At 43.1% G+C, this 72089-nt stretch overlaps 1 protein-coding gene and 1 long non-coding RNA gene across 2 annotated transcripts; both read right to left on the bottom strand.

Annotated features, from left to right (window-relative positions):
• Positions 1-34641: 34641 nt before the first annotated feature.
• LOC125311742 (otoraplin-like) lies at positions 34642-51195 on the bottom strand. Its single transcript, XM_048270051.1, has 5 exons — positions 51120-51195; positions 40348-40584; positions 40055-40194; positions 35002-35112; positions 34642-34878 (listed from the first exon to the last, which is right to left on the bottom strand). The coding sequence occupies exons 2-5, from the start codon at positions 40541-40543 to the stop codon at positions 34855-34857; spliced, it is 471 nt and encodes a 156-aa protein (XP_048126008.1). The 5' UTR covers positions 40544-40584; positions 51120-51195; the 3' UTR covers positions 34642-34854.
• Positions 51196-62685: 11490 nt separating this feature from the next.
• Positions 62686-63827, bottom strand: LOC125311138. Its single transcript, XR_007196450.1, has 3 exons — positions 63732-63827; positions 63463-63510; positions 62686-62743 (listed from the first exon to the last, which is right to left on the bottom strand). It is a non-coding gene; the product is annotated as an uncharacterized LOC125311138 (long non-coding RNA).
• Positions 63828-72089: the final 8262 nt, after the last annotated feature.

Genomic DNA, 72089 nt, shown 5'->3' with positions numbered 1-72089 from the left:
TGAGAACAAACGCCCTTCCTTTTTCAGCCCATGTCCTAACAGACTTCATGTCAAAGAGATGTATGGGTCCACGTCTGAGCACAGACTTTTCCCTGTCCCTGAAATGCTCACCCCGTATGAATGCACACTGGGAAGAACAATCTTTGACACAGCCAAAGATGACAACAAAATCGGGCTCTCTATTAAAGACAGACTTTTCCTAGAGGTCATGAATAGAGAGATGTACATGAATGATGACAACAACTGGGTAGCGCCACTTCCATTTAGAATGCCACAGCAACACCTACCTCACAATCGGGACCAGGCCCTAACACGGCTGGCTTCACTTCAACGCACTCTGGAGAAAAGGCCTGAAACGAAGAATCACTTTTTCACCATGTAAAACATCTTTGATCGTGACCATGCGGAGCTGGCTCCACCACTCCAACAGGGAAAAGAGTGCTGGTATTTACCGATCTTTGGAGTTTACCATCCGCAGAAGCCAGGCCAGATCAGAGTGGTTTTTGACTCAAGCGCAAAGTGCCACGGCGTTTCCCTCAACGACGTCCTCTTGTCTAGGCCTAATCTAAATAACAACTTGGTAGGAGTTTTGCTGTGGTTCAGGCGTGAGGCCATAGCAGTAACTGTGGAAATACAGTAGAGCAGATGTTTCACAGCTTCGTTGTAAGAGAGGACCATCGAGATTTTCTCCACTTCCTCTGGCACAAACATAATGAGCCGAAGACATCTGTGAGTATCGCATGAAGGTTCATGTGTTTGGCAACAGCCCATCCCCTTCAGTTGCCATATATGGTCTTAGGCGTGCTGCAGCTCATGGTGAAGAGGAATTCAGAGCAGATGCAAGACTTAGAGCAGATACAAGGCTTCATTGAGAGAGAGTTCTATGTGGATGATGGGCTTCTGTCAAGACCCACGGCTACAGAAGCCATTGATCTACTGAAGTGAACGCAGAGAATGCTCGCCACATCCAGCATCCGTCTCCGCAAAGTTGCATCCAACAGCAGAGAGGTTATGGAAGCATTTCCTGTCGACGACCGCGCCAAGGCTAAAGGAGCTAAACTTAGATGCTGATGAAACACCTATTCAGCGAAGCCTTGGCTTAAGGTGGGACCTAATGAAAGGCACTTTCACCTTTCAAGTGGCTGACACAGTAAAACCCTACACCTGAAGAGGTGTCCTGGCCACCATCACTGGACTTCTTGATCCATTAGGACTCGCAGCGCCAGTCCTAATTCAGGGGAAGATGATGCTGAGAGAGCTCTCAAGCGAGGCCTTAGATTGGGACGCTCCTTTACCTGCAGACAGAGAAGCTGAATGGAACGCATGGAGGAACTCTCACAGTGACCTCTCAGTGACCTGCAGACAGAGAAGCTGAATGGAACGCATGCAGATTCTGAGACCCTATGCTGCTGCTGCAATTTCAACGGCCATCAGAAAAGAGCTGCATGTTTTCTCAGATGCCTCAGTTAAAGCTATTGCAGCGGTCGCCTATCTCAAAATCATTGATGCAGAGGAGAAGCCTCATGTAGGATTTGATCTAGGGAAAGCCAAATTATCTCCACAGTCTGCTCACACAATCCCAAGGTTAGAACTGGGGGCTGCTGTTTTAGCTGTAGAAATAGCAGAAGTCATCATCAGTGAACTGGACATTGTTCTTGATGCTGTTGAATTCTACACAGATAGCCGTGTAGTCTTAGGATACATAACTAATCAGATAAGGAGGTTCTATGTATACGTAGGCAACCGGGTGCAGCGCATTAGAAGAGCATCAGAACCAATGCAGTGGCATTATGTCTCCACAAGCTGTAACCCAGCCGACATAGGCACACGCTCTGTGCCTGCAGCCATGTTGGGCAATAGCGCCTGGCTCAAGGGGCCTGCCTTCTTGTCACAAGCCAATAGAAAACCAGATTCGGAAACCTATGAACTCGTCGACCCTAACTCAGACACTGAAGTACGAGCATTCGTTACTCACCTGTGCATTGATGGACTTCAGCTTGGATCTCAGCGGTTCGAGCGTTTTTCCTCAGAAAGCTGATTAGGGCCACAAGCTTGCTAATTCACATCGTCCAGTCCTTCAGAAGTAAAGTGGATGATCAGACTTGTCATTCATGGCATTACTGTAAGCAGCCACGCACCGTGGAGGAAATGACAAAAGCTGAAACAGTCATCATTAAATGTGTGCAGAGAGAGACATTCAAAGAGGAACTTACCTGTATCGCCAGCGGAAAGGACATCTCTGCACACAGTCCTCTACACAAACTCAGTCCCTATTGTGATGAAGAGGGAATGCTGAGGATAAGAGGAAGACTCAGGCATGCAAACCTTAACTATAAAGAGAAACATCCTCTCATTGTTCCAGGTGGTCACGTCGCAAAGCTGCTCATAGAAGCTCAACACTAGCGAGTGATGCATCAAGGTAGAGTCTTCACAGAGGGAGCGGTCCGTACTGCAGGGTACTGGATCATTGGAGCCAGAAGAACATCAAGCATGTTTTCCATAACTGCGTCATCTGCAACAAACTCAGAGGTAAAGCAAACACACAGAGAATGGCAGACCTGCCATTTGATCGCCTGAGTATGGAGCCCCCCTTTACACACTTAACACAGCTAAGAGGATCATTGGAGCACCACTCCCCTCCTTGCAGGACATTTACACCACCTGCCTCACCCGCAAAGCACTAAAGATTGTCAAGGATACAACCCACCCTGCACACAAACTGTTCAGCCTCCTGCCCTCTGGAAAGCGGTACAGGAGCCTCCGCTCCCGCACCACCAGACTGGCAAGTAGCTTCATCCACCAAGCAATCAGGATGCTGAACACTCTACCCACTCTCCCATCACTGACATCCCCCCCCCACCCACCAGCCAGCCAGGAACCTAGGAAACTAGGATCCTGTCTACCCTACCCCCAACACCGCCCTGTGGAACTGCACTGTGACTGCACAGCCTAACGTGTTGCTGCTTCACATCAAGCCTGATATACTTGAAATTACTGCATACTGTCAATCAAAACTATCAATGTAAATATACAGGTCACACAAGCACAAGTTTAAACTTCATGTAACTGTTAAGACTATATAAATATCCAACACAACTACCTCTTTTTTTATTTTTTATATATATGTCCTATATTTCTATTTTGATACATACATGTTCTATATTTCAGTCTTGCACTTTAATGTAATTTTTATTGTCTATGGCTATGTCTATAGTATGTCTATGTCTGTATTTAAAGTATGTCTATGTCTGCATGGGAAAGTAAGAAACGAAATTTAAATTCTTTGTATGACCAGTGCATGTAAAGAAATTGACAATAAAATCCGACTTGACTTGATTTGTGGGCTTAGATGTATTTGGCCCTTGGCCTGTATAGCAAACGATGTGCCGTCCTTTTCACGTGCCTCAGCACACGAGCCATCCACATTGAACTGATTGAGTCTATGGACACCTCCAGTTTCATCAATGCCCTCCGGCGGTTCTTCAGTCTGCGATGACCTGCCAAACAGATTCGTTCAGACTGCGGGACCAACTTTGTCGGCGCTTGCCGAGAGCTGGGATTTCTGCTGTCCGAACCCAACATGTCACACATCAGAAGGTATGTAGGAGAAGGTGGCTGCACCTGGATCTTTAACCCGCCTCACTCTTCCCACATGGGAGGCAGTTGGGAGCGGATGATTGGGATCTCCAGACGCATCCTCGATGCAATGTTTCTTAAGTCCAGCCACACACCCTTGACACATGAGGTACTCTCCACTCTCATGTCCGAGATAACAGCCATTATAAATGCCAGACCCCTGTCCCCCATCACATCAGATCCAGACTCACCTTTCCTCCTGACGCCAGCAATGCTCCTTACTCAGAAGGTCTGCACTCCTCTTCCTCCCCTTGGAGGTTTTGATGGAAAAGATCTCCATAAACAGCAGTGGAGGCAAGTACAGCGCCTTGCGGACATGTTTTGGAGCAGATGGAGACGGGAGTACCTCGGAACACTTCAGAGTCGGAGCAAGTGGCAGACTGAGCGCCCAAACCTCAATGTACAGTAGGCGATCTGGTGCTACTCAAAGATGGGCAAGTGAGTCGCAATGAATGGCCTATGGGACTCATCAACAAAACATATCCTGATAAAGATGCAAAGGTCAGATAGGTCGAAGTCAGAATCTTAGCTGCTAAGACCTACCAGAGGCCTGTATCCGAAACAGTGCTCCTCATTAGAGTGCGGATCGGGCCGCAAATTTCTGTCCGAACCCGGCCCGCGTCCGACAGAGTTGCGTCCGAACCCGACAGGCATTTTCATTTTTATGTCCGAACCCGACCCGAGCCCGACGCAGATGATGCCTCAGTTATTCCCATGCTAGTGATTAAACGTTCACCTTTGTGGATAGCCTGTCTTTTTAGCCCATTAAACGGAACACACAACAAATTGTCTACAGAATCAGATGAGCGTGCACGCACGCAAGTCACACACAGTGCACATTAACACAAGAGGCCCAAGCAAGCATAGCCTATTGAAATAGAAGTCTTGTCTTATCATGGCTAAACTGTGCTCACCAAACGTGGAATACCTGACCATCAAGTGCAGACCCTTCTACATACCAAGGGAGCTGCAATGCATCATACTGACTGTTGTTTACATCCCCCCTTCTGCCAATGGGGTAGACGCACTGTCGGAACATTACAGCATGATCAGTAAATATGAGAACACATACCCTGATGCTGCATTTGTGGTGTTAAGTGATTTCAATCATTGTAATTTAACGTCAGTCTTCCCGAAATTTGAACAGTACATTACCTTCCCTACCAGAGGGAATAATATATTGGACAAATAGTAATCTAACAAAAGCATATACTGCAGTGCCTGAGCCAAATTTGAGCAAATCTGATCATATTTCCATTTTACTGCAACCAACATATAGAAAAAAGCTGAAAGCAGAGCCAGTCTCAGTCGTGACAGTACAGAAGTGGTCAGAAAATGCACTATCTGAACTGAGAGACTGCCTACAAACTATCAACATGGATGTGTTCCGGATAGCCTCAGATAACATTCATGAGTATACAGAGACTGTGAGCTGTTACATTAGCTGGTGTACATCTATTTGTGTGCCCTCCAGGAGGTATCAAGTATATCCAAATCAGAAGCCATGGTTTAACCAAAACATTTGAGTCAAGATCAAGGAACGGAACGTGGCTTTCCTGTCTGGAAATGAACATCAGTACAGGATGGCTCGATACTCCCTGCTCAAATCAATCAGAGCGGCTAAGAAACTGGAGAACTGTTACACAGGTAATAACTCCCGCAGGATGTGGCAGGGCATGTAGTCCCACACACTACAAGGGGAACAAACACACAGCCAGCACTTCAGATACCACCCTACCAGATAAGCTAAATGCCTTTTATGCCCGGTTTGACACCCACCAGCAGAACATCATACCAGCATTACCTCCAGTAGGCCTGGGGGAGAGTAGCCTCCAGGTAACACGGGCAGAAGTTCTAAGATGTCTTCAGCAGGTCCACCCCCGCAAGGCAGCAGGGCCGGATAGAGTTTCAGCAAGAGTGCTGAAGGCCTGTGCAGCAGAGCTGGCTGATGTGTACACTGATATCTTTAACACCTCGCTGGCTCAGGCTGTTGTCCCGCTGCTCTTCAAAAGATCCACAATCATACCGGTTTCGAAGAAGTCACACACAACCTGTATGAATGATTTTCGTCCAGTAGCACTCACTTCAGTTGCCATGAAGTGTCTGGAGAAACTGGTGCTGAAGGCCATGGACACTATCATTCCCGTAACCACTGACCCCCTCCAATTCGCTTACAGGAAAAACAGATCAGTGGACGATACAGTGGCCCTAGCCCTGCACTCAGCCCTGGAGCACCTTGACAACCCCAACACATATGTCCGTATGTTGTTCCTGGACTACAGCTCAGCTTTCAATACTGTTCAGTCCAGGGGCGCCTGCAGGAATTAATGCTATGGTACGCACACCCATCATCCCCCGCGCGCCAAAAAAAAAAAAAAAAAAAATAATAATCACGCGTGGATAATATTTGCCCCGTGCATCCACATGCAATAATACAACAACAACGTCTACAATGACCTATTCATTTGGACAACTTGATACAGCCCTATACAGGCTAAAGTTACCTTGTTTTGTTCTAGCGTACCGTGATGTCTGGCTTTAAACAGCTGTAATGCAGTCTAACGTTCTGACAAGCACACCAATTGCCTACCTTGTTCTTGCCCATCTGGAATAACTCCTTTAGCTTTGCTGACTCCATACTTTCTGTTTTCGTTGTTTAAACTTGTGATATGCATGATGAGTATTGAGTGAATTAGCTCAACATTGTGTGCTGGTAACCATATATAGATAGCCGAGTAAAAGAAAATAACTAGTAGCTAGTTGCATGCCTGAGTGCGTATTCTGTCTCTTGCTCAAACAAAATGTGCGCGCGTTAATTTTGATAACGTGTTCACTAAGTTATGTAATAGAAAATTGTAAATAGCCTGATGATGGCATGCAGCTAATGGGATCCTGTGCATAGTTGGGAAGGTATGGTGGGCCAATTTGGTGTGAATACACATTACACACACACACACAATTTTCTCTCGTTTCTCTCGTTTTTGAGTAGCCTGATGGTACGCACAGTGCGTACGGACGTACACCTGCAGGCGCGCCTGGTTCAGCCCACCAAGCTAGTGGCTAAACTGGTAGATCTTGGATTGCCCTCTCCCACCTGCAATTGGATACTTGACTTCCTAACAGAAAGATCACAGGTGGTTCGAGTGGGGAACAGGGTCTCAACAGAACTAACCATCAGCACTGGGACCCCTCAGTGCAGCACTGCCTCATCCCAAGACTGTTTACACTATACACCCATGACTGTCTATCTTCACATTAACCCTGCCGGGGTTCACCCTTTATTACGACATCCCGTTATTATGACAACCCTCTTTTACGACATACCGTTATTACGACATGCCTCTATTTAGACATGCCCCTACTCGTTATGCCCCTATGCAGTTCCTGTATCCTATCAAATTCCAACATCCTAGATGCATGGATGAGATGTAGTCATGTCATCTGCACCTGCAGCTACATCAACAATCCACCCGCCATCCACTCCAAACAATGTTTTTCCCAATAATTGATATCGGCAGACATTTCAGTCAAAACCTTAGGTGATTTTGAACTGGCCATGTGAATAAATGTTACACATTATGTAAAACACACACACACTCAAACAAACTCTGTGCGTGCAGGCCACCAAATGAATTAATTAATGGCCGTCAATCAATGGCCAATTGCGCAAAGACGGGCGGAATTCTTATAACCTGACTCTCCCAGATGAATTTTGTTTCGCCTAGCGAGAGTCAGGTTAGAATTCTTAAACCACTTCAGTGAACGTTCAAATAACCCCCAGAGTTCAGTGTCCATCAGGGTGTTCAAACTGGATGCGCGATATATTCAAGTTGCTTATATTGCATTTTAGATGATAAAGCCATGTGCAACGCATTTTGGCTTCCCAGCAGGTTGGATAAACTCAATTTACACAATAATGTAGGCTAGGAATATATATTTTATATGTCATGCGTGCAGTTGTTGAATTGCACATAACATGTCTGCATATTTATTATGACCGCCGCGCAGCGAAAACCGTGGGGTTTAGGAGGACCATTTTTTTCTGTATGTTTGCCTCCAGGGGTCATGTTAACCCATTTCATGTGCACACATGTGCACAAACAGATACACACACACACAGACATACATTCACAGTAATCATACGTATGACACATACTCACACAGTAGACATATGTACGCTTGCATGCACAGGCACATACGCAGGCACACACACAAGCACACATACACACACACACTCACACTCACACACACACACACATATAACATAAACATAACACAAACAATCAAGAATTTCTCAGAATTATGAACAGGCAAGATGGAGGTGGGGTTGTAGAAAATGAATTTTACATGTGAAATCTATGAACTAATCATGTTTTGGTACTTGTTGTCTAGCAGATACCAGTGAGAATTGAGTGTGGAAAATGCAATTTAGTGAGACAGTTAGAATCATATAGGCCTTTCAGCGTGATTTCTTTTTGTGGAAAAAATGTGCTGGACTGGGCGGCGGTCATATTTTGTACCGCTCTGCGGTACATCTAGTTTAGTCTTCTTTCTCTCGACTCTAGGCTATGTATGTATTATCATGGCCCTATCACTGGCGCCTTAATGCAGGGGCTTACCTGGGCTTCAGCCCAGGGGCCTCGACCAATGAGGGGCCTCCTAATAATAATAATGATAATCAATAATAATAAACGGCGTGTCCGTATTCGCGGCGTCATTAGCCTACTCTGGAGCTAGCCTAAATAATTGAGCACATCTTACTGCTCTACAGTTACATCCATGCAGAGGCCCCCTTTGTCTTCTCCAATTCTAAAGTGTAACAAAATGTAACAAAACGTAATAAATCCTAACGGGTGTAGAGGAGCTAGAGGAGAGGCTGAAACTGACTGACAAACTTATCATACAAACTCTGGAGATAACGTGGGTAGGATTGAAGCAACGATAAACGAATGACGTGGATTCCTGTAACTGTCCATGAAAACAGAAGGCATAGCAGGTAAATATCATAGAAAATAGCCTGGAAACGGCTTTAAAAACATGTATTTCACTTGTCTCATTGGAGTGAACGCAGAACATGGGCTGTGGCGCAAATGAATGAATTAGTGATCTGCATCTCCGTTTACAGCTAAGTTTGTGCTAACCCATTCGCACATATAATAGTCTATGTTATGTTTCCTCCATTGTTAACGTGAGATATGTCTCCATGTAGTGTAGTGATAATGCATAAGGTAGCCATGTTCACGTCACATGAGCCAGCTTGTTCTGTAGGCTAAAAGTATTTCTGTCCCTCCCAAACTGCGTTAAACTGGTGTGTTAAGTAGACAGAATTTCAAAAAAACTCCTGGGGAACCCCCCGACAAACACATGCACTTTTGAAAAGCTTTTAAACGTCCATATGACTGTGTACCCATCTTTTAACTTAGCCTACAGCCAGTGTAAAAGTTCAACGCTTGTTTTCGTGCAGTAGGCTAGCCTTTTTGATAAGCGAGGTCATGGGTAGGCGGACGTGATTCGAGGGCTTTCTGTTCCTGTTTATGTAAAGGTTTTACATAGGCTGAATAATGATAGGCTACACTGCATGTTATTAACCAAAGCACACGCTATGTGTCGGGTCAGATCGCGGCCCGGGTATCATTTAATCATAATTAATATTTGCTGTGGGGGGGCCTTAAAAAACATATAGCCCAGGGGCCTCGGGTGGTATTAAGGCCCTTGGCCCTATAATTGCGTAAAGACAGGCGGGATATCCGGCTCCTTTACAGTAAACCACTTCAGTGAACGTTCAAATAACCCCCAGAGTTCACTGTCCATCAGGTTTGGCTCCAGGGTCATGTTAACTCCATTTCATGTGCACACATGTGCACAAACAGATACACACACACACAGACATACATTCACAGTAATCATAATGTGAGACACATACTCACACAGTAGACATATGTACGCTTGCATGCACAGGCACATACATGAGCAGGCACACACAAACACACATACACACACACACTCACACTCACACACACACACACATAAACATAAACATAACACAAACAATCAAGAATTTCTCAGAATTATGAACAGGCAAGATGGAGGTGGGGTTGTAGAAAATGAATTTTACATGTGAAATCTATGAACTAATCATGTTTTGGTACTTGTTGTCTAGCAGATACCAGTGAGAATTGAGTGTGGAAAATGCAATTTAGTGAGACAGTTAGAATCATATAGGCCTTTCAGCGTGATTTCTTTTGTGGAAAAATGTGCTGGACTGGGCGGCGGTCATATTTTGTACCGCTTCTGCGCATCTAGTTTAGTCTTCTTTCTCTCGACTCTAGGCTATGTATGTATTATCATGGCCCTATCACTGGCGCTTTAATGGGGGGCTACCTGGCTTCAGCCCAGGGCCTCACCAATGAGGGGCCTCCTAATAATAATAATGATAATCAATAATAATAAACGGGCGCGGTCCAGATTCAAGGCCATTAGCCTACTCTGAGCTAGCCTAAATAATTGAGCACATCTACTGCTCTACAGTTACATCCATGCAGAGGCCCCCTTTGTCTTCCACTTCTAAAGTGTAACAAAATGTAACAAAAATGTAATAAATCCTAACGGGTGTAGAGGAGCTAGAGGAGAGGCTGAAACTGACTGACAAACTTATCATACAAACTCTGGAGATAACGCGGGTAGGATTGAAGCAACGATAAACGAATGACGGGATTCCTGTAACTGTCCATGAAAACAGAAGGCATAGCAGGTAAATATCATAGAAAAATAGCCTGGAAACGGCTTTTAAAACATGTATTTCACTTGTCTCATTGGGTGAACGAGAACATGGGCTGTGGCGCCAAATGAATGAATTAGTGATCTGCATCTCCGTTTACAGCTAAGTTTGTGCTAACCCATTCGCATTATATAATAGTCTATGTTATGTTTCCTCCATTGTTAACGGAGATATGTCTCCATGTAGTGTAGTGATAATGCATAAGGTAGCCATGTTCACGCCACATGAGCCAGCTTGTTCTGTAGGCTAAAAGTATTTCTGTCCCTCCCAAACTGGGTTAAACTGGTGTGTTAAGTGACAGAATTTCAAAAAACTCCTGGGGAACCCCGACAAACACATGCACTTTGAAAAGCTTTTTAAACGTCCATATGACTGTGTACCCATCTTTTAACTTAGCCTACAGCCAGTGTAAAAGTTCAACGCTTGTTTTCGTGCAGTAGGCTAGCCTTTTTGATAAGCGAGGTCATGGGTAGGCGGACGTGATTCGAGGGCTTTCTGTTCCTGTTTATGTAAAGGTTTTACATAGGCTGAATAATGATAGGCTACACTGCATGTTATTAACCAAAGCACACGCTATGTGTCGGGTCAGATCGCGGCCCGGGTATCATTTAATCATAATTAATATTTGCTGTGGGGGGGCCTTAAAAAACATATAGCCCAGGGGCCTCGGGTGGTATTAAGGCGCCCGTGGGCCCTATAATTGTGCAAAGACAGGCGGGATATCCGACGCTCCTTTTACAGTAAACCACTTCACAACGAACGTTCAAATAACCCCCAGAGTTCACTGTCCATCAGTCCCAACATAATCGAAAAGTCCAAGCGTGAATTAGGTGTGTTTTGATTTTGAGAGAGACTGGAGAAGGGCCGTATGTCTCACAGCAACTGCGATAACCTTGTTTCTTGAAGGCTATCCTTACCTCCAGATATCCACATCTAATGAGGGTCGGCGACTATCCAATACCCAATACTATTTCTAATACCCTCGATATACATATTGTTGGAAAGCTTAGTTATGGCCGTTCGTGTGAGTAGCCTACAATAACTTAATTTTGTAAATTTTACCAAAACGACTGGTTTCGCCTTGCAGGGTCACATTTCATTTGTTGTCTTATCTTTTTTTATTCAAAACAATTTGTAGGTATCCATACTCAAATGTGTGAAAAGTCCACTCCGTTGAAAAATCCTGGCTGCCACTGTTAATGACGTCGTGTCGGAAAGGTCAAGTGTCGCTACTCCGACAATGGAAAAAAAATTATCGCAGTAGTGGGACGCTTGAAAATGAATGTTAATGCCGCCACTTCGACAATTAGACGCCAATGTCTAAGTAGCGGCATATCGGAATAGCTGCATGTAACCAACTCTGCCAAGTTTACAAATTTGCAGACGACACATCCATTCTAGGGCTTATTAGGGGAGGTGATGAAACGCAGTACAGACAGAAGGTGGATAAAATACTGGCCTATGGGGAGGAAAACTGCCTTGTCCTAAACACAGATAAGACTAAGGAACTAGTTGTTGATTTCCGGAAGAAGGCTACCCCCCCCCCCCCACAGCCCCTGGTAATAGACCTCTCCAGAATAAATTCCACCTCCTAACTTCCGGATCCATCCAACCTTCGGTCGTCAAATGTCTATGGGAAATAACATGGCGTTTTGAAAGATCGTACCTGTCAAACTATGTAGGTGACAAAGTAGAAAAAGCTGCTGGGCAGATTGGCCTACACACTTCTGCCATCTAGTTTCCACTGGATTTTTTGATTTTCGGTGCCGTTTAAGTAGCATAGTCTATAGTATACTACTTAAACGGCACCGACAATCAAAAAATCCAGTGGAAACTAGATGACAGAAGTGTGTAGGCCAATCTGCCCATTTCCCATAGACAATTGACGCCCGGAAGTTGGATGGATACGGAAGTTACGGAGGCAGGACTTATTCTGGAGAGGTCTATTATAGGGTGACGTGTTGCCTAAACACCATCCATATGGACCACAGAGCGGTAGCACCAAACCAATACGTCTTACAAGGCGAAAAGGCAGAAAGGCTAGATTCAGCGTTAGCTATCAAGGTAATCTGTCTGACCTAGAAAATATGATTAGGCAAATTAGGAAAGAAACTGACCAGGAATTGAATCGTAATGTTAAACCAATGACCTTGCAACCTACTCTTGAATTAAGTTTACCTGAAAGTGTGGAAGTGGATGAATGTGTTGTAACAGATGATGAACAATGTGCTGGATTACTAAACCAGATTGCCCTGACCTCAGAAATACTTGATGAGTATTGAATGTGAATTAAAGAATGGAAAATGAACCATAACTGCAAACAATGACCTCATAATAAATAATAAAGTGCGATGAATGAAATGTATCATTACAAGTATTTTAGTAGCCTGACATTGTAAAGTCTAGGGAATTATGCATGTAAAGAATTGTATGTCTCAAAACTGTGAAATGGGTAAAGTGCCTTTAACTTGGATGCGATCCAAGATGGCGGCGCTGCATACACCGCATAGCGACCCCTCTCTCTGTCCCAACCGTGCGGTGTTTTGTTCGCTTAAAAAAGTGTTTGTCCGAAAGTTTTACGTGTTAAATTAGATCTTACCACGTCGTACTACAAGTACAGCAGGCAGTTTTAATTGACATCTGCAAAAGCAAGTTTTGCAGCGTTTTTGACTTTGCAACAGAGACGCTAAAGGAACTCGGACTACTCCGCCTGCAACAACACCGGACTTCGCCTGCTACTCCTCCCGAAAGCGTCGGAAGCGGTGTCGCGAGGAAGCAGAAGAGGGCAAGCGCTGGGCGTCCGGGCCAGGCTAGCGGCCAGCCCAACTCGCCAGCCATACCATCCATTCTCCTGGCAAATGTACGATCACTGGACAACAAAATGGATCACATCACGACTGCTGAGATCAACGAACCGGACAGTAAGTAACTGCTGTGTGCTTTCGTCCTCACTGAGACTTGGTTAAATGACAACATTCCGGACTCTGCTGTACAACTGGAGCAGCTAGCATGCTATCGAGCAGACAGGACCATTGTAAAGGGAGGTAAATCATGAGGAGGAGGAATCTGTGTTTACATCCGTGACGAATGGTGCCGGACACTGTAGTAGTATGCAAACACTGCTCACCACTGGCAGAGTTTATGATCATAAAGTGCCGTCCTTTTACCTGCCAAGGGAAATTACTGCGATTCTGCTAGTCGCGGTATACATCCCGCCTACCAACAACAACAGCGATAAGAACGCTGGCTCTTAGTGAACTGTACCAGGCTGTCAGTGAACAACAGGCGGCACACCCAGACGGTTTCACCATCTTCACTGGAGATTTTAACCATGCTGATCTTAAAACTGTACTTCCAAAGCTACACCAGCATGTTGATTTTCCAACAAGAGGAGATAACATCCTGGACCTGGTCTACACTACACACAAAGGAGCATACAAAGCCACCCCCTCCCCACATTGGACTTTCAGACCATATCACTGTTATGCTAATGCCCGCATATAGACGAAGGGTAAAAGCGAACAAACCGGTTCGTAAGCAGGTAAAAGTGTGGCCTGAGGGAGCCTCGATGCTCTCAAGACTGCTTTGACACAACAGACTGGGAAATGTTTAAGCAGGCAGCCACTTACAACAACCGGACAGACATAGAGGATATACAGACACAGTAACCTCTTAACACCAAGTGCATAATGATGTGAACACAAAAGACATCATCACTCTGGCTAACTGGAAGCCATGGCTGACAGGGGATGTCCCCTCAGGCTGCTGAGGGCCAGAGACAAAGCCTACAGAGCTGGGGATGAAGCTGGCATGAGAACAGCGAGAGCCAACCTGTCCCGTGGCATCAAGGAAGCAAAAAAGGAATACACTCACAAGATAACCACCCACTTCAAAGACAGCAGGAACGCGACAAAGCCTATGCCAGGGCATTCAGGCCCTCACGGACTACAAGCCCGCGCCACAGAGCTGTGAGAGCAACATCCCTCTGCTCAACAACCTGAACCGCTTCTTTGCTCGCTTTGAAGCACAAAACAGCACCTGCCCACAGAAGACCCATCCCCCTCTACATGAGCAGCCCCTGTGCCTCTCTGCCGACAGCGAAGAAGGACACTTGCTGCTATCAACACCCAGTGAAGGCAACAGGTCCAGACAACATCCCAGGTCGCGGCGCTGAAGGACTGCGCCCAGGGAGCTTAAGGATGTCTTCACAGACATCTTTAACACTTCCCTGAAGCAAACCATCGTCCCATCATGTTTCAAAGCTGCCACCATCATACCTGTGCCGAAGAAAACTGCTCCATCCTGCTTCAATGACTACCATCCTGTGGCACTGACACCCATCACCATGAAGTGCTTTGAGCGGCTTGTCATGTCACATATCAAATCCATTCTCCCCCCCATCCTGGACCCCTTCCAGTTTGCATACCGAGCCAAGCGGTCTACAGAGGATACAATCTGCTCTTGCCCTCCACCCAGCCCTCACCCACCTGGAAAAAGAGACTCATATGTGAGATTGCTGTTTATAGACTTCAGTTCTGCATTCAACACCATAATACCACAACAACTCCTCTGCAAACTTGACAAACTGGGACTCAGTACCTACCTCTGCAACTGGCTACTGGACTTCCTCTGTCAGAGGCCCCAAGTAGTACGTGTTGGCAACAATACCTCAAGCAGCATCACACTGAGCACAGGGGCCCCCAAGCTGCGTGCTCAGTCCGCTGCTTCTTCACCCTGCTGACGATGACTGCACTGCAACCTACAGCAACAATCACATAGTGAAATTTGCTGACGACACAACTCTGGTGGGTCTCATCACCAAGGGCTTACGAGACTCAATACAGGTTGGAGGTCGACCATCTGACCACGTGGTGCAGGGACAACAACCTCCTGCTGAACGCCAGCAAGACCAAAGAGATTGTTGTTGACTTCCGGAGAGGTCACACCCAACACCTGCCACTGACCATCGACGGTGCTGTGGTGGAGAGAGCGAGCAGCACCAAATTCCTGGGGTGCACATCAGTGAAGACCTCTCCTGGACCACCAACACTGCATCACTGGCGAAGAGAGCTCAGCGCCGCCTGTACTTCCTCCGGAAACTCAGGCGAGCAAGTGCTCCACCAGCCATCATGACCACATTCTACCGAGGCACCATTGAGAGCATCCTCTCCAGCTGTATCGCTGTGTGGGGCGGAAGCTGCACTGAATACAACAGGAAAGCCCTGCAGCGCATAATGAACACAGCTGGAAGGATCATTGGTGCTTCACTCCCCTCCCTGAAGGACATTTACACCACCCACCTCACCCGCAAGGCTTACCAAAATTGTGAGTGATGCAAGTCACCCCTCCACAATCTGTTTGATCTACTGCCCTCTGGGAAGAGGTACAGAAGCCTGCGCTCCCGCACTACCAGACTCACCAACAGCTTCATACACCAAGCTGTAAGGATGCTGAACTCTCTCCCTCCTCTCCCCCCTCCACCCTCAGCTACATAACATCCTGGACATTGGACCCACAATGGCCGCCTGCACTACTCCACTTGCACACTTGCACACTTGTACACTTTACAACTTGGTGTTGTTGTCCTGAAAACACAACACTTCTGCTGCTCTTACATAACTTGCACCACTATGCCACTTTCTTTCTTACTTAGGTCAAACAGAACTACCCAGGCCTTTTGGCCTGACTTTGCACTAGTATTTTATTGACTGTCTATGCACAATTTCAACCAAATTTTGCTGCTCTTATTTTTTTCATTATTATAAGTGCCCTCTTATTTACTTATTTACTTACTTTTTTGTTTACTTGAATGTTATGTTTGTCTGTGGACTTAAATTGGTAAAATATGTCCTGTCTTCACCGTGGGATAGTGAGAAACGTAATTTCGATCTCTTTGTATGTCTGGAACATGTGAAGAAATTGACAATAAAGCTGACTTTGACTTTGACTTTGACTTAAATGAATGTATTCAGATTGCATTGTGTGAAGAGTTAATGCCATAAGTGTTTGTAACCTGTAAGAATGTAACCGATCTCTCTTGATGACTGTAAAAGTGTATGTAGTTAAATGTAATGTGTCACATTGTTATAATTGTCATTGAATGTAAACTGTTTATGTAACCTCTGGAAACTATCTGTAAACATGAATGTAATGTAGCATCTCCGAAATGTAACCCGGAGAAGTAATGTGTGTCATTTTAAATTGTTGGTTAAGATCAGTGACTTCTAGAATGTATTAGCTATCGTGAGGATATTTCCAGCTATATTCCCAGCTACCGTGAGAATATTCCCAGCTATCGTGGGAACTTCTAGAAGCTTCTAAACTGTCGTGGGAAAGTATGATTGATTTGCCTTAGGAATGTGTGGGGGAGGTCAAGTCTACCTAGTATAAATAGGGGTCGAACCAAATGATCGGGGCTGCTTCTTTTTTTCCTTCCTTCAACTCGTTGGGTTTTTGCTTTATGATGTCGTGCGGTTGTTAAAATTTGTCCTCCGAAATTCGTTGAGAAGCAAAGTGTTGGACGTCGTGCCAGGCTGAGTCGCGGACCGAAACTCCGTGGAACCTGTTGCAGACCTGCTACTCTGACAGAGAGTGACTGCAGAAGACAATCAGTTGACTTTTTCCCCTTTTTGAGGACTTACTTTTTTCCTTATATTCTCTTTTTCTCCATTTGTGGATTTACCATTTTTATTGTAATCTCTTCTCCATTTGTGGATTTACTATTTTCCTATTTTGTGGATTTACTCTTTTTCCATTTTCTACAACATTGTAACCTGCAAGTGGATATTACGCCGCATTTTGTAACATCACCAAAGTGCTGAAAAGTAAAGAACTCATTTAACCTTAGAATCCAATTCTTCAAGCAGTATTTGTGTCTTTTCTTGGTTTTTCTACGAATTCCAGCAGGAGGGTAAGATAACTTGACTCTTCTGTGGTTATTCATCTGCTCTGTCTAAGACTTGGGTTAGTTAGACTTTAGTACTGCAGGACGGTAATAAAATCTCCATCCTTATAAAACCTGAGCAAGAAGTAGCCTATAACCTGTGTCTCTAGATAAACTCTTGGGTCAAACATCTTTGCATGTTAGCCAACTGTCCGAGACCTAGGCGCAGCTGCTCCTTATTTTATAGCATCCCAATAAATCCTCTACGGATCAACTTCCAAGGGGGATATTTATATAAAATAGGAGTAATAGGTTATCTCTGCGCCCTTGAGGAAGACGCGGCAACTTAAACTCGACAGTAGGTCCCTGCTACCTGCAATAACCTCTTGGGGGTATCGTGGGTCCTAACTGCCTAGGCCTAGGGTTACGTCTGACGTTGACTAGGTTCTGGGGGTTACCTGCAGGGGGCAACACAAGGGGCTGTGGTGGAGCATGTTCACAACAAGTTCCTGGGCCTGCATATCACCAACACTCTCAACTGGTCAGAGAACACCATGGCCACTGTGAAAAAGGCTCAGCAGAGGATGTATTTGATCAGGTCCCTGAAAAAGGCTGGCCTGAGCTGGCAGCCGCTCACCCAGGCCTACAGGGGGTTGGTAGAAAGTGTCCTCACAAGGGGCATTACTGTGTGGTATGGCAACACAAGGAAAAGAAGGCCCTCCAGAGGATTGTTAAAACAGCAACGAGGATCACAGGGACAGAGCTCCCCTCCATAGACTCCCTGTACACAGACCGCTGCAGGAACAAAATTAAATCAATTCTCCAGGACCAACATCACCCCAGTCACTCCCTGTTTAGGTGGAGAAACTCGGATCGTGTGCTGAGACATCACAGACCAGAGAGCATAAGGGCAAATACAACACGTTTTCACAATAGCTTCTACCCAGCAGCCACCAGACTGCTGGCTAAGGACATTGTATCTGGTTTAGAATACCCTGTCCCACCTCAGACACGGACTTGACACATGCGGTTACGCACACACGCACTCACACACCTACCTCATCTTGCTGTGTAATCCCTAGGGGGACAAGCTGGCACTAGTGCACTATGTATTTATTAATTTTATTAATTGTATTGCTTTTTAGTAGTGTATTTTTAATTGAGTGAATGAGAATGAGTGTTCTGTCTTTTTATACATGACTAAGAGATCTGCACAAGCATTCCAATGCGACTGTACATTGTACTTGAGCAAATGGCAAAAATAAATACTTGACTTGAAAATAGGAAATCAGTCACGAATTTCCATGGTACTTTAATTTGACGTCTTTATCTCTTGTCGAGTCAAAGTTCAAGGTAAACAAGGAAGTAGTAGCTTGCAATCGTTCGAGACGGCACATATAGAAATTGACTTGACTTGTATGATTTAAAAGAAGTCAGCTAATGTTATTATCATTGTAAAAAGTTAACATAGCTGATCATGCTATCTGGCTACCATGTTATCTTGCTACCATTACCCAAGCCATTTAGTAGGCCTTCAAAGTATCATTGTTAAGTTTTACAAACATTTCACTGAGGTTAGGCTGTGGCCGCCCCTACCTTAAGTGTCTGTAGAGGCACATGAACGCCAGGAAATAAATCAAATAAAAATGTGTTACCTAATTGTGTATCCTTTTGTCCAGCCAATTCTTTTAAGGATTCAGTTCATGAAACACAGGCATTGAAATGCACACTGCAATGGGCAGTCTATAAAGTGTCCATATTTAACACAAAATTTGCACAAAGGGAGAGTCAAAACTCTTTGGCTTATAGGCTATTAACATTAATGTTGACATGTAAACATGGATTGGATGTTTTTTTTGATACATTTTATTTCTTAATTCGTAAACTGGTGCTTCTCCTGTGACGCAACAGCTTAAAGCGATGGTTCGGAGTAATTAAGTGTGCTTGCAAAGCAGCACACTTATTATTAGGGGTCCGAGCAGTGTAGCTGCAGAATAGATTATGTGATCTAATCCAATTTCAGGATTCTTGTTTCCCTTTGAACAAGCCATTTTCAAGATTCGATCCAATCCGAGCAGCGAAACCGTAACTGAAATCCGATAACCGAACCGATCACGCTTTTTTGAACAATTGGGCCCAAACAATCAAAGCATATGTAAAACTAAAAAGCTATGCTACCTCATGTTCGTTTTGCTCGGACCCCGTAAATCACCGCTTGCGGTTATATTTATTATTATTTTTCCCGTCTCCCTAATTTTTTGTCAGCTCTAGCGCCTAGGCCCTTTGAGACAGAGACACCGTTCCAACTTTAAAACGTTTGGTCAGTACCGGTGTAAGTTGCTCGCGAAGATGACGTCAGGTGTGCGTGTCGTTCGTCGCCATATTGGATTGAACAGAAAGCGAAACTACATTTTCACAGGTCACAAATTTGGTCTGAACGCCACGCAACTTGACGTACATTATCCTTGGACCAAGCCTCACAAAAGTTACCAGAAGGATTTTTGATTTTCGAAAGCGTTTGCCCGTCACAGCCAAACGAAATCGGCGGCGAAGCTCCGAAACAGGAAGTCGTCCATATCTCAGGAACACTGTCACATATCGATACCAAATTTTGTATTTGAACTCGGGACTCCAATGTGAGGGTGCATAAGCTAAAAAAAAAAGAAAACATTCCAAAAGTTTCCATCATTTGGCAAACCACCCATCCATATTTGGTAACTATCACCTCTCACATGTGCAGTTGTACTGCTATCACAATGCCTTCCAAGTATGCACAATGTCTCTGGGCAGCCTTGCCCAATCATGAAATCCTTGCTCTGCCATGGGATAGTATGGACTTACGAACTGAAATAGCAAGGAGAACAGTAGCTATATATAGCTTACATAATAGAGTTGTTTTCACATTGATGGTATTCAAATCAAATTTTTTTTACTTATTGTTAAATATCATGATGGGAGAGTATTATTAAAAATGTTACAAGTATGCAAATTCATATGTTTACGGGAAATTAGGTTTTACTGGGTTGTTTTGTTGTAAAGACATGCAAGGCATTCTGGGCCATGTACAGTAATAGACAAACAGTGGTCGGCAGCGTTAACTTGATTTTCATACGTATTAATATGAATAGGTGTTTCTGTAAACCTAGGGACAATAAACAGCCATCTCTGTTACAAAAACGACCAGGTAATCGCTCACTGAAGAGGAAACTATGATAAAAACATTGTTTTCCTCAAAGCATGGATTTGACGACAGTACAAGCCGGACATGTCACGTTAATGTAAAATACATCTGAACGCTAGGTGGCAACGTTGTATTACATTTCACATACATACGGTGACATCATTAGAATTATGTGAGCTTCACAAGTAAGGAAGGTGCAAATATTATGTCATTTATAATGGGAAATTATTGGAAATGTTATTTCTTGTTTATTCTAATTGCAAACCACACACATCTATTCGTAATCACACGTACACATTTAATACTGAAAGACTCTAATTTCGTTTATTTGATGTTGCCCCTAGCAACTCTGGGTGCAGCCTACAGTAGTCCAGTTTCAGAGTGACGAGTTTGTGGCCAAACAAGTCGGTTTCCATGTGTAGAACTGTGCTGGATGGTGTGCGTCCTTTATGAAAATAAGTGTTTTATAGAGTTACAGACATGAGTTATGTTGTATTGGTCAACATAAATGTGCCCCTTCTGTTATTAGAATGCGTAAAAGCAGAGAAGCATGCTAAGCAGAGATTAAGTATCATTAATTTCTTGTGTGGCTAGCTATAGGGAGGAGATGTATGTTGTTTAGCGTAATGCAGTGGTCCCCAAACTTTTTCTTCCGAGGGCCAGCTCACTATGCCTGGCTCCAAGAGAGGGCCAGAGACTTGGAGTAGTTCTATATCAGTAACCATAAATAGCTTAGTGCTGTGAACAACAGCAGTCTACCTTAGTTGAATATTCTAGTACATTTAATCATAGGCTATTGCAATTTAATACCATTGTTAGCTGTGTTTATATTGTCATCATGCCATATCAGTGTAAAATTAAATAATACTACTAAAAAAAAAAACGTTTGCATTCCGTTTGCAAGTATTAGCAGGGAGTCCCAAAAGTATATTTTCTTAAAAGATGTGTGAACTCTGAATTCTGTGTCTTTGCATACACAGCTCAAGTTGTGAATATCCTACAAATAATTTAAAGTTCTCAAACTATGAGAATTTTATGAAGTGCTGAAGTGGTCTGAAATGACCACCATTCTAACTTTCAGTCACCTGATGAGAACTTTGTGAACTCCTTGTATGAACATTTGAACGAGTGAGTAAAAAATATAACTAATTATCCCAGAAAGTCCCAGAAATATGACTTGAATAGAAGATAGTTAGTTATTAACAATTAATTGATACAATTTTAAAATACTTTGAGCACTGATGCAGTCAGCATAGGCCTCTAACATTGTTTGCAGGTAGGCTTACATTTCATTCTGTTTTCGATGGCAAACGCAAATCAGCGCCAAAACAACCACCGGTGGACTCACCATGGAGAATGAATGGGGGAAATTGCGGAGGTTTTAGTTTGACGATGTTGTACTCCCGTGCGGGCTGGATGATATATACTACGGACATGTTTTGGGGGGCCACCCAAAATGAGGTGGCGGGCCGTATCCGGCCCGTGGGCCGTAGTTTGGGGACCACTGGCGTAATGTCATGGTCATTTAATACGAGATGCTTGCACTCGTAACTTCGTCACTTGTAACTTTAGGACAGCTATTTTTTTACTAACGATAATTCACGAAGCACTTTAGCCCTAAAAGTAGCACCTAAGTCTGTGACAGCTTAAAAGAAGTGGCGAGGACTCCTAATGCGATGTTTTGAAATGCGTCTATATTGTCTACAGGAGCTTCCAATCGCGAGGGAACTTGCATTGTAGGCATAGGCCTAACTAAGGAATGCAATAACACCACCAACAACCAAAACTAGCCTACTCATTGTCAACATGTACATTAAATGTAGCGTTTCATGTGAATCAAATTAAAATGTTTTCTTTGCAAACGTAGGCATATGGTGACAGATTAATTACAGTGCATGAAAATGCACTGTACTGTTCTTCCTAGGCTTCTTATTCTGCTTCTTCTTATTCTTCTTCTAACGCGTTTAATGCAGCTTCAGCTTCAACGTAGAAACTTCATTCAAACTACGTTGCGTAGGTCTTACTTAGGACATCTTACTTAGGACATGGGTGCTATGTATTTTTCAGCTTTGTAACTTTTATACTTTTTAAACTATTAATTAAAAACTAATCAAAATTTCCCCATAGACTTAACATGGGCTGATGACATCACAATAGAGCCGTTAAGCAATTAGAATCCTATGGCAGGTGTTCAGGCCACCTGGATCAACTGCCAGTCTCAGGCTTTAAGCATACAAACTGGCCCTATTAAGACTACACATCCTGTTCAACGGCTTCCTCTCCCAAAAACTGTTTCAAAATAAAAGTCCTCACTACAATATTTCACTGTTAAACAATTTAACCCTTTAAACTACTGAACTTTTTAACTGTTCAGCCATTGTAACTGTTACTTGTCATCAACTATGACTCCTACCCACTGTAGCTAGTTAGCATGGTTAACATAGTTAGCATGATAGCATTGCTAACATTACTAACATTGTTAACATTTTTAACTGCTAAAAATGATTAGCTAAGTAACATGGTTAGCATAGTTAGCATGTTAGTTAGCATTTTTAGCAAAACTGCTAAAAATGATTAGCTAAGTAACATGGTTAGCATGCTAACATGTTAGCATGCTAGTTAGCATTTTTAACAAAACTGCTAAAAATGATTAGCTAAGTCAACATGTTAGCATTGCTAAGTATCCTGACAAACAATCAGCTTTTTAATGCCTTGGTCATATTTCATAATTTCAATTCCTCTGTAGGTTACCTGATAGCCCAGTTTAAGAGGCGCAAGACGCGTGACATTATTTATTTTTGCAGCCAATCACTGCTGTCATTTTATTTTATTGATTTGATCTCAGTCATAGAAGCTAAATTCGAAGGCAGGCCAAAGGTAAAATCCAACGAACCGCATTCAACCCGCAAGCCAATAGTTGAATAGCCCTCTCCTAGAGCTTTTGAGATATTGCCACTGCTCCAACACTGAAAGGCACTGTTACAATGCCTGGATCAAGCCAGGTTCAGCATAGCGTATGTCACTGTCTGCTCACGTTGGTGACTGGACCAGGGCAAGCACACTTTCGCAGTTCCCGCCGGAAATGCAGTCTAGTATAGATATTGTAGTACTTTTTTATATCAGTCTTTGAAAACTGAAAAAAAGAAATGTCAATGTCAAAAAATCATTTTCGAGAATGAGGATTAAAAACTGGACATAGATTAAATATTGCTGTTTTTCCTTTGTCTCCCTCACATTTTCATCTGTTCTTACGAGTAGTAAACAAAACCATATGATTTACTTAATGTTATACAAGAACAGAATAGAATTGAACAGAATTGAGTTCAGACTTGAGTTCGGTATTTTGGGTCCGGCCCTCCTCAACAGTCCCAGTTTGTCATGTGGCCCCTTGGGGAAATTAGTTGCCCACCCCTGGCTTAACTGATCGGATGGTATTAATGTGACAACGTGATTTTTTTATGTATTTACATTGATAGAGGTTGTGTGCACACACCAGTTTCAGGTGTATACAAAATTATTCAACTGTGATGAAACTCACCAAGTGTAAATAAGTATTCTTACTGTAGGGTTCTTTGAGTTACCATTTATTTCTCAGGGCAGAGGTTTATATTGGGATGTCTAACATGAGGGGTCAGCATATCTAATCTGTTGACTGATTATGGAAGGAGTCTCTTGCTTTCAGATGTACAAGTGAAAGGATAGACGAAAAAGCCTTTTAGAAAGAAGTATTTTGTAGTATTTTGAAAATACAAAAATACAGTATTTTATTTTGATACATTTTTTGGCTGCTGTATTTTGTAGTTTATTTTGATACATTTTTAAGGTGGGTATTTGGTATTTTATTTGGAAATACATTTTGATGTCTTTGTGCCCATCCCTGCCTGCACGTCATTGCTCACCCATGGCCAAAGCAAAAAACTCGAATTCTGACGCTTTCTCTTTCAGCTGGTCATACACGTTGTCCCCCAAATCTTCGATTCGCCTGGTCATAGTAGGTGCGGAGAGACTCACTGCGTTGAGCACATCCTTCTTGTCGGGACACAACTCCTCGGCCACAGCAAACATACATTCTTTAACAAAGTCCCCATCAGTAAACGGCTTTCCATGGGTAGCTAGTAGGTGAGCTACCTTATAGCTAGCTCGGACAGCACAGCAGCCTGGTTGACCTGAGTTTGGCGAAGGAATACATTCCGTTGTGCAGCCAGTCCGCCTTTCATACTCCGAATCCTGTCTTCTCTTGCTTGCCCTCACAAGCTAGCATACTCTTTGTGCGGGTTTCGTGGTGACGCAGATTATGTTCTTTGAAAACCACCACACTTTCTTTGTGGGGCTGTTAAGCTCAACAATCTTGCTTTTTATGAAAGAAGCATGAAACTTTTTAGGGTTTGTTCTTGATGACCTAAGCTTTTATTTTAGATCTGGAGGCATTCTCAGTTTGACCTCTGAGGTCAGATAGAGGTCATTGACCTCTGTAATATGTTGTGACACTACAGGTGAATGGGGTAAAACATTTAAATAATAGATATCACCAGGAAACTTTCTCAGTTGATTACTCATGTTATGCTAAGAAAACTTAACTTTTTATATTTTAATGTTTAAATATGCAAATTAGGCCATATCTCATTAAAAATGCGCTAATTTGCATACATTTTAAAAAACAAAATCAGATTGTTTGATATAGCCAGGCTCAAAATATATTTTCATTTTGTTGTCATATGAGATGGGAAAAGAATTACTGAGGGGTTTATAGACATCTACTTCTATTACCCTGTAATTCACTCAAAATTAGAAATGGGTGCATCTTAGGATCTAAATGTGATAAATATGTTTTTCCATGTTTCTGGGCATGAGGAACTTATCTATAGCACTGATAGCAAAAGATCCAATGATTGGGCAAATCCAAGTACAAAATGTGCTAGTATAATTTCACCAAACAATTCCATATAAATATGGACATGACAAAAATGTAGCCCTACTTGAACTTGAGCTCATATCACAATCCCCCCCCCCAGTTGTTGTAGAGGCCTTAGCTTTTGGGGGTCAGAAAAAGGCCTAAACAGCTTTAGTCACTGCAGTCACCAGCACATGTGCAGAGTGCTGTGCACATTATTGCTGCCTTTTTGCATTTACAGTGCCCGGTACAACCCTTTTTACAACCACAGTGCACAAGCTCATAGCATGCCTGTGATGCCTCAGGAAGTGTTGTCCAACGTGGCTGCCAGCCTGCATCTGTATCAATCCATACCCAGTCTGAAGGACTTGGTAACTGTGGGCAGAGTGCGAATTACCCCACCATAATTGGGGGGTACTGCTCCTTCACTTCTTCTATGACCATCATGGTCCACTACCATATCAATCCCCACCGTGATCACCAAGTGCAACATGTGTTGTGCAATACACACAAGGTCTAAACATGCGACAAACTGATCATCAGTAGGCTACAGAATATCTCATTGTTCTTATATATCCTGTCGTATCCCTGCGGCCTGCTCACGGCATTCATCCTGTGCCTCCTGTCTGCTGAGCACCCCTTTCCTTAACACATATGAACAGTGTATAAAACCTAACTGCATCTACACTTTTAATGTAATTGTTTGTAGATCTTAGTGTTAATATTTCCTGCTTACTCTTTTAGCACCAAAAAAGTGCCTTATGTCTGTGTGCCATTTCCTTCTCCTCATGTCTCTTTGAATAAAATAAAATCCTAGTTTCATTAAGATAGTATCAGGGTTCTCAGATGAAACTACATTTATCGAGCTAAAAATATGAAATAATAGAATGTAAAAACAATTCCAACCAATTAAAAACAAAATTCAAATACTAGCACATACTATTTAGCCTAGGCTACTTGGGTCTTTTTTATGTTTCCACAAGTTTCACTGATGTTATGTCGCCTAGGCTTAGCTACATCAGACCCTCTTGTGCATACCGGTAATATAAAAACACAGGATCTGTGCCAAACTAATTTCAAAAGGGCACAATAATTTATTCAAAATAAAATGAGAATAATCACATAGGCTATGGAGTTCATCTCCTTGGAAATGACAATCGATTTTACCTCATCACAATGAAAAGCTTGATTTAAATAGAGAATTAGTCTATCTGGCTAACTAACCTTGGTAACTAACCAAGGTCCACTTTACTAGCCTCAGTGGGTAAGTAGCCAGTAATTCAATGTATGAAGACGTGACATGAGCTATGAAAGAACAAAAAACATTTATAAATGAAGGTTGTAAAATAACAAATTTTCAACAAGCTAGACGTCAGCTAGCAACTTACATTTAGCCATGCACGTCAGCAGCAAACCGAATTTAGCCTACTGGAGGAATAGACCTCTCCAGAATAAGTCCCGCCTCCGTAACTTCCGTATCCATCCAACTTCCGGGCGTCAATTGTCTATGGGAAATAACATGGCGTTTCGAAATATCATACCGGTAAAACATCTGTAGGTAGCGGCGTAAAAAAATGGTGGGCGATTGGCCTACACACTTCTGCCATCTAGTTTCCACTGGGTTTTTTGATTGTCGGTGCCGTTAAAGTAGAAATATATCGGTAAGAAGCACTAAGCTAACGCACTCTTCAGACGCCGCGACTCCCCCAGTCAAGGTTGCATAGCAACGGCAATGTTTCAGAGTTTGTCTTCACCGAAATGGAGTTTGTGACACCAGAGCCTGTCTACGGAGGTGGCACTAACCCTGCGTGAAATCATCATGTTTGATAGGTTGTTAATACATTCTGAAAACGTTACTGTTCTGATCAAGGTCATGCAAAATAAAGCTATCGACTCAATACGATTCAGCCTCTGATTCCTAGTCTGCTTATCATTATGTTATTCGTGAAAAAAAATCTCATCTTGTCATGTCTTTAGTGTCTTCGTCAGCAATTTCTTTCTTTTTCAAATATCTCAATAACAAGCCAACAAACTCAGGGACTTATTCTGGAGAGGTCTATTTACCTAGCCGTTTTGTCATTCAATGTTGACACTTGTTTGTGAAGTTAAAGTCGTTCTCTATCTCAGTTGCTTCTAGCGCCACGGTGGTTAAAAATGGTATGGTCCACAATAGGGGTGTCTGAAATCGCTTTACATTAAAATGTTCCTACGGTGAAAATAGGAGTTGACTTGTATTGTAACTGTAATGATATTTTTTCACAATATCAGAAAAATTATCTGACCCCCCAAAACTGATATTTCTGTACTGGGTCTTCATTGGGGGGTATAGTACCCCCCAGTACCCCCTGTAATTCAAACAATGACTGTGGGCTAGGAACCAAGGCAATGTAGATTGTAGCAGGGTAGCTTGTGCTTTCCCCGTTTCCCTCTGGCAGCTGCCAGATTGGAGGTGGGCACGTTAATGAAGGGGGCGGCCCCTACATCGAGTATATTTATACGGCTAGGTATCAACTGACAGTGCGTCTTCCGTTTTCCCATTGTCGCTGGAGGAGCTACAGTAGCGTCTTTGATGAAATATGAAGTGTTGCCTGTAAAGTTTCCGGGAAGTGACCTAGCGAGACCTGGCGAGACTGCCACCTAGTGATAAACCCACGAAAATGGCCTGGTTTTGACCTGACATGCAGTCACTGATTCAACCCAAAGAGTTTTAAGATTAAATGTCCAGATAAAATGTCCAGATTGTGCGTTTTCATGAGTTTTCGATCGTCATATATTTCATTTCCATTCATCACAGAGTTCCCAAAATCACATATAAGGTGTGTTAGTGTCTAGTTTCGTAATAAAAAAAAAGCTAAAAACGTAATATTACGTTTTTGGCACTCAACGCATGGGAAGGAAAAGGCACTCAATGAGTTAATACCAAAACAATTACACTGACTGATTTGTGTGAACGGATTCATGCTTTCAATTATAGATTCCTGGAAACAAAGAAATCGAGCAACTGCTTTGAAAATGGACAATAGCAAAGATCTTGGTCTAAATGCAAGTCAAGCATGGTGTTTATTCACAACATGATTTATTTTACCACAAAGCTTTTGAAAAGCAATTGTCTTACAATTCTGATGAAAACATTTACTTGGTCCCCCATTGCCACCTGTGCTAATGTAATGTTTTGTACTGGTATTAGATTTTGCAATAAAATCTCTTCAAGAGTTCAGTGTATAGTGTTTTATAGCTAAATAACTTTTATAACTAAATAATTATTTTCATTAAACTTTGTTGTATCAATCAGTATTGTATCAAACTATTCAGTATAGCAAATCGTGACACTAATTAATGTAAAATGAACACAAGCAGATTTGAAATTTAACTCTACACTCTAGTGTAACAGGAAATTAACACCTCTAAGTGTTTATTAACTCCAACACTATCTGAGTTGGATTATTTACACTCAATGGAGTGTTACATTAACACTTAACACGATTGGGACAAAATAAACACTGATGTAGTGTTAAAATTGACTCTTACAGAGTTGTTTTATCACAGTACATTTTGTGAGGGTTTTTATTATTCCAGAAATGCAGAAGGCATTTGGTAAGACCAATTTCCTTGTGCTGAACTCTATGACAAATTGCTGACATCACATAGAATTATATGGACATTAGATACATGTATGTGGAAATGAGGCATTAGAATCATTTAAATGATTGTTAGTTATAGCTGAGTACTTTGATTCATAAGGTATTGCAAAAATGATTCTCTGGCTAGCTTCTCTGCTATTGCGGTTGCTTGGATTTTTTAACTAAAAAATCCAATCCATTACCACTAGATAATTTGTTCATAGAAGTATAATAGTGATGAAGAAATTACTCGATTGAATCTGTTATTTTCCTAATCGTCTGTAGCCTGATATTGAAGTATAATTATTACTGGCTATTTTTATCTTCCTGTTGAAACCACTGATTTTGTGTGTGCATATGTTTGCCAATATATTTCAACTATGTACAACAGCAAGCTCCTTCTGTGTCCTGGAGTCGATCGCCGATAACACAGCAGTTTCCATGGTGACAGCCAGGCCTATTGTGAGCTCTGGAGTGACAGAGAGTGATGGGCAGCAAGAGTTCCAGGCATGGGAGCAGCTGCAGCCCCTCATCCTAAAGTGTCCCCAGCCGTGAAGGCTCACAATGGAAATCAATCCAATCCAGTCCTTTTGATGCTGAGATTGTCTGACACTTGCAAACGGAACACAAGTATTTGTTTTACACCAGATAATGCTATGTTGTGTTGGAAATTATTATAGATTTTGTTTTGGTTCTCTTTGTTAGTGAGTGATACACTGTTAAACCAAACAGTCAAACAAATTTTAATATATGAGCTAATTATATTACCTTTAAAATGTTATTTATTCATTCCATCTATTTAAACTAAAACATATATATGATTTAAGTACCAGTGATTCAAGTATTTATATTTGGTAATAAGAAAATTAAGTCAATAATAGCAATTCAATACAGTTCACTGTACATAAAACTATGGAGCAATTTGCAAACGTATCATGCATTTCTCACAACTGAACAATGGAGCAGATAGCAGTACACCAGCAGGGAAGACCTATGTTATGTAGCCTACAATACAGTTGGGTAATAGGCAAGAGCAGAGGTTTCAGCTCTACTAGCAATGCATTTTTTTTTATGAGGTCACAATTATATCTCTTTTCCTCGGTGGTGGAATGAGTTGCCTATTGTTCTGCGTTCTTGTAATAGTTTTGGGACTTTTCGAGAAGTATTTAAAGACTCGTCTGTTCACCTGGCACTTTATTCATTATTTGTCTTACAGAGTTATTGTTTGTATGTTTATGGTTTTTGTTCATGTGAAAACTTATTATTTTCATTGTAGATATTTAATATTGTTATTGCTGTTATGCTTAATTCAACTTCATTTGAAACTATTATTTTTAACTAATGTAGTGTTCATACATATAAGCCGCTTTGGACAAATAGCTAGAGAAATTGTGCAGTGTAGCATTCCCTGTAGCAGGGAAACCGTGTTCATAGACTATGTCATTTGGTGACATCTATTAATTCTAATGTGGGGGCAGACAGACAGAATGCTCTTCAGAATAATTGCCTTCAATTTTCAAGTGTTCACCTCTAACATCCACACCACAGCACAGATAGTGAATCAACACAATTATAAAAGGCATGTGAAACAGAATATTGTTTAATGAAAATATATATTTATAATTCCCCAGAAAGCATAACGTTTATAATGATCAATGAGAAATTAGGTTAAAAATGTAAATGTGAGCAAATGTAATTATTGTTGTTAAATGGCTGATTCACAGAAAGAAAACAACAATGTCATGAAAAAAGAGATAAACAATAAAATTGTACATACCATCCCTTTGAAAACATTTTCACATAGTTCAACCCCCCCCCCCCCTCCACTATTTCCAGTACCAGAGAGGGTTGAAACTGATTACTTCAGTTAGGGTCTTTGAAACTTTTCACTTGTACCATTGAAAGACACAGACTACTCTTTCCCATACTGGTTTGTTACATACTGTAGTACATACAGCACCTGCAACTTGCCCCAACAAATGCCACCTTGGAAATGGCCTTGAAAAGCATTAGGCTAAATAATATTACTTATAGGCTACATACATTTCTATTGAAAGTGAACTGTACAATACACAAATTTTACCCAAAGCAGCACAGATAACTGTATCGGAAACTATCCAGAATACACTCTTTTATTGGCATCAATGACCTATCACTAGGGGTGGGCGATATATATCGTCTGCGATAATATCGTGATTGTTGTTTTAACGATGTGCAAATTGACATTATCGAGTATTTAAATTACTTTGGGGGAAAAACACTCGAAATCACGCACTGAAGACTCATACAGTCCCAGGAGGTAGGCTATGCGGGAGAAGTGCAGTAGAGCAAGTATCACGTGATCACTAGTGGGTCACAACGTTGTCCCACGCCAAGGGGGCAGGCGAATTCCCGGAAGTAGAAGCATCGATGTAGCGGTGGTTATCAACTCTCTGCTAACCCCATAGAACGCCCATTCATTTAGGATTTTTTTGAACTCAAAAACAAAATTTCATATAACATATATCATGTGCCGATATTTTAGCTTCTGTGTTATCTACATAAACAGTAAAAGGCAAAACAAGACTCGACTACCTCGTACGTAACGTTAGGTTCCCGTAAGAAGAATGTTTAGCATGTCCGGTTGAAGGGAAGCTAACGCACTGAAGGGAGATAACCGTATTGTTTGGATAAGAAGCGTAGTCCAGCCAGCACGGAAACTCGCGAACAAACTGTAGCCTACAATAGCATCTAACGATAATCATTTCAGAGGTTTTCGATGGATTGACCGTAGGTCAGAAAAGTGGAAAGAAGATTAGCTTCAAGGCTATAACTTCTTTGTTTTGTTTTACCATGACTGTTTTTGAAGATGATCATGTGTGGTAGTTTCAACATTAACACGACTTGATATCACTTGTGAGGATGATATTAATAATAATACATAAATAAATGTTTAACTTTGATGACTTTGAAGGCGAAGGAAGTGTGAGAAGAATTTCTGTGTATCTACAGAGAATGTCTAATAGGAATCCGTAGACGGGCTCTGGTATCCATCATATGAGTTACAAGATTCAGTTCGATGGCTAACGTCACGAAGTTAAGTGCGAGTCTGCGCAGTACTGGGGGGACCAACTGAAAAATGACTCAGTGCCCTCCCACTGAGAACGACGGAGTCTGTTCGTCCATTTCTTTTACTGTCTACTGTATGTCCCACGCAGCCTAATGTTTATTTTGTGCAGTGAGAGTAGCCTAGGCTACTTGGGATTTTATGCGGCTACTTCTGTTCAAGTCGCATTGTATGATGAGACAGTCACGTTTTTTCCTACACGGTATTATATGGAGAGAAAACATTAGCCTTTGAGTATTTTAATAGTCAGTTGTAAACAAATAACTATTCTCATGTAACTCTTTTGTAAATGGACTGAAGTTCGCTCTAAATATCTACGTTTACCGATTATGCTAACCGTTAGCATCTCTATGGGATTTCTCATGTACATTAGTCATAAGCTAACGCATTAGTTTCTATTCTGTAACTACGTGATTGCTCTAAAACAAAACATAGAAGGAAATAACTGAGATGTAGGCTACTCTGTTGGTCTGCTCTTAGTTTTGCAGTGAATCCTATGTAAAGGTTTGAAAGGAACTTCAGCTTCAGACTTTCTTTTGGGAAACTGTTAGGCCTATTCATCTTCTCTAATGTAGCTGGCTAGACCATGTCATTGCCACACACACAAGTGGGGACAGAATTGGAAATGTGTAGAGTGACAATGCATTGGTTGATTTGGTTAAAAAGTCACAGGTTAGGTTATTGGTTATTATTGTAATGATGCTATTCATAAATAATGAGCTGCAGGGGCGTCGCTAGCTATTTAAAACATTCGGGGCTAGAGCCCAGATGTTAGAGTCCTTTTTGCCCGGGGGTTTCTCCCCCGAGAGGTTTTGAAAATCGGGCTGATGAACATGCAATTTTAACCTACTTTGAGAATGAAAAGGAAGGCCAATTGTAATAACTCACGTCACGGCATTCTGAATATTTTGATGTTTAAAGACCGTGTAAGGAGAACGTCTCTTCTGCCAAAGTGCACCACATACAACACCCAAAATATGACATTAAAATAGCCTGTAGAATAAATATAGTCATGCACCTCTGTCAAGTGCACAGGTGTGAGCGTTCGTCTCGGGATAAACATTTGGACGTCATCCCCTTCAATTAATGGGCTATGGGTGCCTTGAAAGCAATGCATTTGGGTTGTGTAGGCTATCACAAACTTTTGCCCAAAGAAAAAGTTCCATTCTGTCAAAATCAAGCCCAACATGCATTGCTTGGGAGCCCCCTCAACCGAGGTCAGGTTTACCATATTTACTGCGCATGTGATTCAATAGTAAATCACGATATATTGAAACTGAGCTGATCGAAATGTCCTCCTGGGTTGCGGGAGATGATGAAACACTGAGTTTCCACTTCTTGTCCATGCTATGCCCTTTTTTTTCCTAAAGAAACTTCTAATATCCATTTGTCCTTCTGTACACTTATTTCGCTAAGGCTAGTTAGTAGAAGCACGAAACAGCAATGCGTAATAGCGTAGAGGAGAATTGAAATTGCAACATTTTGCAACAAATGATTCTAAACCTGCCCAGATCACGTCAGATTTTCTTGCGCTGCTGTTAATGCACACAATGGACACAAAACACAAAAGTCTCTTCTACGGGGCTATTTATTTCATTCACGATTAGAGTTTTTGTTGTTGTTGTTGTTGACGGCCCATAGATCCGGGGCTATCCCCAGAGGATCCAGGGCTATAGCCCCGAATGCCCAGGTCTAACGACGCCACTGATGAGCTGTAAAGTAACTCAGACTTTAACATAAACAATTTTTTTTAAAGGATATCGACTAATTATCGTTATCGTCAAAATCACAAAAAATATCGAGATATTATTTTTTGTCCATATCGCCCACCCCTACCTATCACACTAAGACGTTCTACATACTCGATGCACCCGACCGGGTAGCGACACCGCGGCGCCAAAATGGCGATCTTGCTGGCGCCACCAGGATTTTAGCCAGGTAGCGAGGTAGCGCTTTCACTCATTTTTTTTTCAGACGAAGCGACAAAGCGGAAACAGGAAGATGGACTAGTTCGAGGGCAAGCGAGAGTTGCAGTGTTTTGTTACAGTCGTGAATTTGTAATAGTTTGCTGGATAAGTTAATAAAGTTACCAGCGAGAGTTGCAACACATGGAATTAAGAGGAAAGAATAGAAACAATTTATTTTCAAACAAAGGATATCTATTAAGGCCTGAACAAAATCTCTTTCCACTTCAGGAAATTACACAAACTCAGCCTGCTGCTAGCTAGCTAGCCAGCTAACTAAACTGTTTAAATTATTAAAATTTCCCTCGGGATGACTAAAGTATCTATCTATCTATCTATCTATCTATCTACCTGTGCGCACACCTTGGAAACTAGATGATAATGATGGTGGTAGTTGTGAATAGTAACAACCAAAGTCTGAAGTACCATCACAGAGGCTAGCCCGTTTACATTCTCTGCTACTAGTGTTTCTTAATGCAGTTTCTTCTGCTGTCTAACGTAGTTAGCGTTAATCTTTTCACAACAGCGACACCTCTGTTCAGGAGAATATTGCAACTAGTGTCGTGACCACGACGCGCGAGAATAAATGGTTACGGCGCTTCTGTGACGTCACATTGTCCTGCTACAGGTTGGGTGCGTCGAGTATGTGGCGCTCTTAATTTAGCTAAGCTCACTCTTTCAAATGTAACATTGTTCAAAGACAAATAACGAGATACCTGATAAATCCTCACCTGGGAGGGTTTAGGTCTAAACTAAGAAGCTACCAAAATTTAGAAAATCATCTGCTCTCTCTTCTTAAATACAGATGAATTCTGTGTCCTGTTGGTAAAAATATGAGCAAATATCTGGCATAAATGAACAGTATAAAACATTCACACTTAAACATTCTTGCATAAGTCATATCATTTGTAAAACAGTTGGTACAATTATGGAAGCACTTACAGTTGTTGGAAGTTTGACTGTATCACGCTGGAAGGTGTATGTCTCATTGACATAATTCACAGGGAAGAATCCGATGATGCCCATTTGGTCCACATATCGTTCACTATAAACCTTTTAATAAATAAACCATGTAATCAATTAAGATAATATTACAAGTACATGAGTTGATTGAAAGGATATGCAAAAGCACATATCATTTTCTTCAAGATTCCACGCCTAAAACACTATACTCAAATTGTACCAATAAACAACACCAGTATATCAATACCATACATGTATAGTAGTAGTCTCTGTCTACATCTAGTGGACAGCCATCAAAAACTTTTCTGATGAACATACCGGTATGTTGTGCTTATTTCAGTACCTTTTGATGTTTTTATTGTACTCTCACAATGAAAACAATGAGGAAAAATCCACCCTTGAAGGGAAGAAAATTTATTCTAAGAAAAATGAAAATCTCATAAAGAAATAAATATTTTTAACGAAAACATGTCGGTCACAATTATTGGCACCCCTTAGAAAAATCTTATATACAAAACCTAACAGAAGCATTTTCCTATCTAATTTCAACTTATTTAAATTAATCAGAGTGCCTGTGAACTTTCAGAAGTAGTTCATGACTTTCTTTTTCACTAAGGTATGAAAATAATAAGACACAGAGGCTAAATGATCTAGTCATTTTTCAACATCAGAAAGACAAGAGACACTAAATTTAAATAAAAGGAAAGTGTGTTGACATTTGTAAGTCAGGGAATGACTAGGTACTACTAGTACTAGGTACTTGAAAATGCCTATATCAAAGTCCTTTTAGGCAAGTCCCTCCACTCGGCGGCCATATGGCAACGCTTTTAGGGCACTCATCGGGCATCCATCTCGGCAGAAATGAGCGTGCGCAAGGCTTCACGTCACCAATCTTGCTCCAGCGGCGAGATCACAACACATGATTGGCACGATGTCTTCACAACACACCATATGATTGGCTCATTGTATTCACATGTCGACGTTTTGCCGAGGAAGGGGTGCGATATGTGCAGTAACGGCGTTACATACTATCCCCATGCATTTCTATGGAGGATTTTTTGAGTGCTGTGTCTCCTCATTAGAAAGTCTCTGCCTATATTTACAGTTAAAAGCATTAAATGGTTCTAATCAACTGGAAATGTGACAAACATGCTTGGACAAAGACCCAAGGTTATCTTGCCCCCACGTACAGTATGGAGGATGGATAGGCCAAAAATTCCATAAAAACCACTATTGGATAGTTACACAGAAAGGTGTCATCTTGGGGTCACCAAGTTCCCCAAAAGATCTTCAAGTGACCTCATTGCTAATAGCTTATTTAGAGGGCATGCTAAGTAACAGCCTGTCCAGTCATTTAATTACCAATGTAAACAGCAGGAGTTACTAAATTGTACAGTGTCTGGAAGTGTGGTCTATTGTCAGTTGAATTGAAATTGCTCTCTTTGGCTAGAAACACGTGTGTTTGGAATATATAGAAGAATGACTATACTGAAAAGAATCCCATGCCTATAATGAGAATTATGGTGGAGTTGCTGTGCTATTGTGGGGCTGTTTTTATTCCCAAAGGCCTTGGGAATCTAATTAAGGTGCATGGTATCCTGAACAACAAGAAAAACCTGAACATTTTCAAAGGAAATCTGTCAATCTCTGACAAGACATTAAAAGTTGGTCATGATTGGATCATTCATCAGGTCAATGAATCAAAACAATCATCCTGATCAAAACAAATATGGTTTTCTGAACACAAATCAAGCTTCAGCCATTGCCATCTCAGTCCCCTGACTTAAACTCCATAGAAAAACAGAGGGGTGAGTGAAAGAGGAGAATGCACAAGTGTGGACCTAGAAATCTGGACGATCTGGGGAGATTTTGTAAAGACGAACGGCCTTAAATCTCTTGCTTTGTATTCTCCAACTTTATTGGGTATCATAGTTGAATATATTACAAGCTGTTTTATTGGCAAATGGAGGCTTAAAAGGGTATTATAAGCAGGGGTGCCAATAATTGTAAACGTGTTTTTGTTAAAAATATTTATTTCTTCATAAGATTTTCCTTTTTCTCAAAATAAATTTGCTTCCCTTCAAGGTTGGATTTTTCCTTTTTTTTTTTTTCCATTGTGAGATTACAATAAATCACCAACAGATTATTTTTTACACCCATTTTTACTTTAACTTAAGCAGCAGAGGTGCCAATCATTCTGGAGGGCACGGTAGGTTCCGGGGCACTGAAACACCGGGCTGCTCCAAACTTGGTGGGCATGTACCCCCACAAAGATGTCTCGGAACCATTGTTCTTTTGTTTTGATCCTGAAAGGTGAATATCTCGAGAACCGTGGGGCAGGGTCGGACTGGGAACAAAATTCGGCCCTGGCAATTTTCTCCTGGACCGGCCCACCACTGGACCGAAGCCTTTGCATGGAATCATTGCCTCAATATCAACAAATCAGGATGTAGGTTATGAATCTGATTGAATTTAGTATTGGTCATCCCCAAAATGCACCAGAATACAGGAAATCACATCAAACAAATTAAAAAATTTCTGGGGGAGGACCCCCAAACCCCCCCCCCACATATACGACAATAAGTGGGGGGCCCTTAATACATCTGGGCCCAGGGGCCCGAAAGTTCATAATCCGCCCATGAGCCTACTAAATGTTTTTTGCCCAAGTTTGTGTCAGCACATTTTGCAAAATTAGGCTACCTTTCGTTACGAACATAACCCTTCGTTAACCCTTCGTTACTAACATACCAGTTGATACTTTTTACCAGCATCGACTCGCGATTGATTGTGCATCTAATGTAACACTCGGTGGAGAGACTTCCACTTTCCAAGTTTCACTTTTTACTGTCGTTGTGAGCTAAAAGGCTAGGCCTACTATATGGGAAAGGATCAGCTCCAAAAATGAATGGATTTTCTTTAACCTGTGCTACACTTTTCCACCAAGTTGTGCGAAAATTGTAGGCTACCCATAGTTTTTTTTATGTTGACAGAACCGCACTACAGTAGCACATGGTGCAGTAAATGGAAGCTCTTGGCTGTTTACGTTTAAACTGTGATGATGTGAACACCAGCCAGCGGAGGGCACTTATATAGCCTAGGCTACAATGCACTCGTTGGCTATTTCCCCCCAAACCTAGCGGCTGCTTGGACAAATCCACTTGAGGGGTGAGGCAGGGGGGCGTGATCGTAACACACACTGAACCTGTCATGAAGAGGCCAAAATGATTGACCGGTCACCCCCCAAGCCAAATGGATGCAACTGCATTTATAGGCTAGGCCTATGCCTACATGACGGGCCGCAAATAGGCTAAATAACCTTAAAAAATCCCGGAGGTCACCGGCCCACCGGTTGTACAGATTACCAGTCCGAGCCTGCCGTAGGGCCTAGGATGACCAACTTTTTTTTGGATGTTGGTCTCAAGGGGCCATGTTTATATCCACTCATTTGAGGTATAGCACCACCTTATTAAAAATAAAAAAGCAAAAAGTGAGACGTTGTAATCGCAGGTATCTTTGGCTGTCGTGTTCAAAACTGCACACAATTTGAAGTGTAGGATCATAACATCCTCTGAATGCATGCCACATTTTGTGGAATTCCATTCATGGGGGGCCATATCAGCTACACACGCACACACGCATGCACACAAACCCAAACATACGTACACACACATAAAAACACACACACACATGCAGGCACACACACACACAGGCATGCACACACATAAACACACACGCACGCACACACACACACACACATATAAATACACCCACACACATATGCACACACACACAAAAACACATCTACAAGCACACATACACATATAAATACACCCACACACATATGCACGCACACACACAAAAACACATCTACAAGCACACACACATACACGTCACAGCACATAAAAACACACACACACACAAAAACACATCTACAAGCACACACACACACACATACACGCACGCACATAAACACACACACACACACACAGGCATATGAGGGGCCATCTAGGCCTTAATTCATACTTGGTCTTACACACACTATCATAACCTTGCACATACACCACTACACTCATGCACACTCACTATTATAGTCATTTTACATGTATGTATGAGAGGGTATAGTCGTGTATGTGAGAGAGTATAGTAGTGTATGTGAAGGAGTATAGTAGTGAATGTGAGAGAGTATAGTAGTGTATGTGAGAGAGTAAAGAGTATAGTAGTGTATGTGAGAGAGTTTAGTAGTACATGTGAGAGAATATAGTAGTGCATGTGAGAGACTATAGTAGTGTATGTGAGAGACTATAGTAGTGTATGTGAGAGACTATAGTAGTGTATGTGAGAGAGTAAAGAGTATAGTAGTGTATGTGAGAGAGTTTAGTAGTACATGTGAGAGAATATAGTAGTGCATGTGAGAGACTATAGTAGTGTATGTGAGAGAGTATAGTAGTGTATGTGAGAGAGTATAGTAGTGTATGTGAGAGAGTATAGTAGTGTATGCAAGAGACTATAGTAGTGTATGTGAGAGAGTATAGTAGTGTATGTGAGAGAGTATAGTAGTGTATGTGAGAGAGTATACTAGTGTATGTGAGAGAGTATACTAGTGTATGCGAGAGAGTATACTAGTGTATGCGAGAGAGTTTAGTAGTCAATGTGAGAGAGTTTAGTAGTGTATGCAAGAAGGTATAGTAGTGAATGCAAGAGAGTATCGTAGTGAATGTGAGAGAGTATACATTGCTTATGACTGAACCCAATTATCTGTGGGAACGCAGTAGCAATTAGGTGTCACATATTTCTTAATATTACAAATTTATATAATTATTATAATTCACTATAATAGTAATTCAACACAATTGAATCATTCAAAACATCTTTATTAATCATATTTAACATTTGCAATTAAAGATATGTTAATGGTTAAACCTAATATCAATTAAAATTACTGGACATGTTTTGTCCAATATTTGTTATTTGCAATATTTGTATCTGTATTTGCAATCTGTTATAATCACTTTTACATAAGTTTGTGACTTACACTTCCCGACCAGAATATTCCACCACCCTCTGCTGGCAGTAATTTGGAGTACACATAGATCATCTGACCCCGTTTCAAGTTAATAAACCTACAATCAGGGGCAACATAATCCTCCAAAGCCATTGCCAGCGAGATAGCATCTGAAGAAAAAAAAAATAATGCTTGCATATAACAACGTATTTAAATGAAAGACAAAGATGTTAAATGTCCCATAACACACACGCACACACTCACACACATTTAATCCTGTGGAGTTAAAAGTGTAATGCCTGCATTTCAATGGATTGACTCACATGAACACTCCATATCTGCACACAGTTTGTTGTCTGCCAGTTTCTCCAGTGGTGTTCTGCTTGATTGACATAAGTATCCCACAGAAAGAAGTAAAAGGACAGCACTCTCAAAAGAGGACATCTTGAGATTTGCCACTGCTATGGATGGCCAATTCCTGTAAAATTCCACAGTTGATGGGCTGAACCATGACATCATAGCCACTGCACCAATCAGTGCTGCCCTGCCTGCCCCAAATTCTTGTAGGTGAAAAAAAAGTTAGAGAGAACTTTCAGACAGCAAACTTCCAGCATTCATGATTCAGACAGAATAACCATTTGCACATATTAAACTATACTGTTATTAGGGCCCGAGCACCGAGAGGTGCGAAGCCCTATTGTTTTTGTAAGGATTATTATTATTATTACGAGTATTCCGATTTTTACTTTGTCTCAGAGCGTTTTCCTTTTTTGAGGTGGTCAAGATGGGTGAAAAGTCTTGAAATTTGGCACACATCAGGTGTCACGCAAAGCAGTTAGGTACAAGAGCTTGGCCCCGGGTGTGGCCCAGGGACTCAGTAGCGCCCCCTTAAGTGATTGATGCAGTGGTTGGCACATACTTTCAGCTAGACACATCAAATTTGGTAGGTGCGTGTATCTCCCCAAGATGAACAACTTTCGTATGTACAATGCATTAGCCACGCCCAACAGGATGTGAGGTATTAAGGATTTTGTGCGGACTAATATGTGATGAAATATGTGCTGAATTGTGATCCCAAAAAAGGTGCTTCCCATGGGTGAAAGCATGAAATTTGGCACAGACATCAAGTGGTACAGTGCATAGAAAGGGACAAAAGCTTGGCACCGGGTGTTGCCCAGGAACTCCATAGCGCCCCCTTATGTCACTGTGACTTGTGGTTGGCATATAGTTTTAGATACACACACCAAATTTGGTGGGTGTATGTAACTCCCAAAAACAAACAACTTTTGTATTAACATGCCATTAGCCACGCCCACAGGAAGTGAGGTAATTGAGATTTTGTGCGTTGTGGACATGATCAATTTTAACGTACTCCTCCTAGACAGTTGATCCGATTCATGTCAAAGTTGTAATACATGACGCCGAGATGTTCCTGATTATAAATTGTGAAGCCTTTTTTTTGATATGTTGTAATTTGACGAAATGCCGAAATTATAAATTTTAATGCCCTTCCACATAAACAATAAATGTGTCATAATTCACCATGCATGGCTTGAAATGTTTTAAATTTCACAGGTCATTGAAGACCATGTTAATGATATTCACATGCCCATAATGCATGTTTGGCATAGCGCCACCAACTGGCAACAGAAAGAATGACAATTTGGCTGATTTCACATGATCAATTTGAACATACTCCTCCTAGACGGTTTGTCAGATTCATTTGAAATTTGGCAAACATTATGCCAAGATGTCGCTGATGTTAAATTGTGAATGGATTTGTGAATGTTGTAATATATTTGATATGATTTTAATATCTCACCACATAAACAGGAAATGTGTCATAAATCACAGTGCATTGAATGAATGGTCTGAATCTTCTCAGGTTAATAGATATCATGATTATGATGATATCCAGACACCCAATGGGCCTGCCTGGCATAGCGCCACCACCTGGCCAAGCAGGAAATGTGCCAAAAATGGAAACTGCCTTAAGTGATTGATCTGAAACTTTATAAAATATTGGATATCATTATTGTGAGCATATTCACATGCGTAATTCACAGGCCTAGCATAGCGCCACCATCTGGCCAAGCAGGAAATGTGCCAGAAATGGACAATGCCTTAAGTGATTGATCTGAAAGTTTACAAACATTTTGGATATCATTATTGTGATGATATTCACATGTGTAATTTCAATGCCTAACATAGCACCACCATCTGGCCAAAAAGTGTATCAGAAATGTTCTTTGCTGAAAATAAATGGTCTGAAATTTCTCAGGTTAATATATTATGATTATGATGACTCCAAATGGGCCTGCCTTGCATTACGCCCCCACCTGGCCAAGCGAGTAAATGTGGCAGAAAATAAAATACAAAAGCAAATAGCACATGCATCAAATATGTACATTTCACAAACGCACCACGTCGGTGCTTTGTTGGATTCCCGACATAAACACGGGTTGCGCCGCGAGGTGCTCGGGCCGCCATTGCAGCTATATTTATATTTATATTATTATTATTATTATTATTATTATTATTATTGTTATTCCACTTTTTTGCTTTCCTGTTTTTGAGGTGGTTAACATGGTCGAAAATTTGGCACACACGTCAGGTGGCACGCAACGCTGTAAGGTACAAGAGCTTGACCCCGGCCGTGGCCCAGGGACTCGCTAGGGCCCCCTTAGGTGACTGATTCCGTGGTAGGTATATATTTTGAGGTGGTTAACATGGTCGAAAAGTCTTGAAATTTGACGCCCAACAGGAAGTGAGGTATTTGGGATTTTGTGCAGATTAATATGTGATTAAATATGTGCTGAATTGTGATCCCAAAAAGGTGCTTCCCATGGGTGAAAACGCATGAAATTTGGCACAGACATCAAGTGGTACAGTGCATAGACAGGGACAAAAGCTTGGCACCGGGCGTTGCCCAGGAACTCCATAGCGCCCCCTTATGTCACTGTGACTTGTGGTTGGCATATAGTTTTAGATACACACACCAAATTTGGGGGGGTGTATGTAACTCCCAAAAACGCCCACAGGAAGTAAGGTCATTTAGATTTTGTGCGTTGTGGACATGATCAATTTTAACATACTCCTCCTTGACGGTTGATCCGATTCATGTCGAAGTCGGTATACATGACGCCAAGATGATTCTGATTCTAAATTGTGAAGCTTTTTTTTTATATGTTGTAATTTGATGATGGTCATCAACCGTTATATAACCATTCATAACCGAGTATAATTCAAATTTCATTGAATTATACAGGCGTCAATGAGAGAACACTTACACTTACATGATTTTGGTTTCGATTTTCTAATTGGATTTCGATTTTGGTTTCGATTTTCTAATTGGAGTAAGTCTTTTTTTGTGACAACACATCATGATACATTTGATAATGTTTGATCGTTGTTTTGGTATAAAGCATATTTTACGTAGCCTAATGAATGTGCTCTAGAAAGTGAAAGTAGCCTAACCTAGGCCTATATGCGCTCTGTGTCTGAGCTGTCTGTGCACGTCCGCAATTGATTACGTTTTTTTTGCCCTAAAATGCATGAAACATGCAAGTTCAAAATCCTGCCAGTAGCCACGTTACATCTCCGTTTCATATTTGCCTAGGCTACTAGCCTACAATAAATAAATTGAACTAACTCAACTGACAACAGGTATATCTACTGATTCGGTCATTGAGACTACAGAATACAGTACAACGAACTTTCTGTCTTTCTGAAGTTTATTTTTGTATTCTGGGGTACAGTAGCCTAATGTCTTGACAATAGTTTTTCTTACCAGCTTGCTGTTTAAACTGACTGTGGCGCTCTGAACTTTCCTGCCAGGTTTATGACGTAAACCGCTACATCTCGGCTCTGGCATTGCCTAAACTAATCGTGTGGGAAATCAGATTATCTGTCAATATTGGGCTTTGAAAGTAACGGATATTTGCTCAGTAATAGTCGGCTACATTTTGTAACATTTATAGATAAACCGAGGGGAAGTTAAATTAGAATCGTTGGAATTTGAAAACACATACAAAAAAAGATTCGGGGCTTTTAAAAAGAGATTCGGGGCTTGAGCCCCCGAAACCACCCTCGCTCCAAATAATGCAACCACCCAGCAGTAACTTCTGCATTCAGTGAGATTTGCACCGCCCTAATTTTATTTTTGACTCTTCCAGTCACCGTTGCAACCTCTGAGCGCTCATTCTCCAAGTTAAAGATCATTAAAAACCACTTGAGGAGCACAGTGGGACAGGAGAGACTGAGTGGACTTGCCATGTTGTCCATAGAGAATGAGAGAGCAAAGAAAATGGACATACACAGAGCATCGTGGGCCGAGTTCAGAGAGCAAGGCTCGTCCTATGCCCTTCAAATAGTGCTGCGTATTATTGTTGTTTTATTATTAGGGGTCATGTAGCCTAATGTTTTTGTTGTTGTTCTCTTGGTTACACTTCATGTACGTTCGATGGACTTTAAAATTACATAGTTGCTCTCCGTGGCGCTGACGCTTGTAAGACCCACTGTTGCGGGCATGTGTAGCCTATGTTGTAAAATTATGTTATGATGAGTTTAATAAAGGGCCCGGTCATGTGCCCCGCCCCCGGCCCGGCTCTGACTTGTTCCACCACTGTGATGCTCCAAAGGTTCTCAATAGGGTTGAGGTCAGAGGAAGATTGGGGTCACACCATGAGTTTGTCCTTTTTTGCCTATAGCAGCCAATGACCCAGAGGTATTCTTTGCAACATAAGATGCATTGTCATGCATTAAGATTTTGCTACGGAAGGCGGTTCTTCTTTTTGTACCACGGAAGAAAGTGGTCAGTCAGAAACTCGACATACTTTGCCGAGGTCATTTTCACACCATCAGGGACCCTAAAGGAGCCTACCAGCATGACTCCGCCACCTCCTTGCTGACGTCTCAGCCTTGTTGGGACATGGTGGCCATTCACCAACTATCCGTTACTCCATCCATCTGAACCATCTAGGGTTGCACGGCATTCATCCAGGCCCGGGGTGGGTAATCGGGAAAATCGGGAGAATTTGCGGTGGGCCGCTTCACTTTTGGGCCGGTCGAGGAAAAAAATATTGACATTCTGTGCATGGCCTCCCAAAAAGAGTTGGTTGGGTCCATATAGCCCGTCTTTTCCAAAAAGTTTTCTCAGATACGATAGCCGGGCCGGCCCTACAGTAGCCATAAGCGTCAGGAAGGATGGATGGTAGAAAGAGACCAGGAGGGACTGAAACGGCCAGGTAGATGCTGCTAAATGTGCCAAGCTTCTAGATTAGGCCTACAGACAAAAGTGGCAACTGGTAAAGAGAGACAGCCGATAGGCAATGATTATTAGCAGTTATTGGGCTAATATTGGACGTTTGTAACGTTGTCAAGCTATTTGCAAGCAACATATTACATTTCTTAAAATATTAGCCTTTTGTATCCGATTCATAGACTTTGCAGTATGCAGATATTAATAACAAAACTGAAGTTTGATCTGTATAGGCCTATGCGGTAAAAATGGTAGCCTCTGAGCAGCAGATCAACCAGTCGACCACTGAAAATAATGAGCCCGAAATTAGTAATGAGGAGGCCATGACTACGGGGACAAGTAGAGAGAATAAATTAAAGTTATTTAATGTAAGAAAGAGCAAAAAAATTATGCTACATGATGAACCTATATGCCTTGTTTGCTTAGAAGAGTGTGTAGGAAAGGAGTAGGCTAAATCACCAAACAACAATATAGCCTACCCATGCAAAAAACATGTAGCCTAAACATTAGTTCAATATGCCTCTTTGTGGAAGCGTGGGATAGGCTACATTTCAAAGGCTTTCTTTCTTTCTGTCTTTCTTTCTAACCTTTACACATTTGTTGAACCATGGTACTAATAAAAACTACAGGATAGTAAGAGCTGAAATGTTGCTTCATTTATCCAATTTCCACCACTATGGAAAACGTGGACCGGTCTTGGGCCTGAAACTCCCGGGCTGAAAAGTGGCCCCACTCTGGCCCTGCATTCATCCGTAAACAAAACTGTTTGAAAATTAGTCTTCATGTATTCCTGAGCCCACTGCAACCATTTCTGCTTGTGAACATTGTTTAGGGGTGGCCGAATAGTAGGTTTATGCAAAACTTCTTGAGGATCCTACACCTTGAGGTTCACAGCACTTCAAATACCTGTTTGCTGCTTTGCAATGGCATTTTAGCAGCTGCTCTCTTAATCCTATTAATTTGTCTGGCGGAAACCTTCCTTATTATGCCTTTGTATATTCTTCACAGTACGCATACATTTTCAGAAATATCCAATGTATTCATACCTTGTCCAAGGTAGTGCACAATTTCACACTTTTCAGCAGCAGAGAGATCCTTTTTCTTTCCCATATTGCTTGAAACCTGTGGCATGCTTAATAATGTGGAACATCCTTCTTAAGTAGTTTTCCTTTGATTGGGCTCACCTGGCAAACTAATTATCACAGGTGTCTGAGATTGATTTCAATGAGCCAAAGAACCCTGAGACACAATACCATCCGTGAGTTTAATTGAAAACACTTAAATCCATTTTGCTTATAATTTGGAACACGGTGTATTCAGTATACAACATTAATGAAATGATGTCAAGAATAATCAAATTACTGCCATTTACTACCCTATACTTAGGCTGTGAAATAAAATGGCCCATTTTTGCAGATATCTTGCATATCTTGCCCCCTCTTCAGGGTCGGCGCCAGAGATCAGCGGGTGGGGGGGCTCTGAGCACTGACAGGGGGGGCACCTCACCTCACTTTTATTAGTTATTTTTCCAAAATTGACATATAATAAAGAGCATCCTTCGAGGCTTTTGGATAACTGAAACAATATGATCATTGGGGGAAATAGTGCAAGAATATAGGGGTCATAGAGTTATAGTTAGAGTAGCGTTGAAGAGACTAGCACACAACGTTTAGAATAATAGAATTTTAATAGAATAGCGTAGTCTACAATACAAGTAAATAGGCTATAACAGACTCACCACTAGCAAGCGTAGGCTACAATAGGCTTCACTGTGTCTTTCCATTCATTTCGAAATGTTCTTATAAGATACTGCTCAAAAGCAAATTGCACATACTGATAATATAGCAACATTGCACGTAGGCTATGTGATCGCTCAAAATGTTATTTAAAGTATAGAACAAATTCTAACACATTTACGAAGTGGCTAAGTAGAAGCACCAACTGTGATGGAAAGTTTAAGAGCGCACAGGAAACTCATGGCTTTTAGTATTTTGTGCTGCTTTGACAGTCCACTTTTATTGACTGTTAGTCTACTGTTTTTGAGTTTGGAGATGTACTGTTTTGCAGCGACGGGCTACGAATGCCGACTCCAGGTTAAAGCAGGTTAAGACCCGTGCAGTGTTGCACTCAATAAAGGGCATGATCCAATGCACTAAAGGCCTACGTCTCCGTTGCTCGAGTTTATCATTAGCTCTGGACAATATTGGGAAAATATAGGAAATGCGACGTGTCAGTTTGGCCCTTCATTTGTGGTTTCTGCCATTTAGATTAACATCTCATGCATTCAGCTTGGGTGCTTGGGTTTTCCTGCGGTCAGAAATGCAAAACCGAGTCATGCCTCCTGCAGAAGTTTTCCGATGATACTGCAATTGTGGGGTGTATCAGGAACGGGCAGGAGGAGGAGTACAGGAGCCTGGTGGAGGACTTTGTGCAATGGTGCAAACTCAATCATCTTCAAATTAACACTTCAAAGACCAAGGAGATGGTGGTGGATTTCCGCAGGTCTAAACCCACTCTGCTACCAGTTCACATTGATGGGGTCAATGTGGAGGTGGTTAGCACCTACAAGTATCTGGGTCTCCACCTGGACAATAAACTGGACTGGTCAGCCAACACTGATGCACTCTACAAGAAAGGGCAGAGCAGGCTGTACTTCCTGAGGAGGCTGCGGTCCTTCAATGTGTGCAGTAAGCTCCTCAGGATGTTCTACCAGTCTGTTGTTGCCAGCGTCCTCTTCTATGCAGTAGTATGCTGGGGTGGAAGCACAAGGAAGAAGGATGTGGGGCGAATTGACAGGCTGGTAAGGAAAGCTGACTCTGTAGTGGGAGCTGAACTGGAGTGTATCACTTCACTATCTGACAAAAGGACCCTGAACAAACTGATCAACATCTTGGACAATGAGTGTCACCCACTCCACAGCACTATTGTTAAACAGAAGAGCCTGATCAGCTGGAGACTTCGCTCACTGCCTTGCACAACTGACAGACTGAGAAAGTCATTTGTCCCCAGGGCCATTAAACTGTTCAATGCCTCACTTAAGGGAAGAGGAGAGATAGACTTCTCTGCATAGTCTGTCTGCCTCTTCATCCCCTCCATGTTTGGTACTGTCTGTCCACTAGCCACTTGTACCACTGTCTTTATGCCTCACTGTTTGCGTGCTATATTAGCACATTAGCACATATGCATAACCCCCCCCCCCCCCCCTCCATGCCACAGCCGAACTGTGGCCACACTTATACATTTTCTTAAATAGTTAAATATATAGATAAATAGACTTTCCTTTACTTTATTTCTGCATTGTTGCACTGTTGACTTACTCATTTGCACTATCAACCACCATGACACTCAATGACCACTATCACCATTGCACTACCACCATGACACTCATTCACACAGAGCACCTTACCATACCTTACTATGCACAGAGAATCACAGGCTCAGTCCCTGCCTCAGTCATTGCAAGCGCCTCTGATTTATTAATCACCACTATGTGGATACTGTTTTTAGAATTGATTTAGATTAAGTGTTAGTATAATTTGTAATTTGTTATTTGTATTTTAGTATATTTTTATATATTGTATTAAGTGTTAGTATAATTTGTATTTTAGTATATTTAGCATATTCTTTATCTTCTACTGTCCTTACTGCTTAGTTTTGTTTTTATATTATATACTTTAATTACTCTTCTGCTGTTAAAGAATGTGTTTGTCTTGTATGTATGCTGCTGAGACCTTGAATTTCCCCTGGGGATCAATAACGCATCTATCTATCTATCTATCTATCTAAAAAAACGTGTATTTTCCATTATCTTCCCAGATCTATCTTGAGACCTTTTACTGAATTTCTTATGCAGCAGTGTCTAAACACCCTACTGGTCGCGATTTATGCTCATTTGGCGTTGCAGGAGTGTTGGTAAATGTATTGGTGGCACTCACTGCAACCGTGTCCGACTGTGCAGAATCCCTCTTCATCGCGCAGTTTGCGCACAATCAACAGTAGCATTGTTGACACACATCAGTCCGTGTCATGTTTCATTTTGAGTAGGCTAAGTGTTCAACATCAGTGCTCAATGTGGATTTAATTTCAATCATGGGCATAATAATATTTAGATTTTTTATGTGAGGGAGAGAACTCAGATGGGGGGGGCACACTGGCCTGTTTGGGCGGGCCTGGCCCCTTAAGGCCCCCCCCTGACACCGACGCAGGAAATGTTATGAAGCCAAGTGCGTGACTGTTTGTAACTGCTTTCTGTTTGGTGTGCTGTTAACTGAGTGCATTAATATTAATCATTGATATCAATTGCAACAGCCAGAGAATTTTTTTTTTTTTTTTACGAAAACGAGGGCCTTTGACCCACACACGCTACAGCCAGCGTCACGAGACTCTAATAATGGATGTAACACGGAGCGCTTCGTTCAGCATCGCTGCAGTAGCACAATGGACAAGACGTCGGTGTGCAGAGCACATGAAGAATTGTCCCAGCATCGCCGGTTCAAAACCTGCTTGATGATGTGGCCGCTGCGGTCAGGTGATCGCCCTTTAATTTCACCGCTGTCCGGAAGACACAGCAATCGCTAGTCCGTGCGTGCGGGCACTAGCGATCTCTCATGAAACCAAGTGCCTGACTGTTTGTAACTGTTTGTTGTTTGTTTGATGTGCTGTTTACTGAGGGCATTCATATGACGACCATTCGTTTAGTTTTTCCGACTGTTTCCCGAACATGCTCGTAGCGTGAACGCGCGTGCACTGCTCTTAAGATGCTCTTAGGGGGAGCTGTCCACGTTAATAGTTCTGAAATATCCTCCAATTTGATGGTGATGTCAGGTGACTGCACGTCACAGCTATAGGCCTACCGTTTAAACTTCGGATCACACATTAATTCACATCAGTACGAAAATAGAAACACTTTGACATCTGCATGTAAGCATTCCAAGTAGATTATATACCACACACAGACATAAATAATTGTAATTATTTAAGATTTGATTGTTGCAATGGAGTGTATGGAGGTCTCCGGCGATGGGAAGCTGCCAACACCCGATTGCGCAATATAAACATTCTACGCCTTCTCCTTCTAATCGATATTAAACAAAATATTGTCAAAATGAAGGAATGAATTAGGCCTAGGCTATTCCGACCGCAGAGAAGAGGGCGTCCATTTCACTCAACGTAGGCAAAGTGTCCCCAAATACTTAAAATCAATAGGTGTTGGAAACGCTGACTAATGCACATTTTATTTATGCGCATTACCATGGATGCACATCACTAATTCGCATGAGCTGGATGGAAACACGCTATAGACTGTATCAGTATGGTTTGTCACATTATTCCTCACATTCTAAATGCAATACCGCTGTCTGACCACAGGGGTGTAGTGGTTACCTTATCATGAGCGCTTGGCTGAAGTAGTGTTTTTATGTGGTAGGCCCTATCGAATCCACTGTTGATAGGGTGAGTTGGGCCGTGATGAAGAGGGCAAGAAAGTATAGCAGTGTCTCTCTCATGTGCATAACTTTCGTTATTATCAGGTCACTTATTGCTCATGGTTTGCAGGTAGTTACAAATGAGGTATTGTTTGCCATAATGGTAATAAAAAACATATGGCACTAAATATACACATATAAATCAAAACAATTAACTAAACAAATATTGAACAAAAGAATATCACCAAAATATATATTACTAATGTGAGCAAAATCATAATAAACAAATTAACTAACAAATTTACCACTACTGAAAGTAAACTAATGTAGCTCCAACAATTATTAATATTGCATTTTTATGCACTCAATTGACTGAGAAAACGGATTAATGTACAGTACATGTTTGACTTACCTCTCCTCAAACAAATATTAAAATATTGTTTCAGTTATTCAGCATCTGAAGAACGACACACACAACTTGAAGCCTGTTTTAGTGTGAAGTCCACTCACCATGGCAAGGTACAGTCCATGAGTGGGAGGTTAGTAAGACAAGACAAATTATGTTACAAAAGATAAGCACAGACGACACAGGACAAGACACATAAACACTTAACAAGTCCCGTCTCTGGGATGGGAGACAGAGGGGCATTGTCACACCAATGTCCTGCCTCTGGAGGGATGGGGTGGGGGTGGGAGAACAATTTTGCTACTGTAGTAAGGAGTCCAGAAAAGATACCAGATCACGGATCACTGATATTGCATGATGTCCTCTAGGGCCACTGAGAGGGTCAAACTGTGCCTGAATCTGCTCCATTACTCCACTTTCCACAGAATACTCTATGTCAGGCACAGCTACCATCTCGGACCAGTCTAGCATAGCAGGACCAGCAGCCGCAGGTGGAGGACCAGCAGGAGTAGGAGCCCCAAAGATGTCCTGCACGGCAGTTGAACCTCCGCCTTTAATGTTATTACATTGGTGATGTGTAAGTCTAATTCACTGCCTGCCACTTTAAGGACGTGAGAGTAGCGTAATAACATATCTAAGTGGATTGGAAGGCTTGCATCTCACTGTGTTAGGCTACGACTGGAAATAACTTTTTGCATAGTGCATTACGATATGTTGATAGAATTTGGGATGTTTTCTATGTCATTAGGTAAAATAAATGTTTAAATTACCGTCAAGGTACACCGTCAAATGTTAAAATAACTTGTATGAAATCATTCTTGGATCATAGAAGAGGTAAAAGTCTTACAATGTTATTAATTTCTATGATTTTGGTAGCACTGCACTACACAATCTGAGCCCACAAGCTAGCAAACATGACACGAGCTAAATCTCCAGGTGTAAACGTTTGCCAATGGGTTGCATATTGTAGCCTACTCAAAAATCAGTAAACCAAGTAGGCCTTAATTAACTTACTTTCATAGCTTAGGCAGGTTAGCAACACTAGGTTGAGATGACAGATGCAAGTAAAGCAGATCATTAAGTTAGCCTTCTATTTATTGTCATCAAAACTGCAGAGGAGTGAACAAGTTATAGGGCAGTCTCTGGTGTCTGCAGAAGTGAGTGGCATCTGAGTCAATATTCTGCGCGAGGGGCTGTTGTGGTAGGTGAAATTTCACGGGGAAACCATGATGATTGGTCAAATTTGCGAAAAAGTTGCAGTGTTTGGACAAAATTGCGAGGTCGCCCAGAATTCACGAGGATTTGCTGAATTTGCGTTAATTGTTGCTATCGCAACATCGCGAATTCCTGGAGGGACTCTTACGAACAGCTGAATTGGGCTCATATGCCGCTCTGTCCTCAGTCTATGATTGTTCCACTGATCTGCGAAACCTGCCAAATCTCTGTTTACTGGGGAGATAAATATAGTGAAGAGCCCAGAGGTGCCTCTCATTGTCAGGATTCACAATTCCTTCGCTCTCCAAAAACTGGAACAATTCATAATATACGTTGGTGTACGCCAGACATCACCCCAGAGCCACTCAATGCGCTGATTGTGCACACTCCTGCCTCTGATAGAACTACCTCTTCCAAAACGTAAAGGTTATGAACATAACGACGGTTCTCTGAAGGGGAACATGAGGCATTAACCAATGGGAAGACATTCCACTATCACGTGATCGCACTGAAGTCCTCTTACAGGTCCTGCTAAGGTTCTGTTGTCGCGAAAACGGTTCGGCTATAATAAGCCGCCGTGGCCAACGACAATCACTCTAGTCATTCTGAAGCGACGTAAACACAAGTCACACGCTCTAAGACTAGACGGATAGAAGGGTTAACGCCTCGTGTTCTCCTTCAGAGAACCGTGGTTATGTTCATAACCTTTACGTTCTCTTTCAGTCGAACTACTCGGCGTTAACCAATGGGAAAACACACTCTTACCTTACCCGGCTAGGCTGTCAGAGCAGAGCTGTTCCCGAGTAGAGAATACACGCGTGCTGCGCTGTCTTGAGCAGAGCGCCTATCATGTATCGTCCTGGCCAAGTCGTAGACAAATAACAGTCTCCCACGAAAACGCTCACTGCGCTCGGGGGCTGTCGGTGAAACACTAGAAACACAGCCCAGTCCACCTGTCCCCACTCAACACACACCAAATGCGCGTGCAAAAAAACGGGGGGCCAACTCCGGTCCTGACCGTGTAAATGCCACAGCGAGCCTCCATGGGCCAGCCTTGGCTCGATATCACCTGCCGCGATAGCCATAGTGTGTCGGGGATAACCACGTCCGGCCGGAGCCTTCTCTTGAGTTCGGCCGGGTTCCCCTTCGCACCGCGCCTCTGAGGCTATGTCACCGTGCTACGATCACATGCCACTGACAACACTGAACAAGCCACAGACGCACTCGCGGTGTTCAGGCTGTAGTAACGCGCAAATGTGTCGTCCATCTTCCAACTGGCAGACCTACTTATATCCTCGAGCGCGGCCCGCTTCCAGGCAGCCCAGGACGCCGCCATCCCTCTGGTGGAGTGCGCCCTTAGATCGCCCGGCTCCTGCCACCTCATAAGCCGCTGCTATAGCCTCCCGCGATCAATGGGAGAGCCTCTGTTTAGAGAGGGGTTTCCCTAGCGCTTGTGCACCAAAACAGACAAACAGCTGCTCAGTCTCCCGTAGCGCACTCGTCCTTTCCGTGTAGACCCTCAGAGCCCTGACCGGACACAGGCTACAAAGCCATGGCTCTTCCTGCTGGGCCTCTGGGGCCAAAAGCGGGCAGCTCGATCACCCTCGAGCTCACCGACGAGGACAGAATCTTTGGCTGCTAAAAGGGGTTAGGGTGCAGAACGACTTTCGAGTCATCCACTGCGAATTGCATGCAGGCTGGGTTAACCGATAATGCTGTGAGGTCACTCACTCGCTTCACCGTGGTCAGCGCGAGCAATAGCGCCGTCTTATAGGACAGCCATTTCAGCTCGGTCCGTGCCAGTGGCTCAAACGGCGTTCCCGCAAGAGGCTTCAGCACTAAGGTCCCAAGGTGGAACTGTGACCGAGCGCGGAGGTCTGATGCGCGCAAGGGGGTGAGCCCCGGGTGACATCCCCGCCCAACACATATGACAAGCCGATATGGCTGCCAAGTAAACTTTTAGCGTGGACGGGGCACGCCCCAGGTCAAAAACATGCTGCAGAAACACCAGAATCTCCTTGATTGGACATGTAAAGGCCTGGAGCGCTCTCTCCCGACACCAGTCCGCAAACACTTTCCATTTTAGGGAATATAGTGAGCGGGTTGACAAAGCTCTGGCACTCTGTGTGGTTTCCACCACCGAGAGTGGCAACCCTGCGCTAAGTAGTCTCAGCCTTTCAGGGGCCAAGCCACCAGCTGCCATCTCTACGGCGCCGGGTGCCAAATCGCCATGCCCGCCTGGGACAACATATCTTTGCGGGCCGGGAGCTTCCACGGCCAGCCGTGCAGTAGAGCCATTAGCTCCGGAAACCATATCTGATCTGGCCAATGAGGGGCTATCAGGATAGTCTCGTGTCTGCCTCTCCTCACCCTCTCTAAGACCGCCAGTATCAAGGCCTTCGGGGGGAACGCATATAACAGGCTCCTCGGCCATTCGTAGGCCAGAGCATCTACCCCCAGCGGAGCATCGCTCTCCGTCAGCGCAAACCACTTCGGGCAGTGCGTCGTCTCGCGTGAAGCAAAAAGATCGACCTGCACCCTCCCGAAGCGCTGCCACACCCCCTCCACTACCTGCGGATGGAGGCGCAACTCTCGATGCGACAAAGGGCCTCTCGACAGCATATCCGCCGTCCCAGTTCTGCCTGCCCGGCACATGAACTGCGCGGACTGAGAGGAGATGACACCTCGCCCACAGTAGCAATCTCTTCGCTAGGTGACATAGCTGCGGCGAGCCAATGCCCCCCTGGCGATTGATGTATGCCACCGTCGCAGTGTTGTCCGACCTCAGCAACACATGACGCCCTGCTATAAGCGGGCGAAAATGCTTGAGCACAAGGTACACCGTCAAGAGCTCCAGCACATTTATGTGCAAACGCTGTAGCTGCCTGTTCCATGTCCCCCTGATCGCTCGCCCGTCGCATACTCCTCCTCAGCCAAGGAGGCTGGCATCCGTAGTCACCACTTGCCGGTGGGCTACTCTCCCCAGCGGGGCTCCGACTGAGAGGTTCTCGGGGGTACGCCAATAAGCAAGAGCTCTCCAGCATGTCCGATCCACTCGAACACGCTTGTGCCTGTCCCTGACAGGATGAGCGCGGAGCGCTGAGAACTATGCTTGGAGATCCCGCATGTGCAGGAGGCCAAGGGGAACCGCATGTGAAGCCGTCGCTATTAGCCCCAGAAGGCGCTGACATTGGCGCCGCGGTGACCATAAGCGTCGGCAGCAACGCTGATGCAGTGCTGAAGGCCTGCCCGACGTGCCTGAGACAATGTCACTGTCATGCCCACCGCATCGAACTCCAGTCCCAGGTAGGGGATTACCTGCACGGGTGTGAGTCGGCTCTTTGCCCAATTCACCTGGAAACCTAGCTGCTCGAGATGCTTGGCTGCCAGCTCCCGGATTTCCCTGCGGAGCGCCAGGGCGCGTATTGGCGAAACCCTTGTCCGCCTGACACCCGTGAAGACGGGAGGAGCACGGGCGAACTGTAGTTCGTACCCGTGCTCCAGCATATGGAGAACCCATTGGGAGTTTGTGCACTTCCGCCACTCCGCAATGTGATTCGCCAGACACGGCGGCCGCGGGCTTAACCCAGGCCGACCCACTCCAGGCGGGGGATCCACGTCCGGAGCCACCAAGCCTGGGGCCGGCTGTGTGTCTGCCGCCGGCTGTGTGTCTGCCGCCGGCTGCAGCGCCACGGCAGGCACACGGGCTTGGCCGTGCCTCATCCTGATTATTGATTGATGATTTTTTTTTTTGGGGGGGAGTTTTTTTTGTTTTTGTTTTATTAACAAGTGCTTGTGAACACAACAGCGCAACTGCGCATGAACTGTCACTTTGGATTGGGGAACGGCTCGCCAACCTCCCGTGACCGTCCCAACAGTCGCCTGAGGCTGGCCGGTGGGGGCTGGGCTTGAAGCAGACCGCTCTCTGCCCCGCTTCCAGCCTCGCGCCTTGACTGCCCGTCCTGCCGCGGTGGGTAGCTGCCCCTCTGTTGCCCAGGCGGCCTCTACTGCTGCTGCTGCCGCTGTGGGTGTGGCGCACGCTTGCGTCTTGACCGCACACGGTGCGTGGCCATTAATGGCGATGGGGAGAGATCCCTTTCGCCCGAGGCAGAAAACTCTTTAGCGCCTCCGCGCTCTTCTGGGTCGCCTCGAAACGCTCCCTCATGCTGGTCATCGTCGGCCCAAACAACCCCGAGGGGGTCAGGGGCGCGTCAAGTAGCGGGATCTTCTCCCTGTCCGGCAGCTGCGACAGCGTAAGCCACAGGTGGCGCACCAGCACCACCAAATGGCCCATTGCCCTGCGCCAGAGCAGCACACCTCGACACTTGCAGCGAGAGGTCCAGGGCCTTCCGCCACTCCAGGGGCGGGGCCAAAGGCCCCTCCTCCTCGGTGGCCAACCTCATGCTCTCCCCGGCGTATACCTGAAGAACCGCTGCTGTGTTGAGGGCCCGGCAAGCCTGCCCCACACAGGCATACGCTTTGGAGGCCTGGCTAGCCGTAACCCGGCAGTGCCGGCGGTCCCCGGGCCGATGCTCCCTGGGGGCAAAGATACGCCGCCAACGTCTCCTCCACCTCAGGGAGGTGAGCCAGCCCCTGGTCCTCCGCCCCATCTAGGGCAGAGAAAGGGCCAAAGCCCTGTACCGGGGACCGGGATGAATATGGCTTCCCCCACGATTTCTGAACCTCCGCCAGAAAATCGGGGAAGGCTGGGAGGGGGCGGGATCTCTTCTCTCGCCGGTGCTCATAGAAAGAGCCGTCCATTAAGGACCCCTGGCGCTCCGGCCACTGAATGCAACTTAGTGGCGTGCTCCAAAACGGTGGCCAGCTCTCGGGAGAGGGGGGCAGACTCTGGTGGAGCATCATCCCCTGTGCTCTCAACCAGGCCCTGCTGCTCCAGCGAGCAGCTCTCTGAGGCGACGAGGGACACTCTGTCATCGTCATCGGACTCATGAGAGCTGCCTGCGGAGGTCTCAGCAAAAAAGCCATCGGGGGACCTTGCAGCCGCCCTGGGCAAAATTGCCTCTCCCTGCTCAACCAGCAGCCGCTCCGGGAGCGCAAGCGCATCACCAGGGCCCAGCTGGGAGGGGGGCCGTTGGCTGCCATTTCCTCGGTATATGACAGCTTTCGGCCCCAACCTTTCGCAGTGCGGGCAGGATTCGGGGACCGTCAACGCTGCCCGGGCATGGTCGACACCCAGGCAGCTTATGCAGATCGGGTGTGGGTCCAGAGTGGGGATCCACATCCCGCAGCTCCAACCGCACCTCCGCATCTGGGCAGTCACCGACTCAGACATGCTTTTTAGATTTTTTTTTTTTTGAACCTTTATTAAAGAAGCAAGACAGAAAAGCAAGAAAAATAGAGAGAGGTATAGAAAGAAAGAGAGTCAGCAGCAGTCGTCTTCTTCCCCGGCAAGGCTGAAGTCGATGACACCTGTCTCTCCCGTTCCTTTAACTTATCCCGATATCCTTTGGCTTTCCTCTTGCTCGCAAGACTGTATTTTAATTTTCTTGTGGGAACTTCAAGCGACGTCACTGAAGAATGAAAGAGTGATTGTCGTTGACCGCGGCGGCTTATTATAGCCGAGCCGTTTTCGCGCCAACAGAACCAACCAACAGAACAGATCTCCATTCAATTCACGAATTGGAATTTGAATTGAATTGGCTCCATCCCACAGGAAGTTGAATTTGAATTGGAATGACAGGAAGTGGAATTAAATTCATGGCAATTCAAAGCAACTCCACAGTAACAGTAAGAATGTGTTGAATCTCACATGCATTCAGTTTTTGGAAAGTTACTTTGCACTATAAAATTGAATAGCTACAGTTCCAAAATAATATAATACACTGTATTCTTACTTAAAATGTTTAGTTAGTATAACACAGTTTTTGTCTTTTGTTGATTATGTTGATTTTGGAGATTACTTGGCTAAAAGGAGTAATTTAATGTTAAGGTGAAAAGTGAACATGATCATTTAAATCAAGTAAGCTATATTTGAATTGCTTAAGTTTTGCTACACTGTGAAGTTAGTTAGTTAACCTTACTTAACATGTTAGTTAACCTTAGTTTAAAAACCAATTGCCTTGAAATTACAGACTAAACTGGAATAGGAATTCCAAGTTGTGCAAACAAATGCTTACTTTGTGTAGTACACTTACACTAAGGAGAATTCCTATTTAACCTAACTTGGTCATCACAAGTAAAGTATATTGTGTATTAAACACAAGGTGTGCTAACTGATGTTACATTTCCCACAGTGCATTTCCAGAATGCCACCTCCCTGGCCCACATATTTGTAAAGATATCACATATTAATCCTTACTGAAATTCAATCTTAAATTACAATAAAGTGACAGTGACACTAACGGTTATATACTGTTGGTGTGTAATTTATGTGGATGCATCGCACCATCAAGTAGATGACTATCCAAAACACTCTAATGCTGTGGGTAGAACATCAGCAACATGTTACATTTGTATTTTGAGTACTACCCTCTGAAAGTTCTGCACAATGAAGTTGAGACCTCACTATGTACCGCTATGTGGCACACACCTGGGGTTGTCCAGCGGGTCAGGGAAACCTCAATCTTTGATGTCCACAGTGAGTCAGGGCTTGGCCTGATTTCTGCATTTCAGTGTATCCATGATGTTGTGAAGGCATTGTGGTAGAGGAGGGTGCCATTTAATGGACAGCCACTAACACCCTTCTAGTAGCAACATAAGTTGCAAGGAAAGCACCCATAAAAATCCTAGTCAAGCTCATTTAGCCTTAGTAACTTAGCAGAGATAGCTTCAGTAACTTAGCAGAGACAGGGTACCTGTTTGTATGGTTTCCAGATACAGATTTGTGTCTGTCTATAACTAGTTCTAATCACAGGTTTGGTCTGTTTTGGATAGTCATTGATGGAGTGATGTATCAATATAAATCACATATCAATTACACAACAACACTATATATAGCCTTTAGTGTCGCTGTCACTTTGTTATTGTAACTTAAGATTGAATTTCAGTAAAGATTAATGTGATCCCTTTAACAAAAATGCATTTCCAGAATGCATGCATTTTGGAATTTAGGAGTCATTCTCAATTCAATTCGTCTGAGTGTTTGTCGACCCCTGTTTGTGAACGTCCTTCCCTGTCTGACCCTACCCCTGTCTCTGTCCCAGTCACCGTGCCCATCAATGTCCCCATGTGTTTCTGTCCGGATCCTCAGGGATTGATCACATTTGTGCCACCCTAATGGCCATTTTGTATATTGTCCTGTGTTGTTTGTTTTTCTGTTCCCCATACTGTATGCTCTGTGTTTACCTGTCTGTCATGTGTCTGACAGACAGGTATATGGTCTGCACTTCCTGTCTTGTTGGCTTCTCTCCATTTCTGCTTTCACCTGTTCCCCGTTATTGTCTTGTTAGTCTGGTCCAGTCCTCTTTCTTTCTGTTAATTAATCGGTGTATTTCTACCCTCCTGTTCCTCTGTCCTTTGTCTGTTCGTCTTTCTGTTTTGTCCTGTATGTTCGGAAGTTTGTAGTTTAAAAAGTTTAAGAATAAAGTCTGTCTGTCTGTAATACTGCCTGGAAGAGTCTTGCACTTGAGTCCTGCCCAAAACCTTGACACCCACCCTGTGACTATTATGTTTTCTTTTTAATTGTTCACTTTTAAATGCTTTTGCCTTGTGTGTTTTAAAGATCTTTACTTTGCAAATGATGTTTATACTGTTGCCCTTCTATGCCTATGATATTTTCTATTAGGCTACTGTTTGCTTTTGTTTATGTAAAGCACATTGAATGACTACCGTGCATGAAATAGTCTTCATTTAACTTAAACACTTATCACAAAATGTTGATACCACAGCAAACAAAAAACTCCTTGCCTCAAACGTCTGGACACGTTTAGAATATCAGCCATCTGAGGTGCTGTGAAGCCACATGACCTCAGAAATGCCAGCTGTTCCCGAGTGATCGACAAATGGGGTGCACCTCTCCCTCCTCCCCACACCAACTCTGCCTGATAACCAGAAAAGCCTGAAACAGAATCCAAACACCTTAGTTGGGGGGAAATGTTTTACTTCATTCAAATCTGTCCAAGGTCTCCAAAAGTGCAATAATCTGCTCTGGATTCTCTGATCTGTTATGAAAAAAGGTATTGTTATTGAATTAAAGAAAAATGTAAAGAATGTGTTTCTGTTTTGTGCCTGTTCTGTGCCTGGGGCTGCCTGAAAAGGGGATCTAAGCCCCAACTTAAAGCTAAAGCGACACTTTCTGTTGTCATTATCACCATGACGTTTAAATTCAGTTCCACTTCCAGGTTAAATATCTAGAAATATAAATACAGAAATATGAATTTTCCGAATGTCCAGTTTGCTCATTTCACTGGGGTCACTGCACTGTAAAAATGTTAAATTCTGGGCTGTCCAATTTATCAAACCATAAAGAGGGATTTGGCCCTAGCCAGCCAACCAGCTTTGAGTTGGGTGCTTTGGACGACGTCAATCAATACATTAATACAAAAACAGTTATATTAGGCCCACCATTTTGTCCATGCAGACCTGCCATTCTGGTTCTGACCTCTCGAAGGTATAGAGCTGCACAGTCCCGCCCCCAGCCGATGCCGGATGTAAAAATGCAATGCAATTTCTCCATTGACAATTGCGGTATAAGCCATAAAAACTTGCACGTGGTAGACTTAAAACTAGCTACGGCTGTACTAAGCGATTGTATATGCTCCTATAGACACCAAGAGTTCATGGGGCACTAACCTTGTTTTGAGATAAATGCCTTTTATTCGCGGTCCCACAATCCTGAACAATCCCACAGTGATGCCTCTGATTGGTGGAAAGGCCGTTATGGTCATAGTTTGAAACTTTCTCAGCGAAAAATATTGACAAAGATGGCTTTGAGTCTTTTACTGCCTATGGCGAAAATCTTAATGTGATTAAAAACTTTCTTGACGAATATTGGTACTTGTATCAACAAGGATTGGGGTTTATACATCACACGAACTTAGTCAGGGCCAATACACTATCAAATAGACCACTGTAAATGTTAGTTTAAACACTCAAACTTTTCAGGTAGCCGACAGGCTGACCTTTAGCATTTCCGACAACACAGGTATGAAATATATTATGTTTTAGTGAGTGTCCAAAGGGGTGAAAGCCAACGGGTCACATTATTGACTGTTGTGTGTCCGAGAGTCAGTTTGTGGGTTTTGTAAGGGCCAGCATTAGGGACAAGACCTACAAAGTTGTGGTGAGTTAAGCAGGGAGGTTGGTAACGTTAATGCTGCTAGCAGTGCTAGTTAACATTAGCTAGGCTACTGTAGCCTTCATACTGTATGATTCATATCAATCATTAACCTAGGAATACTTCGTGCATTTAATGAACATTTTGTGTAATAATTCACGGCAAATTAATAAACTGAATATGGTGGTCCAAGAGCAGACCATGCACCAGTCCATGCATCAGCCCGACTGAGCAGTGAGCACTGCCATTAACGTTAACCGCTTTCACACACACGATATAAAATACACAATGATAAATATAAAATTCAATATCAAACCACTATTATTTACACGATTACTCCCGAAATAACTGCTATTAACTGCACATTCACTATATAAAAATCACTGTTTGGAGGAAAGGGTTTGTGTGCTGTCGCTGGTTGGAAATGGCAAAATAAATCGCGCTGATTTTGCCTATATTATTCAGTGAGGCGCGGTGGTTTATGGGATAAGTAGTTCCTTCGCTCGGAAATGAAAATATGTACACAGTCTTGTACCTTTGACTTGGATTTTTTTGGATTTTCTCTTCGTTTTTTCACTCGAAATGATATGTTGTATGCTTATGAGTTATGCCGTAGCTGGTTAGCCTAAAACATGCTGTAAAACTCTTTAGATACGGATTTTTCCAAACGTCAATGGGACAAATGAATAGGAATCTTACATCCGGCACCTAACCGCATTTTGGCTGTGGGCGGGACTGTGCAGCTCTATTCCGCCAGCTCGCTAGTAAGTCGGTCCGCATCTACAACATTCAGCAGTGTCCCTTACCCAGACGGCACACATAAATCTTACCGATGTCGGGCCAATGAATGGCGTTACAGTCTAGAAGACATCGCATAGGAAGCGTTTGCTCATTGGCAAGACATCGCCGGGATGTCGGCAAATCATCGAAAACGACAATGAGCCAATGTTTCAACGACTCATCAAAGCTATGCCCACCCCCGGCTTATACGACCTTTATTTATGTAGGTCGGAACTTGAGATTGCACATTTTACACTAGGCTATAAATGATTAGATTAGATATAAGGACACAAGAAAGATGCCAGAAATATTTTTAAATCATTTTATTTAATGTTTAAAAAAGTCTGAATGATGAAAAAATGCTGTTAGAAAATGTTCCCCCAAAAATCAGGTTCTTCTCCTGCAAGAGACAAAAACAACAATTAATTCACCGCAACACTTTCATCTTTAAAGTCTACCCTTACCAATTGCTGTTAAGGAATTTTCATAGATGCAGAGAACCACTACCGAGCTCGGAGAAATAGATTTCAAACCCATTAGCATTACCTCAGCTGATATTTCAATCAAGCAGAGGCGAGCTAATGCCGTTACTTGGCTAGCGCACTAACGCCAGCCAAAACACGAACTCTGGAAGTGACTAGAGAAAGTTGGGACTGAAACGTAGCCTACATTTGCTTTGGGAACTTCGGCTGATGCATTTATCTGTGCAAAGGCGTTATGATGACACGACCAGTTAGCTCAGCCAAGACAGTAACGTTAGCTAATAGCCTAGCTCCCACTCCTCTACATACAAAAACGACAGCCTTTCCTGGGTTAAGTCTCACGGTCAAATAATAACTTGCTATTCTTACACCCAAGCATATTGCTGTCCTTGTACCGGTAATCATGGATGCTGTAGTGTTAACATTTCGCCATAGCCGCTAGCTAGGTTTAACATATTTTCTAGTGTTAGCTCAACTAGCTAACGTGAATTAGTTCACAACGAAGTTGTAACTACCCCAAAACAGCTCTTTATAAAGTAATGTACACCAAGTTATGGCTAGCAGGCAAATATATAAACAGTCATACAATTGACACAATGCCTATTTTCTGACAATTTACATGAGTGAATTTACCAACCTGAAAATCGCTGCTCCAGGAGGCTGATCTGACGTGCCTGGCTGCCTGCTACACACGCAGAAAAAGAACAGCTAGAGCGGGATCTGCGTCTGGTAGTAGGAACGATCAAAAGCCAACATACATGGAAGCTGGGGTTAAAAAAACAGATAGCGGGATCTGCTTTGGGTAGTAGGAACGATCAAAAGCCAACATACATGGAAGCTGGGGTAAAAAAAAACAAGATAGCGGGATCTGCTTTGGATAGTAGGAACGATCAAAAGCCAATATACATGGAAGCGACTTCAGGCCGATACCCCTGCGACATTATTATATGGGAGGATTCCATGCTGATCTGAAACCGACATCGGGCAGATGTATGTGTGCTGTCTGGGTATTCACCTTATTCAGCCCCACCCATTTTTTTAAATTCCACGTTGTCTTTAAACTTCCGGTCGGCTAGCTACGTCTAGTTAGCTTCATTGGGATAACACGGCAGAAGAGGATAGAGAGGCTAACTTACAGAACAGCCGCTCCAAAGTCAGTTTTTTCCTAACTTCAGATAGGAAAGCTGTATAACAGAAATGTCTTAAGTCACCAAAATTCTAAATAAACGTTCCTAACTTTAGGATGACCCATAATATATGATGCCAGTCATCTCGATAGAGCTCTGCTATCTCAATGTATCGCAATGGATGTACTGCTCAATCGGAAGTTCGGAGACAATGTGGCCAAAGCTAGCGCCCCCATGTTTGCGCGCGGAATAAGGTGAATACGATGCCCATACGATGCACCTTTCCATTGTCTGTAGTCTGGGACAACCAAAATAAAAACGATGCATTGTAAAGCCTTCCGCTGTCTGGTGCGTTGCTATGTTGACACAGGTGAACATAGGCCTCTGTGAGAAATATACGCCTTGTTAACTGGTGATATCATAAGTCAATAGGCTAAACAAACACCGCAATGGTGTAATAACCTTTAAACTTCGGTTGTGTTTTGAAACCAAGCTTTTTTTTTTTTTTTTTTAATGAACGAAATTAGCAAAAACACTTACAGACAGTGCTAGGCCTACCTATAAACGACCCAAACAACCCCAAACCATTTCAATTTCCTTTTCTTTTCGGTCCCTAAATTAACCTAAAAATCCAAACTAAACGAATAAGGCTGAAGTCTTGATAACAACCTTAAGCCTAGGCTTATAATTTATTTTGAAGTTGTGCTATCGTTTTAATGCAGAGCATGTCCACAGAATTAATGGACAAGGCGGTGAAGACCTCAGTAAACGCAAAAACAGATGGTTAATAGACCAGTAGCCTAACACGGTCATAATTTTGCAACAATTAGCCTAACCAAGTTCTGATGTTGTGGGAAGTTTCTAGGCTTAACGCTCTGTTGTGTTCGTTTCATGTTTAGGCTGCGTTCCCGGTCAAAAATGACCGCTAAATTATAGGCCTAACTTGTTATAAATCCAGGCCTAACACATTATCATTTAATGTTGTGATAGACCTTTGTATCAACTTATCTATTGTAGGCTATATAACCAGTTTTGAACTTCCATTTGCTGTGTAGGCTATGGCCTGCAGGCCTCATTGACCTGAGGTCACGCAAGTCAAAGGACAAGTTTCGTGTGGCTGGCATAAGCAAACAGGCAAGGGGGAGTGAGGATGTGTTTGTGTGTGTGTTGTGGACTAGGGATCGACCGATATATCGGGCCGATATTTGCGTTTTTTACGTGCATCGGCCGATAAGCCACTGCATTCGCCGATAGTTCCCCCGCATTATTTACATACAGGCGTCCACAGGCAGCTCTGTGTTGCTGGAGACGCTGCAATTCACGTGCAGACCGCCCCTCCCCCACGAGCAGAGTGCTGAAAGCCTGCTCTTCAAGACAACAGTAAACTTTAAACTTTCAAAGCATCTTTTAACTGTTTGACTTAGCTGAAATATTGCCATACACTTTGAAGGTGGCAGCAAGTTTGTGGGTCCAAATGGAAAACACGAATGATAGATAGGTAGGCTACTTGTTTTAATGCTTAAAGATCGTTTATAAAACTGCTTGCCATTGTATTTAGAGTGCCGCAAATAGCTAGTTGTAGGCTATCCATATTCATGCGGTAGCTGTTACAAACACTGGTCATATGATTAAGTAGCCTAATGCCAACGTTGTTCTGTGGTATTTGTGGGAGTTTTATTCAGCGACCACCTGGCTGAGTGTTGGACGCGTGTGGTGTGTGTGTGTGTGTCTCCCTCCCTGAATGCCTGTTCTATAAAACATGCTTGCCATTGTATTTAGGGAGCTGCAAATAGCTAAGTTGTAGGCTATCCGTATGCATGTGTTAGCGGTAGCTGTTACGAACACTGGTCAATCAAATGATTAAGTAATGCCGACGTTGTTCCGAGATATTTGTGGGAGTTTTATTCAGCAACCACCTGGAGTTTTGGACGCGTGTGGTGTGTGCGTCTCCCTCCCCCTCTCCCTTCGAGCGGGGCGGAGTTGCCATCGCAGTGATATCAGAGCTTTAATAATGAGACGTGTAGTTGAATATTAATTTGTGTTAATGTTTATCGTGTCCAAGACATACCGTGTATGCCTTACTTGTTTAGAGCCGTTTGCTAACGTTATCATTATCAATACAGTTCAATGGTGGTTCGTCAGCTACCAAACAGAAGTTTGTGTGTGCGTCTGGTCTGTCTCACTCAGTGGGACACACACATCACAGCGATATGAGAGTGCTGCGCTACCTGAAGGAGAGATTTTAAAACTTTGAGAGATACGGTTTTATACTGTAGCGTCGGTGGATGTACATGTTTAACGTTGAATGAGTGTCTCCCAGAATGCAGTGCGAGTGAATGCTAGAATGTGTAATGTCGGTTATAATAGTTGTAGTTACGTTTAGCATGTTGTGTATTTGTTAGCGTGTTAGTCTCTTTAGTTGTACCTCCAGACCAGACTCAAGACCAGACCAGCAAGATGGTGGCGAAGCTCAGCAGATGTTCCAATGGTCCTTTTAAGGACTAGCCAGCTCGCTGAGCTCGCCACTGCGGAGGATGGAGGACCATCCGGCCCGGCGCGGGACCTGTGCAGGCGACCAGCGGGACCAGCCCTGCACAGCCGACGAGAGCTGCCAGCGCAGGAGGAAGCGGCCCCGGCTGATGTCGCGGGCAAACTCTCTGACGACCTTGGAACACGACCACAGCGGCCGGGTTTACATCGCCAGCTACTGAAGAACTTCCAGAGCGTCAGCTGCCGGTCGAGAGTGTGATGGAGTCATAGCTGCTAGTTCGGGAGCTTGCGGTGCTCCAGCTAGTGACCAAGAGGGTAACGTCGACCTGTAGAGCCTTGGGAGCTATCGTTTTGTGGGCTGTTTGAAGTTTGAAGTGCGCACGTTCGACACAAGTCTGCGCAATGTTTTTCATGTTTTGTGTGTGAGTTCCTGTGTGTCCCGAGCCTGCTGGGAGGGTCGGGGTCTCCATTTCCCACCACAGTGGAGCATCGTTGTGCTCGAGAGACAGCCGACAAAAGTTCTACAAGAGGGCAGCGCGAGGAGGGACCTCGATGTGGACTGCTGACCGCCTGGAGATCGGCACACTGTGGACAGGTGGCAACGGCCACGAGCTGTCACAGTAGCCAGAAGGGGCTACCGAACGTCCAGGGGTTCCAGCGTATCCGGAGGTTCGGGTTGCAGTTGGACTGTTTGCTGCTGTTTGAGGTAGCGCAGCTGCACGGCGGGAGACCGAGGGCCCAAGTGACACCACGACCCACGTCTGGCCGGTTCTGGTGCTTGTTCGGGGAAGAACTGACGTGACAGAGGCAGCCGAGAGCCCTTCCAGTCGGGAGGGGTTATCGTGCAGCCGGAGGCTTTCCGGTCACTTGGACTAAGCACTGGGACTGACACCGACGCAGCCGCAAGCGGTGAGCTGAGCTGTCATTGCCGGGGACGACAATGGCTCGGGAGGGGGTTATGTAGCGTCGGTGGATGTACATGTGTAACGCTGAATGAGTGTCTCCCAGAATGCAGTGCGAGTGAATGCTAGAATGTGTAATGTCGGTTATAATAGTTGTAGTTACGTTTAGCATGTTGTGTATAGCGTGTTGGTCTCTTTGGTTGTACCTCATGTGTTTATCCTCGTGTTGATGTGTGTGGTAAACCCTTATTGTGTGTTACATGTGCGGCTGAGACTACCCCTGTGTTGCCCTATGTAGTTATCCGCATGTCTGATTGTGTTTGAGTCTTCCTGTTCCAATAAATGGCCGTCCTGGCCAAAGGTGAATCTTGTCTGAGGGTGAGATCGCTACAATACCTTTTGACGTTGACCGTTTAGAACAGAAACATCTGACACCACGTTATTTCCACATTATTTTCCTCTGCTGATTCATGTTCTGTGGTTGAGAAATCTGGCAGTTTTTTTTTTCCAGAAAAAATATAGACAGAAAAATTGAAACCATGCAGTCTAAAATGACAAATCAAGCACTTTATTTCAATAGCTACTTTTCAGGCTTATTGTTTTTTTTAATTATTTAAATGTGTTGACAAAGGACATTTTGTGATGACTTGAATTATGTCTTATAATATGTCAGCAAGCAATGCATCATCAAGGCTGTGTTGTAAGATGTTGATGAAAGCATTTTGCACAGTTAACCATATCCAGTGCACCCAAGTTCAATAAATGTTCCTTTTTTAAATTGAGACTTATAACATTTGTTATCATCATTTGTGTAATTATGTGTAATTTGTATGATGTAAATTGAGGGAGCAAAATAAAAGCAGCATCGGCTCCAAATATCGGCTCAAGAAAATCGGCAGCCTGTATCGGTCATCGGCTAAGGCTGATGGAAAAAAATCGGTATTGGCATCGGCACTAAAAAATCCATATCGGTCGATCCCTATTGTGGACACATGCAGTCCATCTGTTATGTGCCTGGACTCAATTTTATAGCCTACGTTGACCATTTTCTCATCCATTCTTTTAACAGCCGGTCATTTAAAATATAGCACACACATCGGTGTTCCAAAGTTAAGTAAAACACTCAAATTGTTATGAAAATTATCGAAATTTGTTTCGTGTGTTCAGATGCCCTGTGTTAACAAAGTAATGGAGCCTAAGAATAAGTTAACAATATTTTTTAGAGAAAATAATTGTCAATCGGTCACATTACCTCGAACAAAGCAGGGTTAAAACTGTAGGCTATGTCTCATTTGTCCCCACCTGAAATTAGCATGATGTTGATGGAGTGATGACTAAACAAGTTAAAGATTAATATCCTTAAGACTTTGCATACACACCCTGCACAAACGAATCAAAATACTTTTATTAATATCATCATGGCGTGCCAACTTCACACAGGTTTCGTCCCCTTATGCCAGGGGTGTCAAACATAAGGCCAGGGGGCCAGATCAGGCCCGCCAGCAGGTTTCATACGGCCCCCCAGATGTTTAAGGTAGGAAGGGGAAATTAGAAAAAAAAATATTCACATCCAGTTGTCTTCAACAATGTATGATAAGCACTATCTCATGATGAACTGATTAAACCCAGCACTACAAACCATCATCAGCAAGGAAGAAGTGAAAAACTAAGATGGAAGTAGAGGCCCAGGGCATTTCAAGAGAGCAGTAGGCTACAGTAGCCTATATGACAGCAGTACATTATTTGTACTTGTTTGCACATAAGTGATATCATCAAATAACACTCTGATAGTCATGCAGAAAAATTATAATGACCATGACAATGACGGCCCCCCACAAGGTCTCATTCCAACAAATCCGATATGAGTTTGACACCCCTGCCTTATGCTGTTTCAACCGTCCCTCGAATTAAATGCACATCCCAATTTGGCTGTAGCCTAATAATTCCTCAACAGTTTTGTTCAGAGCTAAAAATGCATTTGTAATGCTGTAGGTCACTATAAAATATTAGCTTTCAATGTGGTACGAATGCTTTGTAAATTATGTTTAATTAAAAACTTTTTCAACTGTCCCGGCTCACTAGCCTACACACAAAAAAACGTTATTGATCTCAAGTCGATTGTGAGGTTCGCTAGGTCTAATTGTTTCTAAGATTTGCAACATATTGCAAATTTTGCAATTTTAACATTTATAGCCTACCGTGTCAATACTGCCTGAAGCACATCAGGTCCAGCATCATTCATCAATAGACGCCGAGTGCTGTCATTTATAATATGCCAGCAACGCAAGATTAAACTTCTTGTAGTCATGTTGTCCTCTCAACTGACTTGATGAGTGATGACCCTGTCTAGTAGGTAGATCCCACCCATCGACTTAGGGTGTGGTCAAAGATGAGCAAGTTGCTGACACTTTGCCAAGCACTGGCAAACCTGAACCATGTGGATCCGACTCACTAGACCTGGCTGCAGAGCAGCCTTCAGTGAGAGAGGCAGGGATGGTAAAATATAGAGGTGGTCTTAACTTTTGATTTCTGTGATCATGTGAGGTGGACTGCGCCATGCGGTAGCCTATCCGATTTTTAAAAAAGGCATTCAGAACATAAGAAGACACAAAAGGGATTAGGGCGCTCAGGAGACTTCAGATAAATACTTGCTCAGGTGCTCTTCTGCGACAGGTGAAGTGAGAATCCAAAGAAAAAAGAGTTTGCAGAGGCACTCTGAGGTTGAAAAAGTATAAAAAGCCTTTAATTCATCATGGCAAGAACTGGTTAAAAGCACATGGGCCTACGCGTTGCGGCCATATTGGCCTTCATCAGGGCATAGAAACAGGAAGTACAACAACGCTTAAAATGGACACCCTTAGGTGTTCAGTGGGTGGAGCCTTCCCATTGTCACACACCATGTGACTAACAACAAGTAGGTTGGAAAAAAACAAAATTGTTTTTGTCAAATTTAAGTTGTTTGACGTCGTATTCAACTAGTCTTGTAGGCTAGTTGTATGCATTTTTATCATTATGAGGTTTGTCCCACTTCACTCTGGAATTCTAAGAAATTCTCAGAGCGTGGGTCGAATATTATAATTCTAAGGAGGACACACTTTGCGCACGACATTACATTGTCCAGCATTATGCATAGCACCGCCGCCGTGTAAATTACGATCAAGTAATATTCAGTTCTATTTTGTCAGCGCTGCTTAAATACATTATTCACCCTAAGGTTTGGCAATTTGGTGCTGTGGCTCCCAGAGCCGGCCTTGTGCCCCCTTTGTGTTACCACCACATAGGCTATTGAATCGGAAATGCCCCTCTGCAAGGATGTAGTGGAGGCCAAACGCAAGTAAACGCAGTTTATCCACCTCTGAATTTTAAGAAATAAAGTTTATGATACACCTCTTATTAAAGTTTATCCACCTATTATTGTTATAAACATTGGACAATAAGCTCCATCATCAAACATGTTCTGAATGCCAAGAAAAAAGAGTTTGCAGAGGCACTCTGAGGTTGAAAAAGTATAAAAAGCCTTTAATTCATCATGGCAAGAACTGGTTAAAAGCATATGGGCCTACGCGTTGCGGCCATATTGGCCTTCATCAGGGCATAGAAACAGGAAGTACAACAAAGCTTAAAATGACAACCTTAGGTGTTCAGTGGGTGGAGCCTTCCCATTGTCACACATCATGTGACTAACAACAAGTAGGTTGAAAAAAAAAAAACAAATTAACTAGCAAAATAATAACAAAGAGACATCTCACTAAGTGAGGAGAGAGAGAGAGAGATTTCAGTTGAGAAAGTAATAAAAGTACACAAATAAATGTCCATGCTTCATAAAAAGGGGGAAAAGTCACATTCCTCATTAAGGCCAGGGAAAGAGGTTGCCTTAAGTTCACTGATCCAGAAAGTTTCTCTTTGGAGAAGGGTCCTTAGATGATCTCCACCTCTCACGGGTTTGAGAGAGGCAAAAACACATAAATCTGGTCTACAGGAGGAAATAAAGAATCTAGAAAGCAAGATCTGTCAATTGCATAATCAGGACCAAATAAGAACACAAAAAAAAAAGCTGGAGGAGGATATGATTAAATTCACTGAAAATGTTCGTCAAATCAAAATCACCAAATTGAGAAGGGATCAAACTAACTATAAGGAAAAGAAAGTGTACTATTGGCCAGAGTTCCAAACACATTAAATGAAAGACTAAGAAGGACTAGATCAGTCTCTTTCAATCTACCAAGCTCTGATGATGGTGATGGCTGTTCAGTTTCCTCTGGCACTGAGCAATCTTTTTTAGACATTTCTACACAGAGGGGCCAACCAAGAAAAAACATACGAGGAGTGGGAGGAAGCGGAACAGGACGCGGAAGAGGACAAGCCTCCCGGAGGACATCCAGCGATTATCAACCCCACACCAGGAGCAGGACAAGGGTCTGAACAAAACTGTGATTAACATCTCAGGTACTCCCCTCTCTGAATCCTGTATCTCTCTTCTCTCTAAAGGACTCTCCTTTTCCCCCACCTATAGTGCTAATCAATTCCACACACAGGTAGACCTGTTCAAGTTCTACCGGAATTTACATTTGAAGGCATGGTTTAACAACCATAGTCTTCCCAGTACAGCTCCTGATTCTTCTATTGAGGAACCCTCTCATTCCCACTTCAGACCAAAATCAAATTTTTTCCCAGTAAGCAACAATGCCTGCTTGGTAGCTTTTACTAAAAAGGTCTCCAGTGAGGTAGACTTGCTTTTTCAACAA

The sequence above is a fragment of the Alosa alosa genome, chromosome 18, assembly GCF_017589495.1.
Source record: "Alosa alosa isolate M-15738 ecotype Scorff River chromosome 18, AALO_Geno_1.1, whole genome shotgun sequence".
NCBI lineage: Eukaryota > Metazoa > Chordata > Actinopteri > Clupeiformes > Clupeidae > Alosa > Alosa alosa.
Note: the sequence above shows the minus strand (reverse complement) of the source record. Positions and strands in the feature narration are given on the sequence as shown.

Excerpts from the sequence above, each read along its gene's own strand:
- LOC125311742 (XM_048270051.1), bottom strand. The coding sequence starts at position 40,543 with ATGATGTCATGGTTCAGCCCATCAACTGTGGAATTTTACAGGAATTGG. Across the intron at positions 40,195-40,347 it reads TGCAGATATGGAGTGTTCAT|ATGCTATCTCGCTGGCAATG; the intron begins GTGAGTCAATCC and ends TTTTTTCTTCAG. Across the intron at positions 34,879-35,001 it reads CAGTCAAACTTCCAACAACT|GACACAGAATTCATCTGTAT; the intron begins GTAAGTGCTTCC and ends TTTTACCAACAG.